General features: G+C 45.8%; 2 protein-coding genes across 3 annotated transcripts in view; both read right to left on the reverse strand.

Annotated features, from left to right (window-relative positions):
- Positions 1-15670, reverse strand: part of CRKL (CRK like proto-oncogene, adaptor protein) — a 36420-nt gene extending 20750 nt beyond the window's left edge. Inside the window, exons 1-2 of the mRNA XM_002926285.4 lie at positions 15323-15670; positions 2213-2678 (exon numbers count right to left, since the gene is read on the reverse strand). Of these exons, the coding sequence (XP_002926331.1) occupies positions 2213-2678; positions 15323-15633 (777 nt within the window). The 5' untranslated portion in view covers positions 15634-15670. The remainder of the gene's footprint in view (positions 1-2212; positions 2679-15322) is intronic.
- Positions 15671-29763: 14093 nt separating this feature from the next.
- Positions 29764-60671, reverse strand: SNAP29 (synaptosome associated protein 29). 2 transcript variants are annotated; one of them, XM_011233689.3, is made up of 5 exons: positions 60208-60671; positions 52855-53051; positions 47048-47133; positions 44508-44606; positions 29764-30231 (listed from the first exon to the last, which is right to left on the reverse strand). In XM_011233689.3, exons 1-5 carry the CDS (start codon positions 60442-60444, stop codon positions 30134-30136), a joined length of 717 nt encoding a protein of 238 aa, XP_011231991.1. In that variant the 5' UTR covers positions 60445-60671; the 3' UTR covers positions 29764-30133. The 2 variants fall into 2 exon arrangements, with proteins under 2 accessions (XP_011231991.1, XP_002926332.1); XM_002926286.4 differs by lacking the exon at positions 29764-30231 and adding an exon at positions 36655-39770 and having other exon boundaries at positions 60208-60667.
- Positions 60672-60969: the final 298 nt, after the last annotated feature.

Below are 60969 nucleotides of genomic sequence, written 5' to 3' on the forward strand. Positions count from 1 at the left end.
GATGAGACAACAGATGTGCAATGCCTCAAAGGGCAGGAATCACTATGCAAACTGGAAGGCTTTTAGAGCCTGAACACCCCATGTAATTTTCGGGTGCTGACAGGTGAACTAGGTTAGAGCTGTACACCTGTGCAGGGGCAGGTCTGTGTGGGGATGAGAAAGCTGGAGGGCCTACTCAGCCAAGATTCAGTCTGGTTTCTTTCCTGTTCCTCCACTGGGAAGCATTAAAAGCATGTGGGTCCTCTCTAGACCTAGTACCTGCCATAAGCCTCAGAAGCTCACTCCTTCTTTACAGCCAACATGAGAAGGAGAAGTAATCGGACTCTGAAACAAACCTTCAAGTGTAGTTTGCTCGGACATTACTCCTCATCCAGAGAAGACGGAGGATAACCAATGGAAACCCCCCCCCCACACACACACAAAAAATCAATGCTAGCTTTTATTTGTGGACAGGCTGTTCTGTGGGTTAAATTCTGCTTTTTTGAAGCAATAGGCTCCATTACTTCATCCTTCTGTCATGTACCTGGGCTGTCTCCCAACCCTGCCCTACTTTGACCTTGGGGTGAACACACACAGAACAATCACTAGCTTAATCTCAGCTTCTCCAACATATATGCAATTTGATAGTAACAACAAAGAGTATTCAACTGTAATCATATTATATAATGATACTTATTTACCTAGTAGTTTGTGGCTCACAAAGCATTTTCACAATTTATCAACAAATGAAAGAGCCAGGATTTGTAGCATCAAATTGCATGTTCTGACATGTTAATATTGAGGGCCCATCTCACTGTACATATTTTATATCTCGTAAAAAATAACACGAAAAATATATGGGACTGTTCTAAAAATAAGAATTTTTGTAAGATTTTATTATTTATTTCACAGAGAGAGGCAGCAAGAGAGGGAACACAAGCAAGGGGAGTGTGAGAGGGAGAAGCAGGTTTCCTGCCAAGTGGGGAGCCCGATGTGGGGCTTGATCCCAGGACCCTGGGATCATGACCCAAGCCGAAGGCAGACGCTTAACGGCTGAGCCACCCAGGCGCCCACAAAAAAATGAATTTTTGAAAAAAATCTTTTTTTCCTCCTTAAGTAGGCTCCACACTTAGCCTGGAGCCTGACATGGGGCTTGAACTCATGACCCTGAGATTGAAACACAAGCTGAGATAAAGAGTCGGACACTTAATCAACTGAGCCACCCAGGCACCCAAAAAATCTATTTTTCAAATCCTTCTGTTCTTCCTCTGGGGTTTGTGCTCATTTTATGGTCACTCCAGGTTTACTGGATGTCTCATCAAACTTCTACTTTCTATGATACACAGTTTTATGCTCTCAACAGGCTTATCAACACTGACCTTCAGGACTTCTTAGGTCAGAAAGCCACAGTTATAGGCTAAACTTTCCAAGAGTCTTAAAAAAAAACAAAGCTAGGAAGGTCTGAGATATTTTTTTTTAATTAAAGATTTACTTATTTGAGAGGGAGCATGCGCATGCGAGCACAAGCAGGGGGAGGAGAGGGAGAAGCAGACTCCCCACTGAGCAGGGAGCCCAACATGGAGCTCGATCCCAGCACCCTGGGATCATGACCTAAGCAGAAGGCAGACACTTAACTGACTGAGCCAACCAGGCACCCCGGTCTGAGATATTTTAAACTTATATCTCTGCCTAGCCGAAGAGGAATTCTAAGACATTTATTTGTATTTCTCCTCAACTAATCATGATGTTAGAAATATGGAACTGTACAAGTGGCTCATCTCTAAGCCATGGGTCTTTATTAACCATCATCTTTTCTTATTGGAAAGAAAATCAACTACTGTGAGACTAAACTCAGGAGAGAATACACCTTGGCAGAAACAAGGAATAGGAAAGGACAAAAGACTCTTGTAGGACACTCACAGTGGATCTTCCAAAATCACCCAGTTATCTTATTCCCCTGAATAGAACTTTATTATTTTTTTTTTAAGATTTTATTTTTATTTATTTGACAGCACAAGCAGGGGGAACAGGCAGAGGGAGAGGAAGAAGCAGGGAGCCCGAAGCTGGGATCATGACCTGAGCTGAAGACACTTAACGACTGAGCCACCCAGGCGCCCCCACCCTCTAAACAGAACTTTAAATGAGCAGTCGTTACTTTGCAGAAACAAAGTTAAAACTAAAAATGAAAACCGTATGTCGAAAAGACCCAAAAAACCAGCCCTGTAAATTTTACCTCTAATGCCAAGGCGGTCTTGTCATAAGCACAGGGTACTCTTTTCTGGATGGCTTTTGCAAAGACAGGTCCATTCTGTGTGGATGGCAAAGGGTTGATTGCTGCCCCAGGAGTACTGGAAACTGCAGGTAGAGGAGTTGTGGTCTGAGGTTGGGCATACGCATGAGCAGGTTCTGGGATCCCATAACTGTTGGAATTCCTATTCCCGTGCTTTCCATGTGGTGAGGATCTCACAAGCTTTTCAACATAAGGAACAGGAATCATCCCAATCCGGCCATCCTTGTTCCGGGCGCTCCACCACTGTTCTTCAGGCTTCTCTATTATCACCAGGATCTCACCCTTTTTAAAGGGCAGGTCTTCAGCATCATTCCCAGGAAAATCATAGAGAGTCCGTACATATTCCAGATTTTCTTCTGCTGTAGGCAGGTTGGGTGCTGATACAGATCCCATTGGTGGGCTCGGGTACCTTCAGAGAGAAGGAAAATTAACTCTAAGAGAAAAATCTTACTCGATACCAGTGTTTGTCAAACTTTTAAATAAACCATTCTCCTCTACGATGAATTATTTCCCTTGCTATATTCTCAGTAGTTAAGAAGGTTCTGTCACAGTTTTATGCTCTGCAGTTTGTATTGCCTGAACAGACCTTGTTAAATCACACGTCAAGTGCATACACATACACACACCTCCCACCTCTGTTTCACAGAAACCTTCTGTTTACACAGAGATACAACTGGTCTGAATTTATTTTAAAAATCTTGAGTAAGTTCAGTAGCTGCCTTCCTTAGGACCCTGTCACAGCCATCACACATTTTTCCTCCTGGTCCTAATCTATGCCATGCTTTCCTGCACACTTCCCTGGGCATCCAGAGAGAAAATGACGAAGGCTTCAGTTTCTGTGTCCCTCAAAATACAAAAACCAGAAAAGGGTTTATACGTCTGTCAAACTAAAAAAAACCAAAAACCAAAAAACCCCATATTCCGTTTTATGCAGGAATCATCATCTGAGCATCAAAAAGAAAACACAGAGACTTTTCACTGCAGAACTCACAGGCAAGAACTCTCATCAAAGCATCAGTCCACAGACACCACCACACCCCTCTGCTGTGTATTCGCCAAGCTGCAGAATGCCCTCCCAGGGTCATTTTATAAAAGTGCAGTCCCTGCTCTCCAGTAACATCCCATTTGTAATGCCTCTTCTGCAAAAGAAGTATAGAGATCTCTCTTCACCTAAGAAATGTTCTGAGAAGTGCAAATACGCAACTTTTGGGAAAAAAAAAAAGACCTATTTTACCATTAGCTGCCTCCCACCACTTAACTTTTCTAAAGCACAGAATCTATACCAGAGTAACAAACACTGGGCTTCATCCAAAGAGTTCACACCTCTGAAGTGGCTCTGCCTGCAGAAACATCACCAGAGCCCAGTTCTAGAATAGCCTCGAGGGAGATTAAGCCAGGATAGGAAATGCCTGTTTAACCACTGACCACGGTTTCCAATTTATCTTTTTTTTAAAAGATCATTTATTTATCTAGTTATTTGAGAGAGACCAAGCAGGTGGAGGAGCAGAGGGAGTAAGAGAATCCTCAAGCAGTCTCCCTGCTGAGCAGGGAACCGACACAAGCCTCAATCCCAGGACCCTGAGACCGTGACAGAGCCGAAATTGAGTCAGCTGCTTAACAGACTAAGCCACCCATGTGCCCCTGTTTTATCATCTATTAGCTCACGTTCACTCTCTTTCCTTCCTCCAATTAATGATCTAAAAAGTTACTTCAGGGGCGCCTGGGTGGCACAGCGGTTAAGCGTCTGCCTTCAGCTCAGGGCGTGATCCCGGCGTTATGGGATAGAGCCCCACATCAGGCTCCTTCGCTATGAGCCTGTTTCTTCCTCTCCCACTCCCCCTGCTTGTGTTCCCTCTCTCGCTGGCTGTCTCTGTCTCTGTCAAATAAATAAATAAAATCTTTTAAAAAAATAAAAATAAAAAGTTACTTCATATAACAATGTGATCTCTTATGTTTAAATATTTTAATTTTTTTTTTCCTTTATAAAAAATGCCACTATGCTACAACTTGAAGCAAAAAGGGAAAACAAGGGATGCCTGGCTGGCTCAGTAGGTAGAGCATGCAACTCTTCATTTCCTGGTTCTGAGTTCAAGTCCTGTGTTGGGTATAGAGATTACTTAAAAATAAAATCTTAAAAAACAAAAACACCCCCCTGCCCCAAAAAAAGAGAAAAAAAAAATCCCACAGCTCCTGCCCCATCATAGCTACGTTTTCACTCCTCCCACTGGCCAAGTTTATGGCTTTTTTTTTTTTTAAGATTTATTTCTTTATCTGAGAGAGAGAGAGAGAGAGCACACAAGAGAGAAGGGGGCAGAGAGAGTGAATTTCCAAGCAGACTCCCGCTGAGCATGGGGCCCAATGCCAGGCTGGATCTCATGACCCATGAGATCAGGACCTGAGTTGAAACCAAGAGCTGGACGCTTAAGAGACTGAGCCACGCACGCACTCAAATTTTATGGCTTTCTTAAAAGAGTCTTGTGTATGCCCATGGCAGTTTTTCTTTTTTCTTTTTTAAAGATTTTATTTGACAGAGAGACACAGCAAGAGAGGGAACACAAGCAGAGGGAGTGGGAGAGGGAGAAGCGGGCTTCCTGCTAAGCAGGAGCCCGATGTGGGGCTCGATCCCAGGACTCTGGGATCATGACCTGAGACGAAGGCAGACGCTTAGCGACCAAGCCACCCACACGACCCCCCTGGTAGTTTTTCTGCCTAATATCACACGATAGGTGTTTCCCTATATCACTGGTCTACATGACCATTTATTTTTATGTCAGGATAACATTTCATTCTGTGAGCCTGCAGCAATTAAGCATCCCTGTGTTTCCGGATATTGAGTTTTTCTTTCTCCCTATTTGATCATCAACATCACGAAGGCTTCTGAACATAGTTTTTTGATATTCAATTTTTTTTAGGGAGGGAGGGGGAGACAGAGGGAGAGAATCTTAAGCAGGCTCCACACCCAGCATGGAGCCCAACTTGGGGCTCAATCTCATGATCCTGAGATCATAGCTGGAGCCGAAACCAAGAGTCTGATGCCCAACCAACTGAACCACCTCAATATTAGATTTTTTGTAAAGCCCAGATTTCCAGATTAAAGAACAGGGACATTTTCATGGCCCTTAGTACACACTGCCACACTACTTTCCAAAAGGCAGTCTTCATAATTTGGAAAAACTTACAGCTTTTAAATGCAAATGACTAATTTAATATAATATACTGACCAATGAATTAACAGCAGTCTGTGTATTATGCCGCGGTGGTTAGGAGCTTGACTTAAAACCTCTAAGATCTCAGGGGGTCTGCTTCTTCCCTCTCCCTCTGCTGCTCCCCCCACTTGTGCTGTGTCAAATAAATAAATAAAATCTTTAAGAAAAGAAACTCCTCTAAGATCTTATTGCTTGCTAACAACGTGATACCGAGGGCAAACTGCTTAATATCAATACACTTAAAAGACAGAGCAGGAGCAGCAACAGCAATGAGTTGACGCTACCTATGTCAGGCACTGTTTGTAATCTATACAGACTTTAACTTATTTCATCCTCTCAGCAATCCTGTGATTATCCCCATCTTACAGACGAGGAAGCCAATGCCAACACAGGGTTAGATTTGTACTTAGGCAGTCTGGTTCTAGGGTACTCACTCATAACCTCTAAGCTAGTCAGCCTCAGGAATAAACCCCACGTCTTTCGGGTTCATGGGAATCAACGTCAGATTATGTGTGAAACACGCACAACAGTTCCTGGTTGTTACCAAGCATCCAGTTAGTTCCCCACCCCTACCCTCTTTAAGGTACACCCTGCCCCTATTTCAAGGGCCACAGACAATCTGTGAAAAGTTTGGGTGGTACTACAAAAATCTCAGATACTTTACTAAAAGCACAATCAGTTCCATCTCAGACCCCATCCAAGGGTATTTCATTTTCTGTGTACTTGAAAAGTTAAAAGCAGTTAGTTCTACAACACAAATTATGAGGATACTAGTACAGTTTCAGTGGGGATTAACATTAATGAAATTCATCTACCCAGGTAGATTTATCACGTACTAAGAACTTAGGAGACAGACAATGAAATAAAACCAGGTTCTTGCTCTTAAAAGACCGCCAATTTAGCACAGAGACTGGAAGACAAAAACACAGCACAGTGAGTAATTAATGTGCCATGACAGAAGTTGACAGGGTCAAGGAACACTCAAAGGAGTGAGTTCTGTTAAGGGGCAGGAGAACAGGCAGGGAGGCAATGCAGAAGCTGAAGACTAGCCCCCTTTGGAATTGAAAGATCTTGATGAAGACAGGCTTACATAATTTGGTTCTAAATCAGAAAAAGACTAGAGGCCTGAAGGTTCAAACACTCCTTTCCCCAGCCTCCCCACACCTCATGGGGCACACTGGTCATTCCTATAAGCACCGAATAGGTGCTTTGCTGGCAAGGCCCTCAAGGTTGAGAAACTTCCCTAAAAAGTTGGTACATGTTTGAGATTTTGCGGACTATACATACGGACTATGTTGTATATCCTTCTTTTTTAAAAATACAACCTTTCAAAAATTAAGAACCATTCTTAGCTTCAGTACACTACCAAAAACTGAGTATGGCCTAGAAGTCTGCGAACTATGACTTGTGGGCCATTCAGCCTACTGTATGGTTTTGTAAATGAAGTTTTATTACAACAGGGCCAAATTCACTCATTTAAGTATTGTCTATGACTGCTTTTGTGCTGTAAGGGCATAGCTGAGAAACTGTGAGAGACTATATGGCCTGTAAAGCTTAAAATATTTACTATCTGCCCCCTTATTGAAAGTTTGCTGATTCATTGTCTAGATTACTGGGTTAAAAGAGCAGAGGGTGCTTTTCAATTTTCAGTAACTCCCTGGTGAGGGGAATGTATGCAAATCTGACAAAGATGGAGGACAGCTTATACTTTCTACACCATTATATTGCTATAGTGACCCTGGGGCTCATTTCCCGATTTAGTACATGCACAGATATCCCTAAATTTCAAATCAAATCAATCTCCCAGCCACATCCCTGACATAAATTCAGTCTTCCACCCCATATCCTCAAACTCATGTATTCATCAAAATTCACTGCAAATTACACATTAGTTCCACTGCACGCACGAAACCATGATGATGCCAGGGCAGATTATCTTGCCCTTTCCATTAGGTCCCACAGCCCAAAGTAATATGTAACATAAAACTGGAACAATTCATTGTTTCTAATTTCGATTTGTTCCTTGACTGTAAAAGAGCACCTGTAATCTCCTCTTTAAATTTTACAAAGAGGGGCACCTGGGTGGCTCAGTTGGTTAAGCACCTGCCTTCAGCTCAGGTCATGATCCCAGAGTCCCGGGATCGAGCCCCATGTCGGGATCCCTGCTCAGCAAGGAGTCTGCTTCTTCCTCTGGCCCTCTCCCCGCTCATGCTCTCTCTCTCTCTAATAAATAAAATCTCTAAAAAAATAAAATTAATTTTACATTCAAAGAGTTTTCCAAGCCCATTCAAATACTCTAAGACCCATGCTTCTCCCTGTCTTGTGTCTATGGTACACAACATATTGAGCAGGAAGGCCCCGGATGACTAACTGGAAATTGGTCTTTCCTACCTAATGCCAATGAACCCCTTCTCCTTAAGGTAAAAACCATTCTAAGCTTCATGTAATAAAGCACAGATAAAACATTTTCTTCAAACTGAGCATTAATATCTTTTAAGCTTAAAATTTCCTTCATGCAAAAGAAGGAACACAACTTCTGAGAGGATAATTTCAAAGGTACTAGTAATCTAGTTTTTTTAAAGGGGTCACATGGGTATTGTTGATTTTTCTTATTATATCCATGATATACATATACTCTCTTGTATGTATGAAAATATTTCACAGGGGCGCCTGGGTGGCAGAGCGGTTAGGCGTTTGCCTTTGGCTCAGGGCGTGATCCCGGCATTGTGGGATCGAGCCCCACATCAGGCTCTTCTGCTATGAGCCTGCTTCTTCCTCTCCAACTCCCCCTGCTTGTGTTCCCTCTCTCGCTGGCTGTCTCTATCTCTGTCAAATAAATAAAATCTTTAAAAAAAAAAAAATTAAAAAAAAAAGAAAAATATTTCACAGTAAAAACTAGGGAAAAAACAGATAAGAGAATCAATTCTTTTTTTTTTTTTAAGATTTTATTTATTCGACAGAGATAGAGACAGCCAGCGAGAGAGGGAACACAAGCAGGGGGAGTGGGAGAGGAAGAAGCAGGCTCATAGCGGAGGAGCCTGATGTGGGGCTCGATCCCAGAACGCCGGGATCACGCCCTGAGCCGAAGGCAGACGCTTAACCGCTGTGCCACCAGATGCTCCAAGAATCAATTCTTTTTAAAGACTTATTTACTGGGATGCCTGGGTGGCTGAGTTAAATGCCCGACTCTTTTTTCTTTTTTTTAAAGATTTTATTTATTTATTTGACAGAGAGAAGAGAGACAGCCAGCGAGAGAGCGAACACAAGCAGGGGGAGTGGGAGAGGAAGAAGCAGGCTCCTAGCGGTGGAGCCTGATGTGGGGCTCAATCCCAGAACGCCGGGTTCACGCCCTGAGCCAAAGGCAGACTCTTAACGACTGAGCCACCCAGGCGCCCCTAAGCGCCCGACTCTTTATTTCAGCTCAGGACAGGATCTCCCAGTCCTGGGATTGAGCCCTGCATCAGGCTCCCTGCTCACCGGAGAGTCTGCTTGTCTCCCTCTCCCTGCTGTCTCTCTTTCAAATAAATAAATCTTAAATAAATAAATAAATAAATAAATAATTATTTGAGAAAGGGAGTACTCAAGAGTGGGGGGAGGGAGGTAAAGGTAGAGAATCCTCAAGCAGACCCGACCCCCACTCCCCCCCTCAGCAGGTACTGGACGCTCCCCCACCTCTTCTGAGCTGAAACCAAGAGTCTGATGCTCAACCGACTAAAAGTCACCCAGGCGCCCTGGTAAGATAATCAATTCTAAGAAGACTGGTTAAAAACCTCTCTAGTGAAACGGCACTGAATACTGAGGACCCTACCTTTCCATCCCTAGATATTCACAACATCACTTAACAGCTCTCTTTCTATGCCTGTGGCTACCTCTCCACCCCATTCCACGGCTCTTATGCTCATTCTGTGTATTCCATCTAAGTTCAGACTCCCAAATCTACACTATTTAGCCCCCAACTCTCTTCTCAATAACAAACTCATCAGATTGCTAAACTTGGCTTCCAGCAAGCATCTCAGAGTCTCCCTATTGAAAACAATCATCCCCCCTCACCCTGATCAATTCTCTTCTCTTCTTTCAATTAGAGATACCACTCAATCATCCCTGAAGTCATACCTCTTTCTTCACCATCTAGATGAAGTTGCCCAGCGAAAATTGTTAAGTTTCTACTTTATAGTCCCAAAAGCATGTGATCTTAGTTCGGCTTCTCACAATTCCTTCTCCCATTAACAGCCCTTAATTAGTCCCACACCCTAGACTCACTCTACCCAGTCCCGCATTAGAACAGTTTCTAAAAAGTAAAACTGGCCATGGCAGTTCTCAAAAACTTAAGACAGCTCCCCACTGTTAAACTCATTCACAAAGCACAGGAGGCCCTTCACAATTTAGCATTACTCTTCCTTCCTACCTCACTGCCCATCACTCACATTAATTACAACTTTGTGCCTTTCCCAGCAGGCACTGCCACCTCCTTTTCTCCCCTCCTTCTTATCTCTTTTTTCAAGCCTTCCCTGACCCCTCAGTTGATCATTCTTGCTTTTAAGCTCCCAAGGTATTCTATTTTAACTTATTGAATATACTAACCTTCTCAAGGGCTAAAACCATGATTTACTTCCATTATATGCCTTGACACTAGTATTGGGCTTTGGTGTAGAGTAGGGGCGATACAGTGAAATTCCTGCTAATAAAAATAAAATGCCAAAGACAAAGGGAAGCACTTCACATTTCTGTTCTTTTTTTTTCTCCTTCTGAAAACACAAAAACTTCAGCACTCCAATTCCCTATATCTGTTTAATTCTGTTATACAGACAAAGAAATCCTGTATGCCATTTGGTTTGCTGTCCAAGCCTTTTCACTTCACCACTGTACCATTCATGCTCGACAGCCATCATTCCAGACTAGTTGCCACATGCCTAGTGGCCCCACCTTACTTGGTATGATCTTAGCTCAGACTCTAAAATAATCAGAACTCCCACTAATAAGCACTGTCCCCTTTTACTTATCAGGAACAACTGAAATATTTTAGCCTGAAGGAAACCTTAGAAATAATCTAGTCCAACTCTTGAGGTCAAAAGAAAAATTCTTTCTAAGGTAAAAAAAAAAAAAAAAAACAAAAAAACAAAACCAAAAAACCTCTGTACTTGAGCCTTAAATAAGAGAAAAGTCACAAATCAAATGGCTACCAGCACTTTATATGCCATGGGAACATAACTCTTAACTGGGCAAGCTTCCATTCCCAGCATAACAACCATGTTCTTGTACCTTATCTGAATCAAATTTAGATGATTTAAACTACTGGTAAGAGGAAAATCAAAGGTTTACGCACAGTACCAAATTCTACGCTAATCAAAATTACTAGTAATCCTCCCCCACTCCTAATCCTAAAAGTCCAGATTTGAGTTCCCTCAAATATTCAGACAGGAGATGTGGGAGGAGGTGTGACCGTGTGGCCCGCGGGATCCTCTGGTCCATGCAGGGCTTGGCTTCTGCATCACAGGTGGGAGGGCCCTCCTCTGGGCACTCAGGTTAATCTGGGCATCCTTTTTCAACTACCCTACCATAGTAGACAGCATGGAGATGGCCTTTTAAAAAATCTCAGCATCAGGGATGCCTGGATGGCTCAGTCAGTTAAGCGTCTACCTTCAGCTCAGGTCATGGTCCCAGGGTGCTGGGATTGAGGTCCGCATTGGGCTCCTTGCTCAGTGGGGAGCCTGCCTCTCCCCCTGCTTGTGCTCTCTTTCTGACAAATTAATAAATAAAATCTTAAAAAAAAAAAAAAAACCATCTCAGCACCAGTAACCTTCTCCAGAATATGACAGGGAGGGGCGCCTGGGTGGCTCAGTCACTGGGCGTCTGCCTTCCAGTGTTCTGGGATCAAGCCCCACATAGGGCTCCCTGCTCAGCGGGAGGCCTGCTTCTCCTTCTCTCACTCCCCCTGCTTGTGTCTCTCTCTGGCTGCCTCTCTCTCTGTCAAATAAATAAATAAAATCTTAAAAAAAAAAAAAGAAAGAAAGAAAGAAAGAATATGACAGGGATTGTTGATTCAATGTTAGTTCCATGTTACTAAGTACATGAGATGCACAATGTCTGCAGACAAAATCAAAGATTTTCTCTATGGGTCCACTTGCCTTAGTTAAAAAACCTTACTTCTCAGCTTTTCCTCCTAGCCTTCCTATAGCTGTATAAGCTAAAACTAGAGAATTTTATAAGCAAAGCAAGCTATGCAAAACACAGTTTCTAAACCACAGGAAAATGGATTTCATATCTGAACAATCCATTTAGGAACCTTCTGAAACACTCTGTCGTTAAACTGGAAATCACCTCCATTAAATAAAAAAAACACTAGCACTTACCCTCTCCCTCTGCTCCTCTGGCGCTAGCCCCCCCAACCCTCTCATCAATAAAAATAAAATCTTTAAAAAAAAATTACACCCACATGCTGAAAGAGAATCCTTTAGGGTCGCTCAAAATCAACAAAAGCCATCTGACATGATATGACACTTTTTGGGGGTTAAATTTAAAACTCACCACAGGAACACCACAGACAAATACAAAAAGCAATTAATAAGATAAACTGAGAGGACACAAAGTTACAAATGTACCAAGTCATCTTTGTTTCTTCCTTTCTCTTCCCTCACCATCCCCCCTCCCATCAGCAACATCAATCTTAACTCCAAAACAGGCACCTCAAGTTACAGCTCTACCTCAGTCTGTATGAGCTGTCACATGTATGTCATCAGCCACCATCATTTTGCACCCAGGTAACAGTGACAACTCCAGATCACTCCTGTGGTTCAAACTTCTTCCATGGCACCCACTGCACTTTAAATAAAGTCCAACTTCCTTATCTTGACCATTACATCCCATAACTCTTCTTATAGAACCCTTTACTTAAGTACCACACTCCCAACCCAATCGCTCTCTTTCTGACTTCAGGACTTCGTGTAAGCTCTTCCTTTTGACTGGAAGGTCTTCCCCTCTTCTTAGCCCAGGCCTTCCTAAGGCTTGTTTCTTCTCTACCCTAAGGTGGCTTCATGCTTTCCCTGACCATGTCAGTTAGGTCCCTCCCATTATATTTTCTCTGCTCAGCCTCTCTTCCTTCACAGCAGTTATTAACCTGGTATTTTATTTATTTTCCCACTTTTCAGTTTGTATCTTTCAATAAAATAGAAGTTCTATTATGGAGAAAGTACATCTGCCATCCATTGTTCTCAGTCCCTATCAGTGGTATAGAACTCTTGTAAATATTTGAATAAAAATATAAAACTAGGGGTGCTGGCGTGATTCAGTTGGTTATGTGTCTGACTTTGGCTTGGGTCATGATCCCAGGGTCTGGGGATAGAGCCCTACACTGGGCTCCCTGCTCAGCGGGGAGTCTGCCTCTCCCTCTCCATCTGCTTCTCCCCCAGCTCATGCTCTCTCTCAAATAAAGAAATTCTTTAAAAAAAAAAAAATACAAAACCAAATGTTTAGGAACATTCCAATAAAAAAAGATCAGACTAGAAAACAAGCACCAGTCCTTAAATTCAGAGGAAGTCATTCGGTTATAATTTTTCACTAAGCAAAAATTTTAAAAATGAACTTCTAGCTAAAGGCTACAAAACTGGCCTTAAGAACTCAGTTTTGATGCCTAAACCACTTAATGTATCTTGTCTGGGGTGTGAAGAGGCATTAAACTGACTTGCATTTGGCCAAGGTTTTAGGGTACCTCTAGTTTTCTACAAAGGCTGAAAACATATCAAACCAATCTTCGAATTTCAGGCTTGGGGAAGAAAATCCAAAGATTCAGAAAGTAAATCCAGTCTGGATCTAAGTCAATCAGAATTGTGATCGCCCTCAGAGATACCAGCAGAAAATAAAAACCTAAATTACAGCAATACGCCTGGGGCAGAGAGTGAAGAGGAGAAACAATTACAGCTGTAAGTGGGAGGGTCAGGGAAAGGCCCCATTATTTGAAGGCCGGAACAGCAGTTAAGATTTCAATAGGTGAAGAGCGGGGTGGAGTTAAGCATCAACCCAGAGCCAGCAGCCCAGCCAACAGCTGGAGCAAAGGTACAAAGGTGTGAGAAGGTAGGCAGGGATGGCTACCAGGGATTAAATGAGTTGCCTAGTGGGACTGCACTAAAGAAAGAACAAGGTGGGGTGTGGGGGGAGGACAGGCATCCAAAACAGAAAGTTATATTTGGTATCTGGAAAGACATATGTATGAAAAATGTGGAGTTTTTGTTGGTAATGGGAAGCCACTGCAGCATATTCCTTTTTTCTCTAGAAGGAGATCAGACCATTTACTCACACTCTCTGAAACCACTGTATTAAAATACCTGTCGCCTCAAAGCAAGCACAATGCCTTGCACACAGCATGGCTTAACAAATGCCTGAAATTAATGATACTAATTCACCTCCACGAGTCGGAGAAGTAATTCACTTAAACATATTAAAAATCTCATTATAGTTGGTTTAATATTTTCTCCAACCCCTTATATCAGAATATACCGTGCTGAAAGTTGACTTCAATTACCAGCAACTTTGGGGACCTGGAGATTTCACCAATCAGATTCTTGGTGCCTAGGTCTTTGTTATACACTATTTGATTTATAACCACTTTCTCCCAGTTTTTAAAGTCCATTTAGTTCAGTAGTTAATCTTACAGTCATTATACTGTCACGGCTTTGTTTCTTCTCTCTCATTCCACGGAAGCAGCACTCACGCATCCAGTGGGTGCTCCTTAATTATTATAGCCTTTAATGGTTAAAGCTCAGAGGAACATCTTCTCAGCAATTTTACAAAATCAGAAACATCTCATTCCAAAAATCAGCACCCTATCCTTTTAAAACAGAAGTTCAAGAAGCAAAATGGGCAGTAAAATACCTTTCACTTAAAAAAATTCCAGGCAATTTCCTCAGTTCAAATTTGGCATAATTTAAAAAAAGAAACGTCATAAAACACTGAAAACAAATTAAGGCAAATAATCAAATAAAATAATGCATATTACTTGGAAAAGAGGATGCTGGATGCTTTACTAAATCATTAGTCTTACAGATGTACAAAACATACCTCTAAAATTAAACTAGGATAGAATTAAGAAAGTGTCGCTCAAAAATTTCCCTTAGTAATTAGCATTCTACCTCTATTCCTCCTTAGAATTTAATCAAGTGGATTTCTGGCCTATTAATGGTCGAGACTGGGGGTAAATTATAAAATAAAAACTCAAAATATGTCCTCGCTGAAGCCAGTGCACCCTCTTCTAAAATTTCTGTAATTATAAAACAAAAGGTGTCTGGTGTAACTCAAACTTGGCACCAAGGAATCAATATATAGTTCTGATATTTCACTGTTAAAGCTTTTGTTTCTAAACGCGCATTTTCATTTGTTGACTGTTCGTTCCAAAGGCTGCAGTCCAAGAGTTCTTAAACTGGAGCAGGGAGCCCAAGAACCTTGAATGGTGTGTAAAGTTGTGTGTACGTGCATTTTTAGGGAAGGGGAAATGCCATGGCTACCTTAAGATTCTCAACGAAGTCTGTGGTCCAAGAAACGTTTAAAAACAACAAAAACTCTTCTTTAGTAGGATAACCCAATAGATAACGTGACGAATGGCAGAAAGCGGGCATTTTAACTATGCAACCGCCGATAAACATGTTTAAAACGCATCCCCTCATCCAGTGACCCAGATCTTGACACTAGCCTTATGTTCAGAATGCCTTCTGGAAAATAATTTGGTTCAGAATGGGATGAAACGGGGTCACACACACCCCCCCCCCTCGATCGATCCCAAGCGAACCAGCCCCTGCCATCGACCCTCCTCCGAGGTCGGAGTGGGCTGTGCGCCCGGGAAGCGCGGGCGCTCGCGTACCTGGGCGCGGGCTCGATTAGGGTGGTGGTGTCCAGGTAGTGGATCTTGTAGAACTCCAGCAGGGCCGGCAAGTGGTCAAACTCCTGGTCCCCGATCTTAAAACGGCGGTTGGGCAGCGAGTTGATGATGTAGTGGGAGACCCGCGAGTTCTCCGACACGGACAGCACATAATCCCCGGGGCAGGTGGAGGAATCGCGAACTAGGAACATACCGTGGCGCTGGCCCTGGAGCCGGGTCTGCGCCTCCTGGCGAGACACCGGCCCCATGTACCAAGCGGAGCGGTCTGAAGAGTCGAACCTGGCGGAGGACATGGTGTCGGGCCGGAGCTCTGCGGCGAGTCGGGGCGGCGGCTGCTCTCGTCTGTTCTGGACGCCTTTGCCCGACAGACGGCTTTGCGGCCAAGGAAGGGCCTCTTGGCACACCTCGAGGCGCGCTTAGAGGGCCGAGACAGCACCTTCCTCTCGGCTCCGGGCCCGCAGCATCCTCCGCCGCCGCCCGCCTGCTCCGGGGCCGCCTCACGGAGGAAGCCGGCCCTGGGAACGCAGGGCACAGCCCGAGGTCGGTGCGGGAGAAGCCGAGCCGCAGCGGAGGCCGCCCCGGGATTCTTGGGCTGCCCGGCGTACCGGGGATGCTTCCAGTCACTCCTGGCCCGGAACGCGCCGACTCCGCGCCCCCCACGGCTCTGCAATGAATCCCGCCGCCACACGAAGCACCGGACTCCCAGAAGTGTCGCGCCTCCGGGGCGGTTTTGCCCAGCCCGTTCCCAATAGCCACAGCAACAAAATGGCGGACGCGGGAGAAGCGGCCGGCCACCTCCCCCCTCCGCTCAGCGCACTCGATCTGCGCACGCGCGGGCTCTGGCTCCCAGCTGCCGCCCGGGCCCTCCCCATGACGTCGCGCGGCGCGGCCAATCAGGAGGACGCTCGTGACGGTCGGGGCGTGCGCCGCTTTCGGCCGCTCCCGCGTTCCGGGAGAAGGCGGGGGAGGTGGAGGAGGTGGAGGAGGCGGGGGAGGTGGAGGAGGTGGAGGAGGCGGGGGTAGAGGAGATGAAGGAGGCGGGGGTGGCGGAGGAGGAGGTGGTGGCTTCAGCCACTCCCTTCCTGGGCTGCGGTGTGCCGCCGGGGGCGCTACCGCCGCGGGCTCGCCCAGCTCTGGCAGGAAAACAGCTGGAGTCGAGAGGGAGCGGCATTTCGAAAACCTGCTCCGCGAACAAAGCATAACGTGCGTGCGGAATCTCTGGCCGTGGAGGCGTGGCACTGAGGTGACCTGGCTGGCCGAGGGGCCCAGGGGGACCCGCGCTGGGGGAGACCTACGGGCGGACAGGCCTCAGTGGGTCCAAGTGGCTTTGGAAGGAGATGACCGCGGGGGCTGCGGTGACCAGCAGATAGGGACGAGTTGACCTAGACCCGAGGTGGCCTGATAGGCTAAGGGACCCAGCGTGGCCAGGAGACTCGACAGGCACAAATGGGGGGTTGTGAAGGTTGGATCGACAGGGTTAAGTGGTCTAAGAAGTCCACGGTCTGGTGCAATTTGGCCATCATTAGCGCTTAATTAATACAAGTAAAATGGGGAGTCCTTCGGGCGTGGCCTGAAGACCTCGTCTGCCCCGGATTCTGCTGCTTCTCTGAGTTAATCTTCTCGCATTCCCCATGGCTGACTCTGCTCCCGCCGGGTCCTTGTGAACTGTTTCCCCGCCCTGCACCCCGCACTAGAATGAAATTTTGAGAGAGCAGGGATCTTGGCTGTCTTGTTCATTTCTGGGCCTAGCACAATGTCTGGGCCTGACCTGATGCTGAAATATTTGTTGAATGAATGACTATTGAGAAAAACCACCAGGCTATTGGTGCCCGATTAGTGGTAGCACCACACCCGTAACTGGACGGACAAGAAAGCATGTCCAAAAAGGGAGACGCAGGCCATACAAACCTATACTTAGATCTCTTTGTCAAAGGAATTTCATTTTGGCCGTTTGCAGCCCTCAGGTTGAACATGTACTAGTTTTAGGGTGATGGGTGATATCCATTTTAGGGTAAGCTAAAAGGGAGTTGTCAAGGTTTAGTGCCTTTTGTGACTCAGCATAAGCAGGTTTTCATCCCCCCCCTCCTCCAAATACTGTCATGTTGTATTATTCTCAGGTACAACTTGAACAGCACAAAATCCAAACTGTTTGGATTCAAATCCTGCTCCCAGTTGACTAGCTGGGTGACCTTGGGCCAATTACTTAATCATTCCATGGCTCATATATTAAACAAGCTAATACATGTAAAATGCTTAGAATAGGGGCGCCTGGGTGGCGCAGTCGATAAGCGTCTGCCTTCAGCTCAGGGCGTGATCCTGGCGTTTGGGGATGGAGCCCCGCATCAGGCTCCTCCACTAGGCGCCTGCTTCTTCCTCTCCCACTCCCCCTGCTTGTGTTGGGTGTCTCGCTGGCTGTCTCTCTCTGTCTAATAAATAAATATTTTTAAAAAATGCTTAGAATAGTGCCTGATAACCTCTCTCTCACGCTCTTTCAAATAAATCTAAAAAAAAAAAGAATAGTGCCTGACATACATATAAGAGATTTTTATTATTACTGTCTCTAAAATGAATAAATAAAATCTTTTTAAAAATAAAAAATAAACATTTATTTATCTGAGAGAGAGAGAGAGAGAGCACCCATGAGCAGGAGGGTGGGCAGAGGGAGAGGAGGAAGCAGACAACCTGCTAAGCAGGGAGCTCTATGCAGGATTCAATCCCGGTACCCTGAGATCATGACCTGAGTGGAAGGCAGATGCTTAACCGTTGACGGAGCCACCCAGGCGCCCCAGGGATCCTTTTTTTTTTTTTAATTTTTATTTTTTTAAACCTCTGGGTCACTAACAATTTCTTCTACCTCTCCAAATACACTTTCTTGGTCTTTTTTGATAGCACTTTTCTCCTCAGCCTCTGTCTAGAAGCAGCTCATCCCTTCATCTCTACAGCTTCTCCTTTGGTAGGCTAATCAGGAAGGCTTTAGGAGTCACCTGTCTATTGGTGACTCTGAGACATGTATATTCTAAAAGTAGAATAAAATCTGACCACACCCTATGATTTCTATGCAAACACTGTGGTCACAGCCTAAATTCTTATCACATTCCACTGTGATTGCTTATAAGCTTCTCTCCCTTCCTAATTGGAGCATCTTGGAGGCCTGCCTACTTTACTATTCCTTTTTGTATTCCCAGTGCTTAACACAGTGCCCAGCACATAATATATACTTAAATAAATAGTATCTGAATGTAGGTGGATAAGGATGAGAAGAAGCCAGAGAAAAATAAAGATTGACTGTAGTGAAGGTAAGGAGATCGTGTCACTATTTCCTGTTAATTAACATAATAACTGTGTTTAAAATAGATATTTGGACTGATGTTTAGCCCTATATTAACTCCTGCGTTCAAGACAAGCTTCCATTTGAATTAAATTGTGCCTTTCAGCTTCCCCTTTTCTGTCAGTTGCGTCAGTGTTTTTCTAATTTGCAAACTCAATTTTGAGTCATCTTTTACTTAACTGAAGAACTCAGTAATACCTAATTTATATAGTGCTTTCCAATTCACAAAAGTTCACGTAATATATTATTTTACTTACTCCAACCAAAGTCCCATGAAGTCTTTTTTTACAAATGTTCCAGAAGCTCAGGGAGGTTAAGTGACATGCTGACGTAAACTATTATAAATGATGTAATTTGCAGGGGGCAGAGCTGGCACTCTTAAGCCAGGTGGTCTGACTCGAAGTCAAAGTCTCAACTTTACTGTCACACAACGGCCTATAATTTAGTCCATTTTCTTTGTTTTGCTGATCAGGACACTGATGTCTTCCAAAGTAAATTTTAGCACCAGGAAGGAATATCAGCCTCAGAATACAGAAAAGGGGTTGGATTTGCCCCCAGTTTGAATTTCAGATACAACCATCATTCTGCTGACAAAGTGCCCTGATCCCCTCTTGAAAAATTTCTCTTACAGATGGATCAAAATGTCTCTCCTTTTGCTTCAGAATGGTCCACTGGGGAATGGAGTGTGGACTGGATAAAGGTGGAAACAAGAAGGTCCCTGTGTTGGTAATTGTTGAAGCCAGGTGACGTGATGTGTGTTTGGGGCAGGGTGGGGAGGATTAATATAGTATTCTACTTTTGTTTATGTTTGGAATTTTTCACAATAAAATTTTTTAAGTGTTTTTCTTTCCTCTTCCTTAGCACAGCTGAGACAAGCTTTAAAAAAAAATCCAAAAAATGTTTCTAGATGCTAAGATATAACAAAACGGAAATGAATGAAGAAGCAACAAGGAATCACTTAGGGGCCCCTGGGTGGCTCACCAGATTAAGTGGCTGCCTTCAGCTCTGGTAGTGATCTCAGTGGGAAGTCTGCTTCTCCCTCTCCCTCTGCCCCTCCCCCCACTCGTTTTTTTTTTTTTTTCCTCTCTTGCTCAAAAAAGTATCTGTCCCTTTGTCCTGCCCTTGATTCTTTTCCAGCAATAATTCTGAGAGTGGAAGAGACATGACCATGGAGGTGTGGATACTTGATTTATTTACTTCACTGACTTCGTAAGGTTAGCAGTTCTCAGACGTTTTCTCCACAAGGATTGACTGACCTGTTGAGTTTCTACTGCATTTATGAACCTATTTTTTTTTTAGATCTTTTCCTCCTATGCAATAAATTTTCTCTCTTATCAATTTTCTCCATCATTATTCTCCCTTGTTTTACATATATTTCCAAGTTTATCTCCCTAAAACAACAAAGGAGCTCATAGATGATTTTTCCCTCCTATTACTTTCCTACTACAATACTAATACTGTTCATATCCCCATTATAATTTTCCATAACAAGCTATTTAAAATACCAACTTAATAATCACTTCTTTCACAGAGTGATCTCTGAACTAGGCTTAGCTGCCATATCCAGAAGCACTATTGGCCACTACAGAAAGCATTGGCCCACTTTATTCTAGTGATTTAAAGTTTTATTTATTTATTTTTTTTACTAATCTCTATGCCCAACATGGGGCTTGAACTCATGATCCTGAGATCCAGAGTCACATGCTGTTCTGATTGAGCCAGCCAGGTGCCCCTATTCCAGTGTTTTAAAATGTGGTCATGTTCTCCTTGCCATTTTCTAATGTAGCTGTAATTGCTCTGTCACCTCTTTTATATAAAGTTCACCTTCTTGTCCTTTAGTTACTTGTGGGCTGGAGGGCACTCTGGAATGTCATGAGTAAAATTCTGAACAGGATGATTCTTCCACTAGAGGACTTGGCTCAGAGAAATCAGTTCCATTCAACTCTTTACACCCCGGCGGGTGGCGGGGGGAGGACACCACACGATGCCAGGTTTTTCTGTAAAGGGCCAGATAGTAAATATTTTAGGCTTTTCAGGCCAAGAGGAAAATCAACAGTATTATTTATGTAGGTACTTGTGTGACAAGAGAAAAAGAATTCCTACAAATGTGTTAAATTCAAAATATAATAGTAATTGAGTATAACTTCTTTATCATTCAGGTATGCAAATGAGAAGAATGGAATTCTTTGGGATGACATTTTGCTTAATTAGGTTCAAGGTTAGTGTTCCCTATGATCACGTCTTCAGCTATTAATGCTGATCTGTAATGAGACTTTATATATTTCATCCTTGAAAATGTCTCCACCAAATGGTACTGCCAATACTGCTGTCAGTCCATGAGCATGATTTTAATTGAGCATATTTAGTGTTGGAAGGCACGTATAGAATTGTTAGATTCTTCTCCTGATGTTTGCCTTTTAGCTTGTTGTTACATTGCAGATTAGTCATTTGCATTTGAAGGTTAGGTGGAAGCTTTTCAATTGCACAATGACATGGATTTTGAAATATGGAAATTTCCATTGCACTTAACATCAAGGTCTGGAGATACTGCTTCTTGTTTTAATTTTTGACATTACAGGAAGTGTATAAAGCTGTTTTACATTCTTTGTGATTCAAAACATTATTGTCAAAATGACTGCTACAGTATACATTTCACATGTAAGCACTGTTTTGCTCTGTAATTTTTGCTTGAATTCATTGAGAAACACTATCAAGCTTGTAGTAAAAGCTAATTTTCCATTATTCAGTAATGACGGTTTGGAATGGTTCTCTATTCTGAAAAATTTCTATCTTGGCTCTGAGCTGAAGAAAAAACTGCGGTAAAACTTTACCATTGTTAAGCCATCAAAACACTGTATAGTAGGGGCGCCTGGGTGGCATAGCGGTTAAGCGTCTGCCTTCGGCTCAGGGCGTGATCCTGGTGTTCCGGGATCGAGCCCCACATCAGGCTCCTCCTCCGCTAGGAGCCTGCTTCTTCCTCTCCCACTCCCCCTGCTTGTGTTCCCTCTCTCACTGGCTGTCTCTATCTCTGTCAAATAAATAAATAAAATCTTTAAAAAAAAAAACACTGTATAGTAGAGCAAATCACGGTTTTCAGCTTCTATCCCTGACAAAACTTCGTAGACATGATGATGGATAAATACAAGTTCACTGTTAATAATTTTAGTTCAATAACATAAGATAGATTCAAATATTTTCTGCAAATTAGTTCCTGCTGAGTAATTTGAATAGGCTCTAAAGGCCTTATTTCTTCTAGAGCTTTATATATTTATCCAACTAAACCTTTTCCTGCTTCACAAGGTTTTACCTCCATCAGTTAACACATCTTAGCAGATTCCCCTTCAGGTTATATCTAATTCGTGTTTTCTCAATTTTTTTGAAAATATTCTTATCTATTGTTCCATGCAGATTCCTCAAAGAGCCTTATTTTTCAATGACTTCAAACTTGGCATTGACACCTCAAACAACAGCAACAGTCTCATAGGACCAGAAACACAATCTCTCTTGGCCTCCAGAGCCAGGTAGTTAGTAGCACTGTTGAGCACTGTTGGTAATATCTCTCACCCCATTGATAATCATCAAGGAAAATCACTCAAAATCATTGGTTTTGTTTTTGTTGTTGTTTTTTGGTTTTTGTCAGAAACATCTTATCTATCCTTCTTCTGGCCAGAGGGACTTCAATATTGCTATAGCTGAATATGATCTAGATTTACGGATGACTTTGCCTCTCCCTCTTGTAACCAACATATCGTGTGTGTGTGTGCGTGTTAGTTTTCTTTTCTGATATTGTCAGATGACAAGAATGTGAATAAGTGTCCCATTTTTTCCAAATTTTTTTAAAAATTTTTATTTATTTAAGTAGTCCCTACACCCAACATGGGGCTCTAACTCACAACCCCAAGTTTAAGAGTTGCATGCTCCTCTGACTGAGCCAGCCAGGCACCCCCACATTTTATGTGTTCGTTGTCACATTTTATATTTTTTTTTAAGTTTATTTTTTAGGAGGGAACGGGCAGAGGGAGAGAGAATCCAAAGCAGGTTCCATCCTCAGCACAGAGCCCGACGCAGGGCTCAATCTCACAACCCTGAGATCATTCCCTGAGCCAAAGTCAAGAGCTGGACGCTCAACCAACCCAACCACCCAGGTGCCCCACATTTGACATCTTTTTATCTTGTGTATCCCTTAACCAATTATGGTCATCATAGTAATTCTTACTACTTTCCTATTTTAGCCTTTATACTAGCTTTACATGTGATTAATTCAGTACCTTTACTATATATTTACCTTTTCAGTGAGAGGTCTGCTTTCATGTTTTCTTGTTACTAATTAGGGTTTTTCTTTTCATCTTAACATTTTTTTTTTAATATTTCATTTATTTATTTGACACAGAGAGAGAGCCAGCGAGAGAGGGAACACAAGCAGGGGGAGTGGGAGAGGAAGAACTAGGCCCCCAGTAGAGTAGGGAGCCCAACGCAGGGCTCGATCCCAGGACCCTGGGATCACGCCCTGAGCCAAAGGCAGACGCTTAATGACTGAGCCACCCAGGTGCCCCTCATCTTAACATTTCTTATAAGGGCCCTTTTAGTGGTGATGGTCGTGCTTTAGCTTCTGCTTGTCAGGAAAACTCTTCATTCTCCTCCAACTCTGAATAATTGTGCTGGGTAGAGCATTGTTTGTTGGAAGTTTTTTGGTTTTTGTTTTTTTTACCTTGAATATCTCATGCCAGTCCCTTCTGGCCTGCAAAGCTGCTGCTGCTGCTGCTTCTTCTTCCTCTTTAAGATTTTATTTATTTGAGAGAGAGAGAGCACAGGTGGGGAGGAGGGGCAGAGGGAGAGGGAAAAGCAGGCTCCCCACTGAGCAGGGAGCCCAACATGGGGATTGATCCCAGCACCCTCGGATCGTGACCTGAGCCGAAGGCAGACGCTTAACCGACTGAGCCACCCAGGTGCCCTGGCCTGCAAAGCTTCTGCTGAAAAATTTGCTGATAGTCTAATGGAGTTTCCCTTGTACAAAACAAGTTGTTTTTGTCTTGCTGCTTTTAATAATTTTTCCTTGTCTTTAACTTTTGGCATTTTATTTATAATGTATCTTGGTGTGGGTCCCCTTGAGTTCATTATATTTGGAACTCTTTGGGCTTCCTGGATCTGGACATCTGGTTACTTTCCTGGGTTAGGGAAGTTTTCAGCTATTATTTCTTCAAAAAAGATTTCTGCCCCTTTCTCTTCTTGGTTCCTTCTGGAAGTCCTACAATGCAAGTGTTAGTCCTTTCGATCTTATCCCATAACTCCTTTATGCTGTCTTTACTTTTTTTCTCTTTTCTTTTTGCTGCTCTGACTGAGTGAGTTCTGCTGCATTGTCTTTCAGTTGACTGATTCTTTCTTCTGCTTCATCAAGTCTGGTGATAAACCCTAGTGTATTTCTTAGTTCAGTTATTGAATTCTACAGCTATTTGACTTTTATTTGGCACTTTCTTATATTTTCCATCTCTTTGTTGAAATTCTCACTGTGTTCATCCATTCTTCTCCCCAGTTTGGTGAGCACTTTATGACCCTTACTTTGAACTCTTGATCAGGTAAATTACTTCTCTCTGTTTCATTAAGGTTTTTTTTTTCTTGAGGTTTTATCTTGTTCTTTCATTTGGTATATATATTCCTCTGTTTCTTCATTTTGCCTGACTCTCTCTGTGTCTGTACAGTGGATGAAACAGCCACCTCTGCCAGTCTTGAAAGAATGGCGTCATTTAGGAGGTAGGGCTTGTCATTCAAACCTGCCCTAGCTCTTTGTTGTCCCCCAAACCTTTGTGCTTGTCCAGGCAATGTATTATATTTCTAATAGCTCCCAGTAGTTGAAGCTGTGTCAAGACTTGTCAGTGTCCCTAACTGAGGAAGATCTCAGCACCTAGACTCAGGTTGTTTGAAAGCCAGACCCTCAGGCAGCAGCTTTTAAAAATATGCACATATCTGCAGTCCCATGGGACTGCACCCATAAGCCCTACTGGCCAGGGGATCTGGCAGTGACTCCTGGAGATCAGTTGCAAAAATCTCATGATGATTAGCTACTAGGCCTCCTTCATAGGAAGACAGCTCCTGCATCCATTGCCTCTTGCTGTGTCCAGGGGATGGTAGCTTTTTAAGAACTCTTTCTCCATTGGTTACAGTCTTGTGGGATCCTGCAGCATAGGTCTCACCAAAGCCAGGCAGTGTAGAGGTGTCCCCTGGCAACAGACACAAAAATCAGGGTGCCAAACAGCGTCTAAGAGCTCCTTTCTGAGTGACCCTGATTATTACAGTCTCATAGGACCAGAAACACAATCTCTCTTGGCCTCCAGAGCCAGGTAGTTAGTAGGTGTCCCCTGAGCCTGACATATGTAAAAGCTTCCTTCTGGAAGATACTGGTACTCTGGAGCATGGCAAAGGGAGAGTGCGAAGATAGCACCCACCAGTCTCCGTCCCAGAGAGTACTCCAGCATGCTCCTAGATGTGAGTGTAAAATGACTTAGATGCCTGCCCCTCAGGCCTACCCTTTGATATAAGCTAAGCAGGTGGGCCTCTCTCACTTTAAGTCTGGGCTCTGTGAGCTGCCTCTGAGCTGGGCTCTGGGGTGGGTAAGTCCAAGCCCGCAGGTTTTTAAGAGGCATTGTCTCTCAGATTGCTGTCATCTTGTGGGTTTGGGAAGGAGGCCACACTGGTTTTCAAAGTTATGTGTTTTGGGGGCTTGTCTCTCAGGTGCAGGTCCTAAAAGTTGAGGTACCTGACATGTGGTTCAAACCCTTTGCTCCTCAGGGAGTTTTGAGTTTTCCACTGGTTGTGGGTTGCTGCATTAGGAGTGGGATTTATGGCAAGATGGTTTCTCGGCTTCTCTCACCTGCTTCAGTGTGGTTTTCTTCTCGTTTGCCTGAAGAATAGTTGCCATTCAACCAGCCTTTAGTTTTTTGTTTTTTGTTTTTTTTTTTGAAGAAGAAACCGTTCCATATGTTGCTGTAGAGTCAGTATGTCTGTGGGAGGAGGTGAGTTCAGCATCTTCCTGTAGCAGCATCTCGAACCGGAACCTGTCTTGTTTTTAATAGACTATTGATGGTGCTCCCAGTGTCCCCTAATCTTTGAGCAACTGTTCTCACTGAATGACCGAGAGTTTAAGACGAGTGTATTTTCTCTGGACACAATTTAATTACCGCAGCATCAGTAAGCAGCTTTCTTTGGCTAGCAAATGAACCACTTGGAAATCACTTTGATGGCAACTTCATTTTCATTTATTTTTGTGAAGAAATTCTGATGAGCTTTGAGCCATTCCATCTTGAATTTTCTTTTTCTGACTGTTGTTTTCCTGTGAGTTGGGGACACTATGATGACTGATTAGGGTAAGTTGATATATATTGTGTTCTTTCAGCAGATGCGACGTCACTGTATGATAAACCCAATGCATGGCCATTTAATTCAAGACGAAAAGAAATCTACTCTCCACTTTGCCTTGGAAGTGTGATATTCAGTTTGCTTTTCTTCTTTTCATGATGGACGTGCGTGGGCAGTAAAAAAATAAAATGCCGTGGTGCAGTGATAGCATATGGCATTTGGAGCTCTGCTGAGTTAAAAACTGCGTCACTGCAATTTGTAGGGTGCAGAGCCGAGCAGCAGTGCAAAGGGAGGAGAGTGCCACGTATAGTCTCTATCATGACGATTCAACTCTGCCGCCGTAGTAGGAAAGCAGCTAAAAACAACACGTGGCTTTCTTCCAATGGGTGTGAGTGTAGATTTATTTCAGTAAAACTTTATGGACCCTGAGGTTTGAATTTCACATAATTTTCACGTGTCATGAGATATCCTTCTTTTCATTCCCCTCCCCCCCAGCCATTTAAAGGTGTAAAGCTATGCTTTGGCCACAGGCCATACAAAAAGGCAGAGGGCTACATTCTGCCCCTGAGACATCGTTTGCCATCTTCCATATGGAATGTGTGTCTCTGTCCCGTTCCCAGTGTGACTTAGGATTTTTTGGGTGACTAACACAACCTCTACAGACCTTCTCTCCCCTGAAAAAGGCCCCTCATTACCATCACACCCCTGATAATTAAATTCACTGTTTGCTTGCATCTTACTCCATCTCTGTGTCTGGCCAGCTTCCTGTTTCAGACAGCCTGGCACATAATCCCTGGTTATATCCCACAGCACCATCAACATTTATCCCGCCCGGATGGAGCTCCTTCATCTAGGGATAGTATCCCATCCATAAGGGAGGACTTGAGCCACCAGAGTTAGGTTCTAGAAAACAGAGCAAAGACCAAAAACTACCCACACCCACAACACAAAAGCTGCAGTTGACCCTTGAACAACATACGTTTGAACTAGAGGGGTCCCTTTACATGTGTAACTTTATTGATAAATACAGTACAGTATTACAAACGTATTTTCTCTTCCTTATGATTTTTTTTGAAGATTGTTTATTTAATTGGGGGGGGAAAGCAGAGAAAGAGAGAGCACAAGCGGGGTTGGGGGGAAGGGGCAGAGGGAGAGGGAGAAGTTGGTTCCCTGCTGAGCGTGGAACAGACATGGGGCTTAGTCCCAGGACCCTGGGACCATGACCCGAGTCCAAGGAAGATGCTTAACCAACTGAGCCACTCAGGCTCCCCTTCCTTATGATTTCTTTTTCTTTTTTAAAGATTTTAATTATTTGAGCGAGTGAGCGAGGGAGAGAGAGAGAACAAGCCGGGGTGGGGAAGAGAGAGGCAGAGGGAGAGGGAAAGGGAGAAGCAGACTCCCCAGTGAGCAGGGAGCCTGATGCAGGACTTGGTCCCAGGACCCTGAGATTATGACCTGAGTCGAAGGCAGACACTTAATCATCTGAGCTACCCAGGCGCTCCTACATGTGGATTTTTGACTGGACAAAATTTTTGACTAACCCCTATGTTGTTCAAGGGTCAACTGTACTTCTCTGATGCCGTGTTTCATCTGAGACTGAGGCATAAAACAGTGATTCTTAAACCTTTCTTTTTTTTTTTTTTTTTTAAAGATTTTATTTATTTATTTGACAGAGATAGAGACAGACAGGGGGAGTGGGAGAGGAAGAAGCAGGCTCATAGTGGAAGAGCCTGATGTGGGGCTCAATCCCACAATGCCGGGATCACGCCCTGAGCCAAAGGCAGATGCTTAACCGCTGTGCCACCCAGGCGCCCCTTAAACCTTTCTGAACATCTGATCACTTGAGCAGCATAAAAGCCAGAAAACTAATCAAAAAAAAACCCCAAAACCCACCCAGGCCCCATCTCAAGAGACTCACATGATTGACCTGGAGAGTCCTGAGTTATATTTAAAAACAGCAAAAACAAAAACTAAAAAAAACCCAAACCAACAAACAAAAAACTAGGTAATGCATTCTTATGGTTCAAATAAAAAATAAGATATACCTATCCCATCTATCTTGGAGGCTGCTTTAGTTTACCACTTTTATTTGCCCTTCGTGTATTACATAAGTGATTCCTTATGCAAGTAAAAATAATAAGAATGTTTTATTTTCTTGGTGCCTGGGTGGCTCAGTCGGTTGAGTGTCTGATTCTAGGTCTCAGCTCAGGTTTTGATCTCAGGGTTGTGAGTTCAAGCCCCGCATTGGGCTCCAGGCTGGGCATGGAGTCTACTTAAAAATTTTTTTATTTTCCCCTGTCTTACACTAAAGGAAACTTTATATCCACGCTTCTGCATCTGGCTTTAAAAAAAAATCTAACGGGCGCCTGGGTGTCTCGGTCGTTAAGCGTCTGCCTTTGGTTTAGGGCGTGATCCCGGGGTCCTGGGATTGAGCCCTGCGTTGGGCTCCCTGCTCTACTGTGGGCCTGCTTCTTCCTCTCCCACTCCCCCTGCTTGTGTTCCCTCTCTCGCTGGCTGTCTCTCTCTCTCTGTCAAATAAATAAATAAAATCTTAAAAAAAATTAAAAAAAATAAATCTAATAATATATTCTGGAAACAATTCCATGTATGTAGGGACCTCCTTTGCTCTTTGTTTTTACATTTGCTTACTATTCCACTATGAAGATATACTATAGCTTATTTAACCTGTCTCTGTAGGCAGATACTCAGAGCATTCCCAAACTCTTGTTATAAACAGTGCCTCAAAGTATAACTTTGTATGCATATAATTTCATGTATATGCAGGTGTCTTAGTTGATTTCAGCTGCCATAATAAGTTACCAACAACTGGGTGGCTTATACACAGAAATTTATATCTCACAGTTCTGGTGGCTGGGAACTCCAAGGTCAAGAAACCTGCATATTCATTATCCGGTGAGAGCCCACTTCCTGGTTCCTGTGTCCTCACATGGCAGAAGGAAGGAGTGAGGGGGCTCTCTGGAGTCTCTCTCTCTCTCTCTCTCTCTCTTTTTTTTTTTTTTTTTTTTTTGGATGAGCCACACAGTCAGGAAAGTTTATTAAGGCGAGAGTGCACTTGACACATGGGAGCAGGTGGGCTCAGGGGAGAGCTGCCTGGGGTCTGGGGTCTCTTTGATAAAGGCACTAATTACATTCATGAGAGCTCCGCCTTCATGACCTAATCACCTCCCATAGGCTCCACTTCCTAATACCATCACATGTACTTTACAGGGACACAAACATTTAATCTACAACAGCAGGTATTTCTGTAGAATGAATTCCCAAAAGTGGGACGGCAGATTAAAGGGTAAATGCACATCTATACATATGGTCAAACTGCCCTCCTTGAAGATCATACCATTTTGTCCTTCGCAGTAACATTAAAGAATGCCTGTTTCCCCATGGCCTTATTGACATTGCATTAGGCGAGCAGGGACTCATGCAGCAGTGACGTAAGACAACAAAGGTTTATTTCTTTTCTTTTTTTTTTTAAAGATTTTATTTATTTATTTGACAGAGAGAGACAGCCAGCGAGAGAGGGAACACAAGCAGGGGGAGTGGGAGAGGAAGAAGCAGGCTCCTAGCAGAGAAGCCTGATGTGGGTCTCAATCCTAGAACGCTGGGATCACGCCCTGAGCTGAAGGCAGACGCTTAACGACTGCGCCACCCAGGCGCCCGTTTTTTTTTAAAGATTTTATTTATTTATTTGACAGAGACAACTGGTGAAAGAGGGAACACAAGCAGGGGGAGTGGGAGAGGAAGAAGCAGGCTCCCAGCGGAGCAGGGAGCCCGATGCGGGGTTCGATCCCAGGACCCTAGGCCCTGGGCTGAAGGCAGACGCTTAACGACTGAGCCACCCAGGCGCCCCCAAAGGTTTATTTCTGACTTGTATGCAGGCAGGGCAGTGTTCCTCTGAGCAGCAACTCAGCAATCCAGGCTGGTGGAAGCTCCACCATCCGGAGGCTACCCCAGGTGGAACACTTGACTTTCTCCCTTAGTAGTTGAATTTTAGAACAGAACTGGAGAGTCTCTTTCATTTAAGAGCACCAGCTATTACATGCTTCGGCCCAGGGGAAGTAGGTTAACTCTGCCTGCAGTGATGAGTCGCACGCCAAGCCTCAATGAAGGGGGACCAGGGACTTGCATCCTCCATAGCCTCCGAAGTAGAGAACTGGACACCAGCAAATGATATGCCAACTTGTAGATCTTTGCCAATCTTTCAAGTGAAAAAAATGTTCAGAGTAGATTTACTTTGCATTTTTCATATTAGGAGTGAGATTGAGCATCTTTTCATATTATTTAAGGACCACCATCAGTAATTGTGGTACAACTAATGTACAACCAGACTTGCACCTTCTGGGGCTTTCCTACTCAGTTTCCGTTTTCCATCTGAGAGAAGCATCTTTTCCCCTCCATGGTTAGTAGGACAGTGGTGACTGTCCCTGTGAAAACTTGACCTACAGCCGAGATCCCACCTTTTCAGTAATACTAGTAGTTTGATTCTCATTATAAAATAATTTTCAATGAATAACCATAGCATTCATGCTATAAAGCTTACATACCATCACAGGAGGCAGGACGGTCATTCTGTAATAGTAGGAGCCAGAACTAGAAATCTTGGTGTAAATACAAGACTCAGTGGTTACATGTTATGTCTTGCATTAACCATCTCTATTTGAGGGAGGAAGTATCTTTTTTTTTAATTTATTTGAGAGAGACAGGGAGAGAATGCGTGCACGTGCATGGAGGGAAGGGTAGAGGGAGAGGGAGACAGTGAATCTCAAGCCGACTCCAACCTGAGTGCAGAGCCTGATCTCATGACCCTGTGATCATGACCTGAGCCTAAACCAAGAGTCAGATGCTTAACTGAGCCACCCAGGCGCCCCTGAGGGAGGAAGTAGCTAATAATTGCTTTTCACCGTCTTCTCATCTCTGTAAGGATAAAATCTCATTTTAACGATGTGGGCAGAAGGCAGGAGACTTCAATCCCAAGTCCCCCTTCCTTAATACAAGACTAAAATCTGAAAAGCTGCTATAAAATCATTAATATTTTTTTTCATGTCAGTTCCTGTGTCCACATTTTTATTTCCTACACATTATAACAGTGGTTCCTCTGAGTATCTTTGCTTCTGAAAATGAAGACTTTAGTTGTTGTTGTTTAAGATCTTATTTATTTATTTGAAAGAGAGAGAGAGAGAAATAGAGGGGGAGGGAGAGTGAGTGAGCAGTGGGGAGGAGCAGAGGGAGACAGACAAGCGGACTCCATGCCCAGCATGGAGCTGAAGCCAGAGTAGGGGCCCGATCCCAAAACCCTGACATCATGACCTGAGCTGAAATCAAGAGTCGGATGCTTAACTGATTGAGCCACCCAGGTGCCCCAACTTTGTTTTAAACTTTTAACCCCCAGATCACCTAGGATCCTCCCACTCCAATCCTCATGCAAAGCCTGTTCAAAAAGTAGTCAAAACTCAGGGCGCCTGGGTGGCCCAGTCAGTTAAGCATCTGACTCTTGATTTGTCTTAGGTCATGATCTCCGGGTCACAGGATCAAGCAGGAGTGGGGAGTCTGCTTGTCTCGCTCTCCCTCTGTCCCTCCCCCCGCAACATGAGCAAAGGCTCTCTCTTTCTCTCTCTAAAATAAATAAATAAATCTTAAAAAAAAAAAAAGGTAGTCACAACTTAGGTCAGTCTAACCATCCTGGGGTTAGGTAATCAGATCGATTGGTCTATACCTGCAACACTAGAGTGACTCAAGGATCTTACAAGAGTTTCCTCACCATCCATTGATGGTATAACCATCTTAGCCAGGCAAGCTTTCTGTTGCAACAATTAGAAACTCTGATTCAAAATAGTTTAAGCTACTAGTAAGGGCATTTGTCATTTCGCACAACACAGTCTTCGTAGGGCAGCTCAAGATGCAGGATCTCTAGACCCTAGGTCTGCTTCTCTGTGATTTTCTTGATTCTAACCACGTTCAGATTTTGGCTTCATTCTCTCACTGGTATCTAGATGTCTGCAAGCACCCCAGGCCTCACATCCAGTCATGACAATGCCCAGTGGAAGGACTGTTATTTTTGTGTGTCCCTTTTTAAAAGCAAAGAGCACTTCCTCAAGAAACCTTCCAAGAGATTCCCCTTCCCATCTCCACCCCATTGGGTCACATGTCCATTCCTAAAGCAAGCACCAGCAAGAATGGGGCAAGCCATGCCTGACTTAGACCAAGCAAAACTGTGGCTTTGTCTTTGGGAAGAAGAAAAAAATGACTCCTGGGAGCCATTCAAGCAAATGTGGACTACAATTCAGAAAAAGAAGCCCTTTCTAAGATCCAGAGATAACGGACATTTACATGATGAATAAACTCAGCACACATGGTGTGCTAAGCATCTTCTGGGAGCTGGGATTGGGGATGCGAAGGCGAATACTGTATGGCTATGTCTGGTGGTGCTCAGTCTGAGGAAGGAATCAGAACTAAGCCATCATCAGATTTTAAACTGGTTCCTCAACAGCATTCCTACAGAGAGAGAATGGGGTTTTCAGTTATGATGAGAATTTCACTTTCCCCCCGAGTTTTATTGAAATATAATTGACATATAACATTGTATTAGCTTTAAGTGTACATGATTACATACACGTATATATTGCAAAATGGTTACCACAGTAAGTTAACATCCATCACCTCACAGTTATGTTTTTCTTGTGATTTCAAACATATTGTCAACTGTAGTCCCCCTATTGTACATGACATCCCCAGAACTTATTTATCTTATAACTAGAAGCTTGCATCTTTTGACCACCTTCACTCATTTCACCCATCCCCCACCCCCTCCTCTGGCAACCCCCAAACTGGTCTCTGTGTCTCTGTGGGTCTTTTTTAGATTTCATGCATAAGTGAGGTCATACAATTTTGTCTTTCTCTGATTTGTTTCACTTAGCATAAGGCCCTCAACACCCATCCATGTTATTACAAATGGCAGGATTTCCTTTTTTTTGGCTGAATACTATTCTATCCCATATGTGTGTACACACACACACACACACACACACACCCCATATTTTCTTTATCCATTCATCCCATCAGTGGACACTTAAGTTCTTTCCCTGTCTTGACTGTTGTAAGTAATGCTGCTATGAACATGGGGATGCAGATATTTTTCTGAGATAGTGATTTCATTTCCTTTGGATAAATACCCAGAAGTGGATCACATGGTAGTCCTATTTTTAATTTTTTGAGGAATCTCCATACTGTTTTCCATAGTGGCTGCACCAATTTACCTTCCTACTGACAGTGCAGAAGGGTTCCTTTTTCTCCACATCCTCCCCAACACCAGCTTTTTTTTTTTTTTTTTTTTAGATTTTTATTTATTTGAGAGAGAGAGAGAGAGAGAGCACAAGTAGGAAGAAGGGGAAGAGAGAGAAGCAGGCTCTCCGCTGAGCAGGGAGCCTGATGCAGGGCTCAATCTCAGAGCCCTGAGATCATGACCTGAGCCAAAGTCGGACTCTTAACTGACTGAGCCACCCAGGTGCCCCTAACACCTGCTTTTTCTTGTCTTTTTGATAATACCCATTCTAACAGGTATGAGGTGCTATCTACCTCATTGGAGTTTTGATTTGTATTTTTCACTACTTGTTGGCCAAGACTTTCACTTTCTTGCTCTCTCTCCCTGCCTTCCTTCCTACCTTTTTTCCTTCTTTTTTAAACCATCCACTTGATAAAAACCTACTGAGTGCCCCCTGTGTGCCAGGCACAATGCTCTAGAGTCCCATCTTCAAAGAGCTTACATTCTATCTTAAATGGTTTGATGATTATATTTCTCACTGTAAATGAATAATTATGGACTTTCCTCTCATTTTAAAACGGTTTATGATTTGGGTTAGCATCTGCAGGAAATGAGCCACCTCTGGGCCTGTGGACTCAGGGACCGCCATATTTGGTGCCATGGAGGTTTGTCACGTGCTGCCTCAGCTGGCCAACTGGCGTCCCTAAATGACACTCTGTCATAACCACAATGGGAGCCAACAGAGGGTTTTTTAAGTGGTGGAATGCCATGATCAGCATTAGCCTATCTCTGAAAACAGAAACTTGAAAACAAAACACATATAAAAAAAAAGTTGAATCAACCCACCGCAGAACTTGGATTTTAAGTTAATTTCTAACTGGTCCATAGGCGCTGTTGGTCTCAAAGTTTCATCTCCAGCCTCGGGTGCCTCTGTCAAGTAAGCAGTTTCCTGCACATCCTTAATGACTTGCTTTGCTCCCTGCCCTGAGCCTACTTTCGAGTTGAGTCCTGCTTAGGCTTTGGGTCATTCTTCTGGGAGAATTTAAAGTGGAAATTTCAAATCATCCTGGTTTCCAGGTTTCCTCTGAGCTGAGCTCCAGTTCTAGCACCCAGACTTCTGTCTCGTGACCCTGGTCAAGGAACCAGATCCTTGCCTTAGGCCTCAGGCCAATCTCCCCCTTCATAGCCCTTATAATCTGGGTTCCCCCCAAGCCACTCCATTGAAACCCCCCTTCTGCCTTAATGTTCGTTCTTCCCTACAGTATTTGAGAACACTGTTCACTCCCTCCTTGGAATGCTGCCTCTGCTTTCTGATTGCTCTTCTCTTCCGACCTTTTGAGCTGGGTTCTTCTCAAGGCTTCTGGCCTTTAGTGTCTGTTTCCAGAATTCAGTTGTAGCTCCCTCTCGCTCTCCTGGGGCACTCTCCTTCACCTGCTCGGCTTTAATCACCACCTGTAATCTGTCAATTCCCAGATCCTTTCCGACTCTCTCCCAAGCCCCAGACCTGCATGGTGAATTCCAGTATACTAATTGTTTTCTTACTTGTGTATCATCTTCTCTCCCATGAGAGTGTGAGTTCCCTGAGAATAGGGATTTTGACCTGTTTTGTGCACAACTATTGACCCAGCACCTGCATTGTCTGGATGTCGCCAAACTCTTCAAATTCATTTTCCTCTGCCCATAACCCCAATACTTGCCTGTGTTTTTGTATTCCTTAAAACGGTCTGCTACTAGTTCCCGTGGTCAGAAACCTGAGTGTTATCTCCAATGCCTCCCACACTGGCAATCCCATCACTAAAGCCTGCCCTGCTTAAGGCTCTCTGGGGCCCACCCCCCTCCTCCCTCCCTGTCACACTCTAGTGTGGGTCCCTTCTTCAGCTCCTGCCTGAACCATTACAGAGCTCTTCTCTTTAGCCTGTTCCCAGCTTGTTCTCCTCACTGGCCTAAGGGTGATTTCCCCCTTGAAGTATACATATTGGTTTGCTTTTCCCACAAAACTGGGACCATAGTGCATGATCAACTTTATGTCCATTCTTTCCCCATAATGTAAAACTTGCAAGCATCATCCTATATGCTCTGGAAACTTTCCATAACTGCAACTGTCTACCGTCACTGGGGGTGAGCCACAATTTATTCTATCATTTCCTTAGTGAGGTTGTTTCCAGGCCTTTTTGCTCTTATAAATAATGCTGTGATTCATCTTTATGGTCCTTTCAAAATGCAAACCTGGTCATATCACTCTCTTACTTAGAATCTGATGTCAGTCTCTCCCTGTTGTGGAAGGTCAGTGTTCTCTGACTTCTTGATATGGCCCATAAGGCCTTACATCTGGACCTGCCTACCTCCCTCATGTCCTTGCCCACCCACAACCCAAAATTAAGCCGTTCCTCTGCTTGCAGCTCCCAGATGTGAGCCACCTTGATTTTTTTTTTTTTTGCTTTTGCTTCTTTCTACGTAACATCTCTTCCTTGTCTTCCCAGAAAAGTCTGCTACTCTGTTCAGACCCTCAGCATTCCTTATCTATGATGCCCAGAGATGATACCCACTAAGCCAGAGTGGCCTTTGGGATCCAGGCAGCCAGTCCACTGACAGATAAGATTCTCAAGATGGGCTAGTCCAGGCTCCAGGTGCCTCCTCAGAGCTTTCAGATCTAGAAGCAATTCCTACGTCTGTGGTCAGATGTGAAGGTGGAGGCAAGAGAGTGGAGCCAAGGCTGGGCTGGCCTGCTCTCCTTTCTTGGTGAACGACGGTGTTTAGAGGGGCCATGAGCCCTGATGGGATCCACTTGCAGAATACAGTGGCCAGCTATCCTTCATCCTCCCATCCCTAGGAGTACCTCGTGGCAGTCAATGGGATGGCCAACTATTACGGCCCCTGGGTCAAGTGCAGTCCACCACGTTTTGTACCTCCCATGAACTAAGTAGTTTTTACATATTTTTAAGTGATTGAAAAAAAATCAAAATAATCAGATTTTGTGACATGTGAAAATATATAAAATTTAAATTTCAGTGTCCATAAATGAAGCTTTATGGGAACACCGTCACTCTCATTTATATGTCGTCTTTGGCTGCTTCTCCACTATGATGGAGGAGCTGAGTAGTTGTGACAGACAGACCTGCGAGCCTAAAACACTGGCTCTCTGGGCCTTTTCCATCTGCCGAGCCCTTACCTAGACAGTGCTGCAGTGTGGTCAGGGAGGTAGGAGACAGATCGGAAGAGCACTCTGAAAGATGAAATGAGGGGGTTTCAAGAAGGAAGCTTGTTCATAGGGCTCAATGGGGCAGCGAGGCCCAACTATATGAAGGCTCAACATGGAGGAGCCCCTCCACCCGCTCTTTGAAAATGACTATGTGGGAGACAGAATCTGATTAAAAAAACTTCACATTTTATTTTACAGAATATGGTCACTTGTTGAGTTGAAGGCATGGAGCTTAAGAGCTGTTCTGGTACAGACTCTGAACAAAACGCCTCCCCTCCACCCCCTGAGCACTTTTAATGACTGGCTCATCATTCTGTACACAAGACATTTCATTATCAACCTTGAAGATGCCAACAACAGTGGTAACTTACAAATTCTGAGAAAAGGCCTACAGAGGCAAAGTGTAAGAGCTTTTGTTTTTGTTTTTGACTAAATCGGTGTAGTGTACCCTTAAAATGACATATTCACAAACAGAAATTAGAAAAAGAGAAATTAAAATGCACTTACAGTTTCCTCTGAAGGAGAATGCATTTATTTTTAAGTTAGTAGCACACTTCACATAGAACCAACCTAAAGTTAGAAAAGCTAGTTTTTTGAAGGCACAGTTTGTTTCCAGCTCGACTGTGGAAATAAAAACCTGTCTTATAGACCCCATCTGGCAAGAAGGGCGAGTTCACTAGTCTTGTCCGTGGTATCAAAGCCCACCCACAGCCAACTCCAGCCTGGGTACCTCTGAGTGTCTCCATGAGATAGGTGTGTCTAGTCTAGAGGACAGAATGTTTTCGTTTGATCATAATCATCATGTGCAAAGATTCTGGAGGCTCCAGTTTTCCTTTTGCTCTCTGAAAACGCAAAGAGCTTTGCTTTATAAAGTAGAATCAACAACTGGTCCTTCATGGGCATGGGGGCGGGAGGGAAGACCCAGCAGAAGAAGCTCCTGGCCAGCATGTAGCTTGGAGACAGTTCCTCGGTCAGGGCCTTTGTGCAAGAGGGTCTAAACAAGAGTGAATAAAACACATGTGTCAAGTGTCAGAAGACACATTTCTAGAAGACGCTGTGCTTCCCTTCTATATGCTTGGGGGGAGAAAGAAAAAGGAGGGGCAACTGGCTTCAATGATCTAACAAAAGATAGGGAAGGCGTATGATATCCCGTGCTACTTTGCTTCAAGTCAGCGAAATCACTAATCTCGTGATGCAAATGGGAGGCTGTGGAAGAGAATGTCTGGCAGTGGCCTTTACATGTATAATTTGTTTGAAAAAATCTCTATGAGCCCCTGCCTGATGATGACAAACAGAAACAGCTATCAAGACATACATGGAAGGTGTTAGAAAAAATTAAAAACAGTTAGTGGAGTGGAAATGTACACACAGGCTGCTCTGCATTCTGGCTTCATGCCGAGAGCCCTCCGAACTCATTTTGTTTGGGCTAGGCATAGGTTTAAAATTTTTCCTTTTACCAGTTAATCAAGAGAATAGTCATGATGAGCTCATCTGATAAACGAATGCCTAATCTGACTACCTCTAATTGTGTTCTCACATACTGGGGTATTCATAATGACATCCATGAGGCTGGAACATGACAGAAAGTTGTACTTGCTGATGGAAGCTGTCAGTATTTTGAGGAATCTCATGCATCATGGAACAGAACTTCTACGAATGAATCGCTACATAAATACTGATGCATTGTTGTAGCACTTCGGCGACTTCCTTTCCTTTAAGGGACTTTGTTTATAGGCTACAGAACCAAAGTGGTGGAGGTCACATAGACAGCACCATGTGTAACGGTGAAACACACTGTTGTTTTAATTTTCTGACCTAACCTATCTTATTAAAATCAGCCCCTTTCAACCGTCTTCAAAATATTGTAATTTGCTTTTTAAAAAGACAAGGGTCTTGTGGCTTCAATGATTCTGCTGGCGGTACCAACACAAAGACATTAATCTCATTACAGAAATCAATTTTAATGAATGTCACTTTACAAAGAAAGAATCACTGAAAAGCATTCATTAAAATTGATTTCTGTAATGAGATTAACGTCTTTGTGTAGAACAAGCTGGGCCAGTTAAAATGATAATGTCTGGGTTTTTTTTTTAGGGCAAGTTGTTGTAGACAAGTCAGCATCATTTGTGGCATTCCAGTCCTCCAACTGGGGTGGCAGGGAACAAAGAGATGAGTGGAGTCACCCAGTCAAGAAGAATGGGTGGGAATCCTAGACAGGTCTGGAGACCCCAGGCATTGAACAAACACTGCCATCCCTGAGGCTGGGTCAAGGTGCTCCCCAAAGGGGAGCAACACAGACTGGAGGCACTATCTGTATGATGCTTCATTCCCACAAACTGTAGAGGGCCCCCCCCACAAATCAGCCCGCTGGGCAGCCTTGAGACAGTGGCACATCTATCCCTAACCTTGGACTGCGACCTAGAGGTGTGAATGCATGAGGAAGCAGGGCTCACCCAATTCACTGCACATTTCCAGGCATCACGGTGAGCGGTGCTGATCTGAACCCCTCTTACTAAAACGCATGCCAAGGATGGGGGTCGGGAGGGAAGAGGTGACATCTGTCAACCAAAGAGCAAATGCTGACACTTTCTGTTGCTCAACCCTGATCCCTTTCCAGGGTGTTGAGAGAATCACAGGGTGAACCTAACACTGATCCTTTTCTAAAGTTTGAGAGAATTGCACATGTGCTCAGTGTGTATGTGTGGGGGTGGTGGTGACTGGTAAGCCAAGGTGTGGGAAGGACCACCCCCCACAAACACAGAGATTGGTGGTTCCAGGACTGAAATTCTGCCCACATCTTTCCATATGCTTATGAAAGTGAGAAGCGCAACTGTTCCTCTCATGCCGGCCTGCTCATCAAAGGCCCAAGATATCCAGGGCCAGGCTACTGCACTCACACTAAAACCCTAAGCATTCAGTTCAGAGAATGGAGAGGTGATGGCTCTAAAAAAAGTGGGACACACACTTCTCATAACGACATCTCCTAGGACCCACTCTATAATTATAACATTTGCAAACACATATTACGTTACAACACTAAAACAATATAAATGAAATTTTGGGGAGTTTAGATGATCTTTGGGCTCTTTTCATCACAATGGCGTGGAGAGCCTTCTCTGTGTTTAAAGTTGCCTAACTTTTCTTTCTGTGCTCTTTATATTGACATCTAACTTGTCCACTTTGGTTGTGAGGCGGTCAAGAATGTCATCTTGCTCCTCGATTTCCATCTGCATCCCCAGGGCTATGTCCTTCAGCCGGCCTAGTCCCATGGATAGTTCATCTGTGGGAGAGGGAGAGGACATACAGGGCTGAGTGAACTCACAGCATCGGGGCCGCGGCTTGTTCCGTGCCCGCTGCTCAGCAACATTCATATCACTGAGACCCCTTTCTCGTAAGAGTAAAACTCCAGGGCTTTATTACGTTTTCTGAAACACGTGCAAGTAAAAAGAAAACCCGCTGACTCCATATAAAGTAATAAGTGCTTCACGTGAAAGCCACTCCTCCCCCAGATGTCCGCCAAAGATAACCACTGTTAATACAGTGGTGTCTGTCCTTCCTGTGCTTTAGAAAATGCATATAGATCTACATAATTTTTCAGCTGCCTCTGAACATTCTAGTAGGTTGGAGCACGTTGCAAGATCCGTTAGTACCCGAGGAAAGAGGAGGGGCCTAGAAAACACATTCCCTCCCCAGACCACAAGGTTAGTGTCTGGGACAAGTATGCAGGTAACCAACAGCCACCCACTGGCCTGCCCTTCAGGAGCAAAAACCCACGTCAGTGGGTAGGATGCAACAGTGCCAGCTTTCCTTCCGTCCACCTCCAGCTTCCTAAAGCTAGATCAAGCACAGATTCGGAGTAGCAAGCATGAGGATCCCTATTTGGAAACACATCTGGGAGACAGACCTGGGAAGCCCCTGTCCAAAGGGAGCCCCCACACCCGGGCTGCTCCTGCCCCAGGCTCCCCCCTGGAGAAGGCTGCATCCCACCCCTCCTTCCACTCTGCAGGTGGCAAGAGAAATGGGTGCTTTGCCACCTGGAGTGCTCTCCCAGAAAACACATGGACTACAGATGTTCCCACCGAACCCAAATGCTGTGAGGTCCTGTCACCTATATTACGATAATTTATGTTTTCCTACATCAATTCATTCATTGCTACCACTTCTCAGATCCGTGAACAACAAATCAATGCTGCGAATGTCCTGGGGTAGGACATAACCTGAATCTGGCCCGCACCGTTTCCCTTGCCTGCCAGGAAGAAGCTGGGTACAGAGATCCCTGCGGTCCAGGGTCCCTTCAGAGATGCTGTCTGGGGCGAGCCCCATGGGGACCGTGGAGCACACAACTTTTGGCAAAGGTTCAGCTCTAGCGATAGGTTACATCACTACTGCCGAAATTCAAGTTCACACGTGAGGAGTGAGAGTCCCACTTCCATGCAGGACAAGTGCAGTACAGGGAAGAACCCGGGTCAGCCCCACGGGGTCTGAGTTCACATTGTGGCCCCTCTCCTGATCCGGGCTCCCAGATCACAGCTGAGGGGCACTCCCTTCGAGAGGAAGGCCCCGGGGAGCAGCCCTGCCACACCCAGCCACTCTGGGGCTGGCTTCCTTCTGAACTCATTCTAGTTCCCTCCCTAGGCTTTCCCACTCTTTGTAATAAGTATTTTCCCTTTGTTTCGAAAAGTTTGAAAAATCAGCATCACCTCCGTTAAGAGGGATAACGTCTGAAAGGATGTGGTCAGTCTTAGCCGTAGTGAAGGGCACACCAGGCAGAGGTGACATAAAGAGAACTAGGGTCAATGGGGGGAAGAGACATGCTGGAGGCACCTGGGGTCCCCTGATGGGGCTGAGCCAACTGCAGAGGCGAGCCTTGACTTAATCGATTCTGCCACGGTGAACTTAGGTAGTAAAGCCTCTTCCCAGGCTTCAAGACAGCGTGTGTGTCCGTGTGTGTGCGTGTGTGCGCGCGTGTGTGTGCACGTGTGTGTACACATGTATGCACATGTACACAGTGGGAATGGGGGGCATGCCCAGAGCTGCCTTCTGCCCTTTCACTGGGAGCAGCAGGCCAAGAAAGAGCCAGAGGGAAGAGAGAAGAGGAGGTGCTTCATAAGCCTTCTTGCGGCTGAATTAAAAATAAAACACTAAGGGGCGCCTGGGTGGCACAGCGGTTAAGCGTCTGCCTTCGGCTCAGGGCGTGATCCCGGCGTTATGGGATCAAGCCCCACATCAGGCTCCTCCGCTATGAGCCTGCTTCTTCCTCTCCCACGCCCCCTGCTTGTGTTCCCTCTCTCACTGGGTGTCTCTATCTCTGTCAAATAAATAAATAAAATCTAAAAAAAAAAAAAAAAAAAACACTAAGTAAAGAAAGGTCAGAATACACAAATACTTGGCACTAGCCCCACAGATCTAAGCAGAATCAAGTCTGCTTTTTAAAAGTTGTCTTCAGCTCTATGCTTCTTGAATTTACTGACACCTGTGACCTTGCATTCCATGGAGAGTAAAGTCTGTGAGGTCACGCCAGGCCTCAGGGAGTGCGCTGGCAGTTGGGACAGAAAAGGACAAGCAATAGGTATACTGAGATTAAAAAAAGAAAAGAAAAGTGTGATAAAGTAAAGCCACCAGACAAGGAAGCTGCCATCAGAGGGAGACCTGCACTACTCCCTGAGATAAAGGAAGGGGTGGGAGGTGCGGGGAGTGTGGTAAGAAGGAAGGAGCAAACTTGTGAAGGGCAGCTTGGCACAGCCTGTGTCAGTGGGCCCCATGGCTCCAGAGTGCCACCCCGGCCCTTCTCAGCATGCCCACTGCATCCTGCTGGAACCTGCCTGCCCAGGCTGTATGTACCATGCCAACCACACCACTTGAGCCTCCAGGGGTGGGCTGTATTTACCCTTTCTCCCCACCTCACTCCGAACTCCAGACCCCTCCATAGGTCTCCCCATTCCCTCTCTCTCCAGCTGGCACCAGTGACAACATTTGGGTAGGGAAACCTTCAGTGGGGACGCTTTCAAGTCTCTTCGTGTGTCTCTGGAGTGGTTACATCCCAGCAGATGTATCTTCTGCCTGAGGCCTTTGGCTCTGGACAGCAGAGTCCAGAGGACCCACTAAGGGGTGGCTGCCTGGGGCTTCCCTGGGCGCTGAAGGCAAAGGGCAGGTGGGGTTTGGGGTGGAAGCCTGCCTGGGTGGCAGAGTGTGGAGATGGGCTCTCTCCCCTGCTGCCGGTAGGCACTGGCCATGCAGGCCTAGTGCTGACATTCACACGGAGGGCCGCAGTGGTGAGCTGCGGGGTGGGCAAATTATGGTTTTCATTTGTTCTTGCTTATGTCTATTCTCTCCAATTGATGTCTTATTTCTATGGAGATCTCTTTTAATGCTCAGAAGGAGAATTCTTTTCCCTAATTCCATTTCTAGTCATCTAGCTACAAAATGTGGCCAAAGATTTGCTCACAGGAATGACCAAGGGATTATGTGCAGGAGCGAACAATGGGAATAACCTAAGTGTCCAAGAGCAGGGGGTGGGACTGCTAAGTGGTGGTTTTCAAAGAAATCTGAAGAGAAAAGAAGTTTGGGGAAGTGTTCAAAATATAAATACAAAGGCAGGATACATACTGAATGACACTGTACATCTGACACGGCACATCCACGTGTGTACAGATGTACATGAAAAACGGAAGGAATGACACCAGATCAGTGGCTACTGCTGGACAGTAGGATTCCAGGTGTTTCTTTCCTCGTGGCATTTACCTAACTTCATCATTTCCTACGATGAATCTAAATACTAGGACACAAAGGCTAAATGTTGTTAAAAAGAAAGAGCATGGGTCTGCCTAACGGGCTGTCATGTATTCACTCCGGGCTGCTGGAACGGCCACTGCTCTGGACGAACCAGGGAAGGGGCCCTCAGGGTCCCTCCTGCAGGGGGAGGAGGAGGGAGTGTGCGCACCAACGCTCAGGAGCATCACCACGGGCCCCAGTTTTGGCTCCAACTAGATACCTTTAGAGCAGGCAGGGATTTTACTTTGGGTCTCACCCACTTTGCCGTCTCCCAGCAGGGCTGGGAGACTGACAGCGACCCAGGTAACCATGGGGGAGGCTCCTGTTCTCGGGGTGAAGGTCAAGGAGGCAGCACATCTAGATGCCACCTAGAATGAACTCGTGGAAGCCGCTCACGCGCCTGCTCCTACTGCCCACACACATTCCCCCACTTGAACTTCAAGTAACTAGCTTCTCTCCCTCTGTTCAAAAATGAATCACAGAGTGCTTGCCTGCCAGGCCAGGGTACCGTGGTGACAAAACTGAAATAGTCCTGTGTTCCCTGGAATTTACAGTGTGGTCAGAAGACACCAGATAAGCCAGCAGGTACGTGACTCCAACAGGGCGCAGTGCATTAAAGCCTGGCCTGCAGCAGGAGAAGGAGCCAGCCTTCAAACAGCAGGGAGGAAGGACACTCCGGGCAGAGGTGGGCAGGGGCGGGAAAGCACTCGGAGCCACAAATGACAAGGGCAGGAGGGGTAGACAGGCAGGCGGGGCCAGAGGCTGAGCAAGGGACCTGGAATACAAGGAACCCAGCTATGCGGCCCGTGTCTGCTGTAGTGGCCACGTGAGTGGCCAGCTCTTACCAGGTCAGGTGGTTCCCTACGGGATGTATGGGGGGTTGCTCATCTAACCCTCTCCCCCATCCTCAGAGCCAGGTTCTGTTCCTGTGCCCCATTCACAGAGAGATGATGATGGGGCTCTCAATGCCGCACCGTGCGGACTCTCAGGGACTCCTGGTCCCTGCTGCTGTCACAGCCCAGATGAGAGGTGGGGATGGACAGAAGTGGACAGACTCCAGAGAGAGAAGGGTGAGACAGCCATGACCATACTGGATTTGACATGTGGGGAGGGAGAGGCAGACACCACGGTTTGGTCCCGAGAAACTGCTGGCTACTGGGGTACTGGCTGGGCCCAGTGTGGGCTGTTGGGAACACAAGCGTCCTGGGTAGGTGACCTGCAGAGGCTGGCGTAGCTTCAGTCTTACCTAGATTACTGTCGATCTTCTGGTGACAGGCTCGAAGGTGTGGGTTCTTGGGGTAAGCCTCGGTACTCACAGCAGGACCGGCCCCTCCAGCGATGGGGTCTGAGTTCGGAAAAAAACACCAGGAGAACGGTTGGCTGATGTCTCTCGAAATGCTGCTTCACAAAATTTATCTTAATCCGGAAAATCGGGGGGAAGGAATGAGGCAGTGAGTTGTGAGGCCATCCAAAGAGACGAGTGCAGGGACGGCTGATGTGCAGGAGGGAGGAGCACTGGGCAGGCTTGGCAGGGAGGGAGAGGGGATCAAAGACCCTCAACCCGAGGGTCACCCAGTCAGACCCTGGCCACGTGCTGGGGAAAGAGACTCATAGAGACTCATAGGAGAAATGATATGGGAGTGGAACTACAATGAGGCACCCCACACGGGGTTGTGGACAAGGTCTACAAGGCAAGGTTTAAAAAACAAAATAGCTATTCATGTTTCAAAAAACAAACAAACAAGGAGGATCTGAGGTTTTTTTGTTTGTTTATTTTTCCATACTACCTATTTTTAAAATTTAAATTCATTAACATGTAACGTATTATTTTGTTTCAGGGGTACAGCTCTGTGATTCATCAGTCTTATATAATACCCAGTGCTCATTCCAACACATGCCTTCCCCAAGGTCCCTCACCCAGTGACCCCATCCCTCCACCCCTCTCTACCCTCCAGCAATCCTCAGGTTTATTTCCTGAGATTAAGAGTCTCTTAGGGTTTGTCTTCCTCTCTGGTTTTGTCTTGTTTCATTTTTTCCCCTCTTCCCCTGTGATCCTCTGCCTTGTTTCTTAAATTCCACATATCAGTGAGATCAGATGATAATTCTTTTTATAGAAAGCAAAAAACTAATTAAATAATCACTGATGTTAAAATACAAGTGCATACATCGTATTTAGTCATTTTTCTAAATGTACACTTTAGTTCTTTCAAAGTGAAAGAACCTAACTCTTCCCTAAAAAGGTTTCAAGTGACAGAAGCTAATAAATGCATTTTTATTGATTATAAAAAAATCAAAAATCAAAATCAAAATTGCTATCATGGAAAAAGAATCGTGGATGACTTTCTCTTCTTCTAGAAATGTATTTCTATGCTGTCTTTCTGCTTCAAATACAAACAAGGAAACAATAAATGCTAAATAATGCACATTCGCCCCAAATCTTCCTTGAACTGCAGCTTCTAAATGCACACGGAAGAGCCCTATTATCCCAGTTTCTGTCTTCTGGGGGAACTTCTCTTTCCAGACTTGGTGTATTTCCTCCGGCACAACCTACTAAAGCCATTTCACACACACAGTGTCGATTTTTTTTTTTTAAAGGCTCTTCAGTTACTACACACCGTGCAGATTATAACTTCCTTTAATGCCTTAAAATTATGTCTTTTGGGTGCAGGCCTCCTACTCTACTTCCTGAGGCTATGCTGGGCTTGGCTTTCTGTGGGCCTCGCGTATTTTAGTTTTCTCTCATTTCCTCCCACGACCTTCGTCTTTCCAGACTGAACTGAGGTGATCTCCATCTTTCCGGACCCCTGGTTCTTCCTCCGGCAGCCTCTCCTCAGCTGGGTCAACCACGAGAGTGGTAGGTTCCGGAGCGTCCAGGGCACAGCTTGCTTTCCTTGAAGGGAGCACAGGAAGCATTCGGTTCCTGGCACCATCCAACGTACCTGGCCTTCCAGGGGTCTGCAGGGACTCCCAGGAGTCCCAGATAAGGGGTGTTTCTGGGCCTATAGCTTGGTAATAAGAGGATGACAGGACACCACACACAATGGACCCTGCACACCTTGTTCACACTGCTGCTTCTCTGCCCCCTCAGGCTTTGGGGCTATACGGGTCTCCCACTGCTGTGCAGCGATTATACCAAGACTTATCCTTCTGTTCCGGGGCTCAGGAATTCAGGACGGTTGCACCGGGCTACAGTCGAGGTGTCAACAGGGCTGTGCTGGAGGCTTTTGGGGAGAATCTGATTCCTAGCCTTTTCCTGCTTGACAGGTTGCCTCATTCCTCAGCAGATGGCCCCTGCCTGCAGTTCCCAAGCCAGCAGCGGCACCTTCCAGTGTTTGACCAACTCCCCTCTGCCTCCCTTTCCACTTATAAAGGGGCCTTTGTGATGACACTGCCCAGCCGGTTATCTCAGGGTAATTTCCCATCTCAGGGTCTGTGGGTTAGCAACTGTATCTCCCCTTTTGCCACAGAACCCAATATATTCACTGGGTCTGGGAATGACAGGTTATTTTGGGGAGGCTCTATCCCTTACCCCTTTCCTGCAGTTGTCTTCTCACTGCTGGAAGAGTTCAGAGCTACACGGGGGCAGGAGTCATGGTGGGCAGATTCATTTTCAATGGGACACAGGCCCCCACTTCCTTATTCCATCCTCCACGGGATGAGGGAAGAGCCATGCCATAACACACACACTTCCAACTCCCTGGGAGTGCCACTGGGTCCCTGACACGCCGTCTGTCCCAGAGCCAACACCGGAATCCAAGTGTGGCCGAGCACGGGTCCCCAACTGACCTGAGTCATTCAGCTTCCTGAGGTTCGGGTGGCTGGCCTGGTACTGTGCCTCCTGTGCTTTGCTGGTACTTATGGCTTCTTTCAATCTTTGGATAGAAGTCAAGAAAAGACAACATTTAGGAAGAGAAAATACCAATGACGATGCAGTCAGTCTTTTCAAGCAATGCCTATGTGCGAAAAGCAAATGCCTCCTCTGACCAAAGCAGCGATACCCATCCACAGCTCCTGGGAGTCCTGCCCGCAGCATGGCGGACTTCTGAGACATCTGCTTTAGAAGAGAAGCATCTGGTTAGGTTCCTCCTTCAGGAAAACGAGAATCCCAGGACCGGGGGAAGAGAAGCACATGAAAGGACCAAATGGGTACTTCAGACTGGTCAGCAAACCGTGACCCAAGGGCCAAATCCAGCCCACCACCTCATTTTTACAGCCCCAAGCAGAGAACTGCCTTTACAGATGACCAGTGGCAACTGACTGGATGATAGGGAACACTAACTTTGAACCTCCATTAATCATTTCTTTCTTCTCATTAGGAGACCTACGATACAAAAAGTGAACTCAATTGTTCCTCTTTTCACTTTTTTAATGTCATCATTAAAATTTTGTTTTTTTCTTATTATGTAAGTCCCTATCAAGTATCTTTGACTTTGCTTCCTGGCCCACAAAGCTTAGTCTGCCTACTCCTGCTACAGACAGGGACTTCTCTAGGTAACTCAGGAGATCCTCAGATTGTGCCTGACACTCCACACGCTCCTGCGGGCATGGCAGGGGCTCCCCCTCCCCAGAAGCTGGGCCTCCCTCACAATCTGCTCTTCTTTACCCTGCTGACCGGAGCCCTGGCCACTTCATTGGCCAAGCTGGAAACCAATCATTCTCCAGGTATGCCCCCTCTCTGCACAGCTCCACTCCCAGCACGCCATGCAGACATCCTCTCAATGCCCCCACACATCTCCAGAATCCAGCCCCTCTTTCTGCTTTGCCTTTTTACCCTAACACGGATGAGCCCCTGCCCTTCCAATCCTTACCCAAAGATGCCGGGCATCTTTCTAACATACCCTGCAGGAACCTCTCTGATTAAAGTCCTTATATTTTTTTATTTTTTGAAAGATTTATTTATGGGGAGCCTAGGTGGCTCAGTTGGTTGGGCATCTGCCTTCGGCTCAGGTCATGATCCTGGGGTCCTGGGATTGGGCCCCATGTCGGGCTCCCTGCTCATCGGGGAGTCTGCTTCTCCCTCTGCCTCTGCCTCTCTCTCTCTTCTCAATTAAAAAAAAAAAAAAAAAGAAAAGAAAAAGAAAAAAAAAAGACAAGAAATAACAATTTAAAAAAGAAAAAAAGAAAGATTTATTTTTTTATTTTAGAGAAAGACAGAGAGAAAGACAATGTGCAAGTGTAAGAGTGCACGTGGGGGGAGGGGCAGAGGGAGAGACTCTTCAGAGCCTGACATGGGGCTCCAATCCATATCCCATGAGCTCATGACCTGAGATGAAACCAAGAGTCAGATGCTGAGCCGACGGAGCCACCAGGCACCCCACTGCAGTTGAAGTCCTTTTTTTTTTTTTTTTAAAGAATTTTATTTTTATTTTTTTAAAAGATTTTATTTGTTTATGTGACAGAGAGACAGAGAGACAGCCAGCGAGAGGGGGAACACAGCAGGGGAGTGGGAGAGGAAGAAGCAGTCTCCCAGGGAAGGAGCCAGATGTGGGACTCGATCCCAGAACGCCGGGATCACCCCTGAGCCGAAGGCAGACGCTTAACGACTGTGCTACCCAGGCACCCCCTAAAGAATTTTATTTATTATTTATTTGAGAGAAAGGGGGAGAGCAAGAGAGAGAGCACAAGCGGGGGGGGAAGGTAGAGGGAGAAACCCCTACTGAGCAGAGAGGCCAAAGTGGGCTCGATCCCAGGACCCCTGGATCATGACCTGAGCTGAAGGCAGACACTCAACCGAGCCACCCAGGTGCCCCTGGTTAAAGTCTTTAATGGCTCCCCACTGACACAAGCCTGGACCCCATCAGGTTAAAGGCATTTTGGCTCCCTGTGCTCCAGCAATGTGGAGAACAGAGCAGAGCCTCCTGAAATCTGAGGATTTCATTACCCCTCATGGAGGGGTGTCTGGGTGGTTCAGTTGGTTAAGTATCTGACTCCTAGTTTCAGCTCAGGTCATGATCCCAGGGTCCTGGGATTGAGCCCTGCATCAGGCTCCATGCTCTGCTTGATATCCTCTCTCACTCTCTAAAATAAAGAAATAAAATCTTAAAAAAAAAAAAAAAGAAAAAGAAGAGTGACTAGAGGTCTAGAACACACAGCTGGTTTCTCTGAGCACACCTGTGAGCCCCATGTGTTGCCAGGCCAGTGTAAGCGGCAGATGCTTGCAGCTGAGCCCACCTGGGCCATTACCCAGCCTACACACCCCAAAGCTGACTTTTTTCCTTTGTGCTCACACGTATATAGCAGTAACACTTAAACGACAAAAACTTGGCTTCTTTGTGAAAAATGGCAGAAAAGCCATTTCTAAGGAGAGTGACAGAAATGGCTAAGGAAGAGAACTATAGGAAGAGTGGTGGCTCTTGGTCAGCAACCAAGTCTTGATTAAGTCAGAGAGTTTCAAATTTAGGGAGTGGTTAAATCTGTGCTCTGAAGGGACCGCTTCATGAGTTTTATTTATTTTATTTTAATTTTTTTAAAGATTTCATTTATTTATTCATGAGAGAGAGACAGTGAGATAGGCAGAGGGAGAAACAGGCTTCCCGCAGAGCAGGGAGCCCAATGCGGTACTCGATCCCAGGAATCACGACCCGAGCCAAAGGCAGACGCTTAACCGACTGAGCCACCCAGGCGCCCCTCTCCATGAGCTTTAAATGGAAATGGGAAGCAGCAGCTTATGAAGCTTTGTCAGCAAGACCAAAAATGCTTTACCAAGAAACAAAACTTCAGAGAAGGCCGAAGGGTTTATGTAACAAGGATATACACAGGATACATATGACCTGACAGAAGTTTGATTAGGAGGAACTGATTTTAAAAGCTTTTACATCAGGGGCGCCTGGGTGGCTCAGTTGTTAAGCATCTGCCTTTGGCTCAGGGCATGATCGTAGCGTTCTGGGATGGAGCCCCGGATCGGGCTCCCTGCTCCGCTGGGAGCCTGCCTCTTCCTCTACCACTCCCCCTGCTTGTGTTCCCTCTCTCACTGGCTGTCTCTCTCTCTGTCAAATGAATAAATAAAATCTTTAAAAAAAATAAAATAAAAAATAAAATAAAAATAAAAAAATAAAAGCTTTTACATCAGAATATCCCTGTATTTATGGAGTAGGGGTTTTGACAGGATTATAAAGATTTACTCACTTTATAGAAGCAATTACACATTACAGTGATTTTTGCAAGGGTAGGGATTTGGGAGCTCACAGATAGCTTTGCAGGCCACACCTCAGTGTCAAGAGCCTGCTGGGCTCCCACTCTAGAAACAGAAGCCAATGTCTTCACTCGTCCCAGCTCCTCCTGTGCTTTGAGTGCCACGTGCCTGCCACTTTCCCTTCCTTTAACTGGCAGGCTCCCATGTAACCCTGACTCCATGTAAAAGGTTGGCGCCTCAGTTCCCAGGGCCAAGCCCCCCACCTCAGGGCCTCCACTACATCACTGCTGACCATCTGCCTCCCCTGTACCTTCCAACACACTGAGCTCTCTCCTGCAGTTTTGTCTCCCGGGACAGGAATGAGCCTGTAGAACACGGATGCTCGGGCCCCACGAAGGAAGGAACCCATGCAAGGCCACTGGAGGAGCCTCTCCTACAAGGCCGCACGGATCCGTTCAATGCACCTTTGGGGAGCAGCTGAACTAGAGCGTTTTGCTTCATTTAAAAGTTTTCCTTTCCTGCATTTAGGACGTGATGGCAAGAACACTCCAGCTGACTGGGCTGATCTACGGGCAGAAGGCTAGGTGGGGCACATGACATCAGGCACCAAGAGGCCTACCTCGCTGGAGTCAGTCTGGCTGCTTCACTCCTGGGAAACCGTTGTCGGGAAGGCCTTGAGTTTTCAAAATGCTCCCCCCAAAAAGTAAGTTGCCCTGGGAGCCCCAGGACTTTGAAAGACTTTTATAGCATGATCAGGATTGGGGGGGGCACGAGCCCCAAGAAGCCCTTGGGAAGTGGGATGTGGGACACAGAAAAGCGCCAATCACAAACTTGTCAGCTTCCCACTTCTCCAAGGGCTGACTCTGCTGCTGAGCTCATGTAATGTAGATGTCTTAATCCAAAGCAAATGGACATCTAAACTTTCTCTGATAACACATAAACCCAAAAAGGTGGATACAAAACATCCTTCTGATTTGTAAACTGCAAAAACAAACCAAATCAAACAACAAAAAACATAAAATCCAAAAAAACCAACCAAATAAACCACCCCAGAAACCACCCCAGTTGGGGGAAAAAAGTGACAGGTATTTGATATCAGGGTCAAGCTGGAAAATCAGGGATGGATGGTGATTACGACTGAGCCACAAAACAAACCAACCCACATGACCTTGGCTAGTGTGTCCACAGGGAATAGCCCCTGGGCCAACCAACACCTTGTTCCCCTTCCGTGCTTTCCTTTCCCTAAATCCCAATAATTCGTCTTGTCTTTCTGCTACACCCTCAGTTCCTTCAACTACACTTCTTTCTCCCCAGAGCCACTGTGACTTGGAAACAGTTTCCCAGTTTCTTTCCTCCTACACCCTGTGTCCTAATCGGTGGTGGCCACACAGGTGTATACACAGGTAAGCAGTTACCCGTGTAGTGGAAGTGTCAACACACACTTAAGATACGTGCACTTTACTGTACATCAGTTATGCACTTAAAAAAATTCCTCTTAAAAATCGTTCTGTATTCCAAATTTAAAAGATAAGCAGAGAGACCTGTGTAATAACATGTCATGTCAGACATTTCTCTGGGTTAAAACCAAATCAACACTGTGATTGCAGCTATGAAAACACCGAGTAAGGCAGGGGAAACAAAGTTTTCAGTTTTTGTGCTATGCTAAGTAAGGTATAGAGGTTCTATATATGGCTATGTTTTTACAATAAAAAATAAACACAATGGTCTAAGATATGAACAGTAATCTATTTTAGCAGAAACTTGACTCTTTGAACACATATTTAAATACCTGCTCAAATTACGTATATGATTTTATTATCTAACCGAACTTGAGAAAAATAATCACTAATTTTAAAATCAAAGTTAACGGCCAGACTGGATTAGATATGGAAATGTTGGATATAAAGACTTTTTTTTTTTAAAGATTTTTATTTATTTGAGAGAGAGAGAGAGCATGAGTGAGAGAGCACAAGCACAGGCAGTGGCAGAGGGAGAGGAAGCAGCAGGCTCTCCGCTGAGCAAGAAGCCCGATGTGGGGCTTGATCCCAGGACCCTGGGATTATGACCTGAGCTGAAGGCAGATGCTTAACCTACTGAGCCACCCAGGTGTCCTGATGTCTTTACTTATTTTAAAGAATTTTTAAAATTCTGTGAAGCGAGGCACATTTATACTGATTAGGCTTTCTGACGTGACTATTCTTTCAAATTACAGTTACTGGAGCAGTAATTTAATTTACTGGAGACTCAATTGATGCAGACTGGATGTCAATCAAACGAACATCATCAGGAGTGCTGGAGAGATGTTTCTTGTTTCAAAATGCGTGAGGATGAATCCCTTCCAATGAATAACTTACAAGATCTTGGGTCCCTAAGGCACTAGAAGTGGCTTGAAAGTCTTGACCATTTGCACTAAACCCCACTTTCAGCTACTTTGTATCTGGATGGCTGAAGATCCACTCACCTGCTATTGGCCTGGGACGTGAGGGTGCCGTTCTGTTCAGGTGGCGTCTCTGCGGGTTTGGATCTGAAGTAGTTGACGAAGCCCCCAAACATGCTCTTAATGCTGTTGATGTGCTTCTGGCTGGTCTTCAAATCTTGATCCATCTTGTCCACCATCTTCTCTGTACGTTCTAAGACGCCTCGCTGACGATCGAGCTCCTGGGGAAAATGAGAGGCGATGGCATTACACCATTTGGTAATTTTCCCCTCTGCAGGGGACCACGCACGGCAGGTTTGTCACGAGCCCTCAGAGAGAGAGAGCACGTGTGGGGACAGATGCTGCCATTTGTGAGGGGAACATCATCCCTTCTGACAACACATTCCTTTGCCCTTCCCTGTCCTGCCTCTACTGGCTTGCTTTCGTATTTGCTCCTGAGTTCTTTTCCCTCCTGCCCACACGAGGCTGGCTCACAGGACCATGTGAGATTCACAGGGCCTGGACTGGCAGCACATCCTCTAGCCCTTCCCCCTTTCTGCCCCCAGGCACCTTACAGGCTTTGACCTGGCACTGCCCCCATGAACTATGGCTCTCGTACTCCCCCTTTTCACATATGGGGTTTCCACTGGGTCACTGGAGCCACCTGGCCCTGGTCATGCCTTCAAATTATTTCACAGGCTAGGTGCTGGGTTCTTTCTGCGTCCTGTTAATATTTGATTCCAATTCACCCATAGTTTCACCTTTAAAACTTGTAACAAAGGTGAGTCTGTCCCAGGCCTTTGTATATGCTACTCTTTCTGCTTGTAATGATCCCCATCCAGATACTTGTATAGCTCTGCTCCTCATTTAATTCAGGTGTCTGCTCAGAGGCCACTTCCTCAGAGAAGCCTTCCCTGAACACCTTCTCTAAAGCAGAACATCTTCCACCCTCAACCCATCCCTCTACACCCTCAATCTACTTTAGTTTTTAGAGCATGCAAGCTCCACGAGGCAGGGACCTGCTTTGTGTACTGGGTCCCCAGTGTCTCACTCAGAGCAGTGGCTCACTGGAGGACTGCGAAAGGACAAGTAAATGACGCTCTGCGGCCATGGGGACAGCCTGGACCATACTCCTCAAGAGCTGATGGTTCTGGGGGTGCCTGGGTGGCTCAGTTGGTTGGGTGGCTGCCTTTGGCTCAGGTCAGGATCCCAGAGTCCTGGGGTCAAGCCCTGAGTTGGGATCCCTGCTCAGCAGGAGTCTGCTTCTCCCTCTGCCCCTCCCCTGGTTCATGTTCTCTCTCTCAAATAAATCAATAAAATCTTAAAAAAAAAAAAAAAAGAGCTGATGGTTCCGATGGTGGATGTGAACTTACCACCACAGCTACACTAACACCTTCCTTTCCTTGTGTCAAACTTGCTTCGGCCCCGACCTCAGGCCATTCCAGCCGTGTTCCTTCTCTGTGATCCACCTTTCCGGCCCAGAGACTCTCCAGCTTTTCCTGTTTACTTCGTGAGGCAGCCCCTGCCCTCCATCACCTTTTGAATCCTCCAACCCTGCATCTGTGACTCGGCAATTATATTACCTGTGGCAGATATCTTTAGAGATTTCTCTCTTAGTACCTTAAAACAGAATCATGAACAATTTTTGAATAAACGCCTCCAACAACTGAAGGATAAAAACGAAAATATATACAATGGCTTTATTAGGGTCTGTTTTACTTACAAAAGCATTAGTAGAAAGCTTTTAGAACATTTAGGGACCCACCATGTAATCTAAGCTCTCAATGTTTATAGCGGATGGAATCTTAAAATATAATGTATAGGCAGAAAACAAAAAATCTTGTTGGAAATACACTTAGAACTGCTGAGCTTTATAGCTTCAAATGTTTAAGTGTTTTTCACCAGCTCATGAGACATGTCTGAAGAAACCATAAGGTTCTTTTAAACAAAAGGAAAATTTTTTCTGGACCACGTCATTCTTGCAAATGCCGGGACTGTGTCAAAACTTCTGAGAGCTCGGTTTTAGAAGAAAAAAAAAAAACCCAAGCTGCTAATTTATCTAGAGTTTCTCCTTCTTCCAACACCTCAGGTTTGTCATCTTCATGTCCATTCTGAGGTGAGTCTTTTCTGAAATAAGGCAAGGCTCTAAATAAGGATTAAAATTATTTTCTCCAGCATTTACATGTTTTTTGAGTTGATATATTGCCAATATTCCAGTCCCACCAGCTTATTTCCCCTGTTGCAGAAGATGAAGAATATGAAGCAGGAGCGGTACGTGGCTGGCTGGGGTGGGTGCTGGCCAGGGCTGTGTCACACTAAGAGGCAGGTGCTCGGCCTCCCTGATGGTGAGGTCTCTCGTGGTGGCTCATCTCACCAACCACCTGCCCTCTTGCTTTGGCCTCCCAACCTCAATTTGGAGTATAGCAGCGGTAACAAGTAGCTGATAAAACCTTCCCCAATTCACAGTGACATCTTATTTTCTTCTGTTCACAAGTGACACAGTCTCTCAAACTCCAAGCCTGCATCACTGTGCTGACTTGGTAAGGAAACCAAATGTCTGCCTTAGATGTTACGATCAAAGTGAAGAGAAATCCGTGAGGCTGGCAGGCCAGGGAAGTGAGTGCTGTTCTGATCTCTGGAAGTTTCTGTGAGCTGGAAGGTGATGTTCACTGGAGGTGAGCTGCTGGTCAGGAGGCCAGCAGAGGAGGAACTTCTGCTGAAATCCATCCCTGCGGGCAGAGGAAAGGACCGGCTCCAAGTGTTTGTGACCTAGTTCTAACTAACGAGGAAGGAGGGCTTGGTGGAGCAAATACCAGAGTGTGAGGACGGGAAGGACCAGCTAGGCAGATTACAAAGGCAGGCCTCAAACACTCCAGTCCCCAGGCATCATCCTGTCCCCCAAAAGGGAGGCCATGCATATTGTCATTGGTTCCTGGGAGAATGGAGGTCATGGCGAGACAAGGGTGGCTATGAGGGGAGGGAGCTCCAGAGAGTACCCTCAGTGTAAAGGGCCAGCATGCAAAGGTCAGATGTGAGCATTACAGGTGATCCACCTCCCTCTGCCACCTTGAGCTCTAAAAGGAGTTTTCTAAAGTTAAATAGGAAAAAAGAAAAAGGCCAGAGAAAAGATCTGGTTGGGCCAGTGGTACTATGCTGAGGAATAGCACAAAGAGAGGGGGGGTGTCTCAACTCCCCTTTGGTTTGTGGTTCTTTGTCAAACAGGGATTCCTGATAGAACAAGAGAATGCAAAAGACAGCTGAAGACCCTGTGAGGGTATACTCTGTCCTACATGGGGCAACTTCTGGCCAGATAGATTACATCCCCGAGCCCTGTGAGGATGTGAACACATCAGGGACTCCCTGCTGATAGAAAACACACACAGAAGGACAGAGGTGCTGCAAGATATCCACCAACAGATATTACTCTGCCAGCCACTGTTCCAGGCCCTAGGGATTCAGAGGCGAACTAACTAGCCCCAGATCTCTGCCCTGGCAGAGCTTACAGTCTTGGTGGAGGGCTCAATGAATCAAGTTTCATTTCACTTTTCATTTGCTGACAACACTCTGGTGCTGGGAATCCAGAGTGGGGGAGGCAGAAAAGAAAGCTATCCTACACATATACACAATGGCCACTCTGCCAGGGTAAGCCCTCACAGGGACTCCTTGCCTGGCTTAAGGGGGAGTCAGGGAGGCTCCCCGATGGCGTGGCGTTGAAGGGGAAACTGAAAGCTGAGAAGTTAGGTAGGCAAAGCGTGGGGGTGGGGTAACAGAATCGGGGCAGAGGGAGCAGCCATGTGTGCAGCAGCCCTGGGCCGAGGGGCAGCTGGGGGAACTGAGAGAGGAAGAGGAACCTGAGCATGAGATGAGGGAGCAGGCAAGATGCCAGGCAGGACCCAGCAGGCGTCGCAGAGGCAGCAGTGGCCACCGGATCCCAACTCCAATTCATAGCTGATATATCTCATAAGGTCAGTTGGGCCTGGTTGTCTTCCCTGACCAAGTCAGGCCCTGAGATTCTGAAGGAAAATGTCAGTACTAAGGTTCCTGTACTGAACTCGTACTTAAACTCAGGTATTAAATAATAAGTAGGTGGAGGTCAATCTGGAGTCAGTAAGCTGAACCCAGAAACTTGAAATTCATCTCCTTCATGTAGCTCCCTTTCCAGTGAACACACCTGCGTAAGCGCTGGCTGGGACACAGGAGCACAGAATATGCTCAAACTGGGGCTCTGTCTCACTGCAGTAGTACGGAGTGGGTTCAAAAACACAAATGGAGTCTTAGGTTGCATGAAAAACCACAAACGGCAAAGGCGGTAATGCTGGTGCTCTTTACTGCCTGTGTGCAGGCTGACCTGGGGCTCACTAAGGACTAACTCGGCAGGCCTGGGCTGTCCACACCCTGCATGTTCCAAAGAAAGGCCCTGCCTGGCTCCCAGCCCTTATACTACCCTGATAAGAGTATCTCTGTTTACCTGAGTCCTTAGGCTAGGCCAGATAGTTTATGCTAACAGTGTGCTTTAGGTGGGGGCCTTCAGCCCTAAGCTTGACCTCTGAAGGGGTTAAACACTAAGGTCTGCCAGTTGGGCAGGTGGTCAGCCATGCCTACATGGTTGTGTGATGGCCTACCAAACACCACTCCCGTCCCACTGACGTTACTGTGCCAGCCATTCAGGCCCCGGTCGAACATTTATTGTTGGACTCCCCTGAAACGAGACCACAGGAGCATGCTCAGCTGCCAGAGGGGCAAGAATACTTGAACTCTGGGCAGGCATGTCTCCACAGGCTTGCCCAAAGGTGCAAACAACCCAAATGACTATCATTAGAGGGCTGGCTACATAAATACAAGTCATCTATTCAATAGAACATGACACAGCCACAAAAATAATAACAGATCAGTGCATTACATACTACAAGAGGATAACCTCCAAGCCTATTTAAAAATGTACAGACTAGAATATATAGAATGCATCCACTCAAGTTACAATTAAAAAAAAAAAGAAAAAGAAAAAGAAAAAGGAAAGGGCTATAGCTATGACTCTACCCACAGAATATCTCCGCAAGGACACTGAAGGAACTGATGGTAACTGGCTGGTGGGAGCAGAGGGATGGGAGTAAACTTCCTACTCTTCTGTACACTTTTAAATTTTGAAGTATGTGATTAGATATCGCTTCACAAAAACTAAATCTTAGGTAAAAGAAAGAATAAATAAATCATACTTGTGAAACAGAAGAGCTGAGTGGCCCACAAGTCTCTCCATGGTCCTGGACTGTGCTTACCAGGCCAGTTAAGTACGAATTGCTCTGCTCTAATGCTGTCCCTTGGCAGTCATGACCTGTGGCTAGACTCTTTGTGAGAAATAAACCTGGTCAAGTTTCTTTCACAGGAGGAGGATGGCTCTCCTTCACTAAGGATGACCTAAGTAATTTTCCTACTTCTGCCAAGCTGGGACTGAATGATAACTTCCCAAACTAATATTTGTACATTCCTAACCCTCTATAAAAACCTATCATGTTTTCGCACAGCTCAGCGCTGGGTCTCTAAGTAGGGAGGTTAGCAGGTGACTCGGGTCGGCTGCGGGCCACACTGTACACTGAGTGGCAGGAAGAGCTCACTAACCCCAGCCCTGTTCCCACCCTCACGTTGACTGGAATCAAAAACTGATTCAAAGGCAGTTTGGAGAGTACAGAGTGGGGTGGGGAGGGGGTACTGACAATTCCAGCCTCCTAGGGCCTCTGATGACTGGGAACTGACTCAATCCGGGAAAAATCCAGTGTCACCATACTGATGATGACAGTGCCTGTCACCTGCCCAGTCATGATCATACTATACCTCTCAGAGCAACACCAGCTTGGCCCAGTCCAAGCCTCACAGGCCTGAGGTGCCACTCCGCCTCTGTTCTCACTGTCCCCCTTGCATAGAGAGAAGGGCCTTTGGGGGCAGCATGGGAGGGGTGTCGCCACAATCCACGTGAAACCACTCACCTCTAATATGTTTTTGACTCTCCTTCCCTCTGAAGGACAGACTTTCCCCTGACCTCCTAAGCTGCCTCCTCTGGGCCCTTTCTTTGAACATATCCTGTGCATCACTTCCCTACTGGAGCCCAGTATCTCTGGTGGTGGGCCAGTGTCTTTGCACTGCTCCTCTCTGTCCTGTGAACATTCTTCCTACCCTTCCTCCTCTCCCTCCTCCTCACTCCTAAATCTTAGCCTTAAAAGCCAGATTCCGGTTTCTCCTCTGCCATGACATCCTACTTCGTATCATTCTAATTTCCTATTTCATTTGTTCTCACTGTTTCCAGCGATGTCCCTTCAAACAATTCTTCCTTGGCTTCCTTGGACCTGGGACCCTCAAGTAACTCCTCCGCTAAGGCCCTAAGGCCTTAGGCAATCTACCCAAATCTTAGTCAACACTTCCATTTAGACTCACACATAGGAATCCAGTAGGTATAAGACGTAAGAACTACAGCTAAACTTCCTTAAGGAACCCAAAGACAGGAAAATGAGCCAGTGAGGGATACTGTAACAGGCAGAAGTGGGGAAGCAAAATAACCATGAAAGTGGCAATGGGGATATGACCCAGATGGCTATTTGAGAAATTAATCAACATACTTCAAACTGCCCAAGACTGTAAGTGATCAGGTTACAATGAATTCTGCCAGAGAAAAGAGTTACAAAGAGACCCACTGGAGGAAGACAACACTTCAGCTTCCAGTACAAAATTTCAAAGCTACAAATGCTTTAGATTAATGTTAGCTGATATACCAATGATCTACTATTACATTTTTAAGAACTTAAAAACAAACGCCCAAACAAAACCGTTTCATTAGTAGGCTGAGAAAAAAATGTGGTGCCTAATAAAGAACAATCCTCACTTAGGGTCCCTGAAATCTCCCATGGGTGGAAAGACAAACTGACAAAGGTGAATTGGAGAAATGGACAGTCACAAACCATACACTATCTAGGACATCTTCATTTGGATCTGGGAGGTAAAAGTAAGGCCCTAGACTTGACCAAACTTGGGCTATGGCTTTCTAAGCAGCTTCCCAGACAGACCTCATCACGTCTATGGGCGAGGTGGAGAAGTGGTCAGCGACAGGAAAGAACTCAAGGCCCATTTGTTCTGAGCCTTCACACACCAGTAGGCACAATCCTCCCCCATTCTGGGTCACTCGGAGAGGGATGGTTGAGGCTCTGGATCTGGGATTCTGAGCACGTAATTATATGAAAGAAACAGACACTCCATTTCCCTAACCCGAGCTCAGCTAGTAACTAGGGAATATTACTGGAGGCAAACTGCCTCTTTCAAGTACTCAAGACACACACCTTTTTGTATAGCTAACGTTTCTTGACCTCGTATGAAAATTCAGACTGGTCGGGCTGTCCTGCCCTGCCCTAGACTCACCTCGGCAGAGGCGACGCCGACCCTCTCAGACTCGTATACGAGGGACAGGGACCTGTCCGTGCTGGCGACCGCGGCCTGGGCCCTGCGCATCACCTCCTGCCGCAGGTACTGCTGCCTGTCCACGGGCGCGCCGGGTCCATCAGGGAGGTCGCGGTCGTCCTTCCACAGCGTCGGCCGGGGACCCTCATCCTCCGCATCGTCGTCGAATGGGTTGTAGCTTTTGGGGTAGGCCGACATGGTGCCGGCGCTCGTCTAGGTATGGGCAGGAGAAGGAGGACCGTAGCCAAGGCGAGGAACGGCCTTTCCGGGCCCGCAGGGGTCCAGGCCGACTTCCCGAAGCTTCGGGAAGCGCCCACCGCTCTGCAGGCTAGCAGCTCCGCCGGCCGCAGGCCACGGCCGCGTTACGCCCCTTCACCCTCCGGTAGCCGAGCGAACTCCTTCCGCCAGTCTCGCGCGGGAAGCCCCGCCTCCGGAGCTGACCATCTTGTTCCGCGGCTTGGGGGGCGCCACGCCCGATGCGCGCGACCGCGGCCTACCGCTCGGCTTCTTTCTCCCCTCCAGCGGTGGAATCGCCCCGCAGCCACGCCCCACCCAGTGTCCACAACAGAGGTCACGTGGCGGGGAAGCCGGATGCCGCCGCGCCTGCGCCGTGAGCTGTGGCGCTCGCAGGCTGGGTGCGGGAAGCCCGCGGGCAGCGCCGCCGCGCGCGCGATGATGGCGGCGGCCGCGGCCCGGGGAGGGGGCGGTGGCAGCAGCGGCGGC

This window comes from Ailuropoda melanoleuca, chromosome 14 (assembly GCF_002007445.2).
Source record: "Ailuropoda melanoleuca isolate Jingjing chromosome 14, ASM200744v2, whole genome shotgun sequence".
NCBI lineage: Eukaryota > Metazoa > Chordata > Mammalia > Carnivora > Ursidae > Ailuropoda > Ailuropoda melanoleuca.

What these genes read in the sequence shown, in the direction of transcription:
- SNAP29 (XM_002926286.4), bottom strand. Translation starts at nt 60,444, where the DNA reads ATGTCGGCCTACCCCAAAAGCTACAACCCATTCGACGACGATGCGGAG. An exon ending in ACGTCCCAGGCCAATAGCAG is followed by an intron (nt 47,134 to 52,854) that starts GTGAGTGGATCT and finishes TTCTATCCAAAG; the next exon opens with ATTGAAAGAAGCCATAAGTA. An exon ending in GAAGATCGACAGTAATCTAG is followed by an intron (nt 39,771 to 44,507) that starts GTAAGACTGAAG and finishes CCTCTCCCACAG; the next exon opens with ATGAACTATCCATGGGACTA.